The 72,089-nt window shown below is 34.1% G+C and overlaps 1 pseudogene; it reads left to right on the forward strand.

The window, feature by feature from the left end:
• Positions 1–13,346: 13,346 nt before the first annotated feature.
• On the forward strand, positions 13,347–47,504 carry LOC100719303 (lupus La protein homolog; annotated as a pseudogene).
• The last annotated feature ends 24,585 nt before the right edge of the window (positions 47,505–72,089 follow it).

Genomic DNA, 72,089 nt, shown 5'->3' on the forward strand with positions numbered 1-72,089 from the left:
CTTTCTGAAAATTCTATGCCTTGTCAGATGATAATCATACTGGCATTCCATACAATCACTAAGGTCAAGGTATGGTTGAAAGGGAACATGCAACTCTTAAGACGAGGTTAGAAAAGCAAAAAGGGAGAGATGAGTATGAGCTCACCACATCAATTTCTATATAAATCACTACTTATTTTAAAATTTTTAAAACATTATATCAGACTCATCTACTATGACAGCAGACAAATTTGGGCCACTATTATAAAAGGACCACCAAAACCAATAGGGCAGCCTGCTTTTTGGAAAGAGAGTCTTGTGGAACAGTGGGAAAAATGTATTGTTCAAACATGGGGTCTAGGGTTTGTTTGTGCCATTACATAATCTGAAGAAAATGTGTGGTTACCTATCAAAGAATTAAATATCAAAATGAAGCACAACAGTCAGATTCAATCTGGATCTTGCAGTGGAAGAAATAAGACCAATGTCATTACACCACTTACTGACACCAACCATAAATATTTGAAAAGTACAACCTCTGATTTGGGAACAACTCAAGAAGCTGATCCAAGAAACTGAAAATTTATTTGAATTCTACTGGACAGGCATTCTCAGCCAGTAATATGTTTCTATCCAGGTTGGCTCTAATAGCCACCATGTAGAGGCAACTTCTTCAGAAAATTTAACAACATTACTGGGTGTATATTCCAATTCCTCCACAAAACAAAATTATGGAATGGACTGATATTCCTGCACCAATCTAGAAGATTTTCTGGACTATGTAACATATAAATACCATTAATGCAACGACAGGATGGAACAAAAATAGAAAATTATTTAGTGTGACTAAAGACCCACCTGTTTGTGGGGGCCATGGAGAACATTTTTTGAAGGTTGAACTCTGAGCTTGGCTATCAATAATAAGAAATAGTTCTGCTAATCATAGTCTCATATCTCTATTTTTCTTTCAAGATTTGGCTTTCAAAGGATCAATTTTTGTTAATTCCACTCCTCCAAAATTATCACCATGTCATCAATAGGTAACAACAAAAATATCTTGTTGATTTTATTGGGATGCATATTGGTTTGAGCCTTTATGGTTCTGCTTCAGCCAAACACTCCACTGAGGATCTTAAATGGAATAGAAAGATCAATACAGGTAAATGAATCTATTGTGTCATAATGGAGGCATGTCAGAGCCTCAACCTAAATAGAATATGATCCTCCTCATTCATTGTTGTGGACTTTAATATACCAGCTTTACATCTTTACTTGATTGGAGAGATCTTATACTAAAAATGAGAAAGGCATTAAGCTCTCTCTTCTTATTAATTCAACTCATACACAAACATGTATTTGTCTTCCTTATCATGATCAGCATAGAAAATTGGCATGATTCAAAATTTCTCCTTGCATGTCCTAATTATAGTTGTTATACTTTTTTAAATATTTCTATACCATTCAATGATATTAAGGACAGTGTACACATTCTTAAAAAAAAAGAACAGGGGTATGAATACCTGTTAACTTAGAAACTTAGAAAGTTAGAAATTTTGTAGGGATCCTGATTGTAGTTATCTTGGGAATTATCAGCATCACAGACACTGTAGCTGCAAGGGGGAGCGGCTCTTTAGCAGTAAGTACAAACTACTCAATTCATGCAAATGAGGCATGATTATGAAAAAATTCAGCATTCTATAGATGAAAAACTGGAAACATAAATAGCAGATTTGCAACAAACATCAGTAATTTCAAGAGATCAAATAGTTTACAAAAATGGTTATGTTTTAAATATGATTGGAATAGCTCTTCTTTTTGAGTTAATCTACATCACTATAATCATGTTTTTCTTGGAAAAATGTATTAAAAATTAATAAATCAAGGAAACAGCCCTTGAGATTGGAAATGTACAAAAAGAAATATTTAAGACTTGCAACAAACTAGATTTACTTCAAGGTACTTATTTGTTACAAGCGTGGGGAGAAGGAATAGAACTTTTAAATCTCTTATTTTATTTTTAACTTCTACTATTTTTCTATGTGTTATTATCACCGTTCTTTGTCTTATCCTCATGTTAGTCTGGCAAAGCTTGCCCAAACGATGTCACAAAGCAGGAAGAATTGCAGCCCTCACTTTGATATTACAGAGAGGTGTTAATAAACACAAAGGGGGAAGTAGGGTTCACAGATTAATTTAAAGTAGTTTAATCTTTGGTCACTCCAGGGACTTTGTGCTATGCTTGGTCATGTGATTGTTTGTTCTGAAGAAAACCCTAAAAATTCATTGTGTTTGAGGTGATGAATGCAGAACATTGAGTCTCAGTGAAATGCTGCTAGGACAGCACAAGGTGCTTTGCTCAGATGTGTCCAAGAGAATGATAAACATGTGGTCATATATAACCAGATATTCCCTGGGATAAACAATTAAAGTACTACTTATCTGAACTTTATCCTTCTGACATCCACTTCTATTCTTGGAAACACTCTAATAAAAAGCCAGAGAATACTGTAATTGGGACTTCAGTCCTAAAGCTGTTGCCCACCCCCATGCCATAACTTTTTCTGTCTTCTTTTCATCAACTGCACCTTACTTTCAGGAACTGTTACTCATAGTAACCAACACATTCTATTAATGTGATGTATTATTAATTGATGTTCATACATTGAAACTTTACTTGCATCTCACAGTGAAACGTACACTCAGTCATTGTGTATGACCCATGGCACTTGGTTTTGCTTGCTAATATTTTGTTGAGGATTTTGGCTTATACTTACATTTTCCTTGTAGTATCTTTATCTGTCTTTATTATCAGGGTACTGATGTTCTTCTATAATCGCTATCATTATTCATTGTTCTCAAATATTTGGAAGACTTACTGTTTTCACTGATTTTTCACAGAGTACTTAACAATTCATTACTGAAACCATTACCCTGGGTTTTTAATTGTTGTAAAGTTCTTGATTGATGATTTGTTCTCCTAAATAGTTATGTATCTGATAAAAGTATAATATTACATTCTTATTCATTTTGTAAGATTGTATATTACTAGGAATTTATCCCTTTCATTTATTTATTTATTTATTCATTCATTTATTTATTGGTCTTTTTTCATTTTTATCAGTACCGGGGATCGTACTCATGACTGCCGGCTTGCAAGGCAGGCGCTTATGCCGCTGACCTAAATCCCCAGCCCCTATCCCTTTCTTTTATGATATTCAATTAATTCATATTAGATTCTCATAAAGCTTTGGATTTCTGAGATATCAATTTTAAAGTTCTCTGTTTTGTTGAAAACTTATTTATGTGAGTTTTCTTTTATAATGCAATTGAGAACTTATTATTTTTTCTTATGTTTTCAAAATAACAATCATGTTAATTTTTTTCTATTGGCCCACTATTCTGTTTCATTTCTTCCAAAAATCTATTCTTTCATCTTTTTTGTAAAATTTTGATTTAGATTTTTTTTCTTTTTTCTATTTGCTTGTGTAGTTGACTTCTTTATTTGAGATTGCTCTTCATTTTAACATTTCTGTTTATCCTTATAAATTTCCCTCTAATATTCTTTTGTAATACATCTCAAAACTTTATGTAAGTTTAATTTCCTTTTTTTATTTGTGTAAAGTATATCTGTTACAAAAACATAAACCATGCAAATATCATTAGCTTTTATTTACTTTTAAGAATAATTTGTCAGGTGTAGTACTGTTGAGTGGTAAGTCACTTTTTGTGTCTGCATTTTGACTATATTATCCTACTGAACTCTGATTCTCAAGATTACTGTTTAAAACTTTACTAATAATCTGATAAAGGCATACTTCAATACAGAAAGTCAGTTGGCTACTGTAATTTTCAAAATGTTTTTGACCAAGGACTATGATTAGGATGTGTCTCTGTATGAATTTGTTTGATTTCATATTATTTTATGATTGTTGACTTTCCTAGAAATGAATTGTATTCTATTTCTCTAAATTTGGGAAGTATTTGGCCATTATTTATTTGAAGAAACTTTCCACAACTTTCTTTCATCTCTTTCTAACATGTACACAATGCATATTTTGGTATTTTTATTGATAGCCTATATGTTTTTAAGTTCTTTCACTCTTTTTCTCATTTTTTATTTCTATGACTGATAATTTTCAATAAACTTCTTTTAGATTAATTGATCCTTTTTTATTACTTAGTTTGTTAAACCCTCTAGTGATTTTCCAATTAATTATCATATTCTTCAAATACAAGATTTTTGTTTGATATCTTTTAATATTTACTATCTAAATTTTGAACTTTGTATTCAATCCTTGTTTCTTTCATTTACTTATTATCATTTTGAAAGTTATTTTAAAATATCTTTCAGGCAAATCACTGATTTGTTTTATTATAATCAGTTTCTGATGAGTTGTTTCTTTTTAATTACTCTAGAGATCAGCATATTTACCTGTTGTTTTGTGATCCTTTACTATTTTTATTGGTATCTGTGCAACTCTAAAAAAACTCTGTCTTCTTGATTTAGACTTATGCAGAAGACCTTTACGAAGAAGTCTTGAACAAAATTCTCGAGCATCTCAAACTTTTGTACTAGTTCAACCTGGTATTCTTGTTCTTAGTGATCCTTCAGTATGTAACTAATACCAAGTCCCATCAACACACAAAAGTAAATGCAAATTTAGTCAGTACCTTACTCAACTACTTGAAATATTTGATACTTAAAGGTTTTGTCCAACTTGTCCACTTGCAGGAAAGAAGTTTTAGTCTGGATTTTATCATTTGTTCTCTCTGTTTTCTTCTGGGGAACTGCAAGTCTGCTATAAAAAATGTTACTTTTTTTCTCACTGGCATTCATCTATCCAGTACATCCCAGAACTTTTAAGCACTGTGAAACTAAGACAAAAGTCATTATTTGAAAGATATTTGACAAAGTTAGAGCATTGAGCATAGGGATCAACACTTCTTTCATTTCACAAGGAAAGGGAAAAACAGTTTTATATATGTATGCATGTATATATGTGTGAATATATGTATCTATGTAAGTATATATGTGTGTATTTTTACTTTGTTCTGAACTGGATGAGGAGGCCATAGCTATATATTTCCCAAATATTCAACTTTTTTTCAACAGCCTTTAAATGATTATACTACGCTTGACTTTTTCAGCACTCTGAAGTAAGCAAATATGAAGGCAGTCATTTGAACAGTTCTTGAAAACTTTACAGCATTTTCCATTTAGCTCGTGTTTTCTTGCCCAAAGAAAATCTGGCAATTAAAAGGTTTTCTCCTGTTATTGTTATAGTTTGCTACAGTAGAAGTCATGGTCAAATTTTTATGGTTTTGTATTTGGATGTCCTCCAATATCTCATGTGGTCATGGAGGGGAAGGTTTTGTGGAAAAAACTGAGTCTAGTTTTTATGATTGGTTCATTGTCTACTGCTTGGATTAGGAATGTAACTGTTACACCCACACGAGGGCACATAGCCTGTCTACAGTATAAGGAAAGAAATTACACTGCTTTCCTATTTGGCTCTTGTTGCTTTGGTGTCTTCTGCCACTATGAACAGTTGCCCATATCCCATGCCATCCTACCTTACAGCCAGCTGATTATGGATTAAAGGCTGTACAAACTTTGAGCTAAATAAATCTTTCCTTCCTTAATTTGGGGTGTCAGGTATTCTGTCTCAGCAATGAAGGAATTGTAATAAGAACATCGACTAACTACTTCAGATTTCTCTACGTGATTCAATATAACGAAGTTTTCAGTCAAGATTAAGGAGCATTTCTACTAATTTCTATATTTTATACAAGAGAAATTTTTCCATGCATTGTGTTTACTTGGTGTATTTATCTGCAGAAACATGATCCAGGGCTTCCTATTCTATCATCTGGTTAATATTTTTTGTCCTTCATTATAATGTTATCTGACAAAAAAGTAGAAGACAACTGAAAATTCTTCTTTGTGCTTTCTACAAATTCCTTTCATTAAAAAATTTTATAAGCCTACTCTTTAGAAATATTAAAACAATAAGGAAAAATCTATATCTACTACCAAGACAAATTATTTCCAAGTCTAATTTACAGAAAAATGCACAAGAGAAGTTCTTTAGAATAAATGTTGACAGAGATTAATTGAGAAACTACTTGGAAAAATGAAAAATGAAATGATGCCTACATCATGTTACATACAAAAATAAATGCTTGTTAATTGAAGATCTGGAATTTTAAAGTAAAATACTCATTTCTATTTTGTAAATAATTTTATGTCTTTGTACATAAAATAATTAATAAAATAAAACAAATACATATAAAATAGAAAAAAATGATAATTTATCTTAAAATTAAAGACATTAATCAAAATCATGTGGGAAAATTTAGCATATGAAATAGGAAAAGAAATTTGAATTAATATAATCAATAAAAAGTACATGTTTGGAGATAGCCACTCCCCCACACATGTATTAGCCACCATTGGGGATCCTCCGGTAGGTAGCCAACATGGGCCAGGTGAAGCAGCCATCCATGACTCTACATGCCTTTTGGCCACTATTGGAGAATCTCCCCACAGAACCCAATAACAGTCAGGAGAAACATCCAGCCATGAACCCAAGCACCCAGTGGTCACCATCAGGGACCTTCTTGTTAGAAGCCTGTGTGGGTTGAGAGAAGCAGCAGATCTAACCTCACATGCCTGTGGCCATCATGGAAGCCTTGATGTAGCTGTGAGGGTCTGTAGAAGCCTCCCTGATATCCACTGCCTCTCTGAAAAACTAAGTTAGAAGAAAAATAGGAACCTGTCCAATTCTTCTATGCCTTGGACATGCAGACAACATAGGAAGTGTCTGGGACTTCACTATCAGCTCATCCAGAAAACCACAGGAAAGTGTCAAGTTAAAGGAGAAATTGCAATCTTAGATCTTTATATCACACAGAACAGGTTCAGAAGACATAGAAATAAAATAAGTTTGATGTTGTACTCCTGAAATTTCTGAAATGATAGCAACTGAAGTCAAGAAACAACTTAAGAGGATGTAAAATAATCAGACCAGAAATAATATCTCAAGTAAAAGAAGAAATGATAACCATAATCAAGAATTGCTGAGCATATCTAAAGAAGACATAGATTAAAAAAGAGAGGAGCACAGGAAAATGATGGGAACCTGGAATGAACAATATAAGAAAGAATTCAAGTGCATGAAACATATTTAAAGAGAAATTCAAGGAATTAAAAATTCCAGTGAAAGATGAAAAAAGCAGTTGAATGCAACTGAAGTTAGAATTTCAGACCCTGAATTCAGAAGTACAGTTAGAGAACATGAAAGGAAAATTCTCTGAAAAATAACAAAAAAGCAGGTAATAACAATTCAATTGCTGCAAGATTTTGCAAAAAAATAATTTAAGAAGAATAGGTGTCAGTGAAATAGCAGAAGTCAGCACAAATTACATAAAAAGACTATTTGCAGGAGTAAGGATGGAAAACACCCAAACTGTTGAAAAGGACCTGACATACAAATAAGTGAGGTATGTCGAACTCCAACTAGACATAACCTAAGTAAATCTACACTAAGACATATAATCAAGATCCCAGAAATTCAGCACAAGAACAGAATATTAAAAGCTGTTCATGAGAGACTGCTCAGCACAAATCATCAAGTAAAGAAGAGCTTGGAATGAAGGATTTAAAGTCCCAAAAGAAAACAACTGCAAACCAAAATTCATGTATCATGCAAAACTATTTCTCAAAATTAAGGGAGAAACAATGTACTTCCATGACAAAGAACAACAGAAGGAATATATGACCACTAAACCAATCCTACCAAGAGCACATGAGAGAGATACAGATGCCCACAGTTCCAAGAACAGTAGCAGGAGAGTGCTGAGCAGGGGAGGCAGTTTAATGAAGTGGAAAAGTAGAAAGTCAATGACAGGAAAATAGCATTTATGATAAAAACCTTACAGAAAATTGGAATAAGTGGTATTTACCTCAATATAATAAAGGCCATCTATGACAAACCATCAGCCAGTATCATACTAAATGTCCAAAAATTGAAGGCCTTTACTTAAAATCGTGCACAAGACAAGAACGTCACTTATCACCACTCCTATTTAATATAGTACTGGAAATAGGAGCCAGAACACTTAGACAAGAGAGAGAAATAGAAGGGTTAAAGATAAGAAAAGAAGAAGTTTAATTATCATTATTTGTGGATGACATGATAATCTACATAGATAAACTCCAAAACTCCATTGAAAGACTCCAAGATATAATAAATAAATTCAGCAATGTAGCTGGATACAAAATCAATACTTAAAAATCAATAGCATTCCTATACACTTAACAACAGAATCACAGAGACAGAAATAAGAGAAGCTACAACCTTCACCCTAGCAATCAAAAAAATGAAATATTTAGGAATTATTCTCACAAAAGAAGTGAGAGATCTTTATAGGGAAAATCATAATACACTTAAAAAAGAAATTGAAGAGGATCTCAGAAAGTGGAGAGACATCCCTTGCTCATGGATAGAAAGAATAAATTTTGTGAAAATGGCCATCCTCCCAAAACTGTTATTCAGATTCAATTCAATCCCAATGAAAATACCATCAACATAGATCTAGAGAAATGACTCCTAAAATTCATCTGGAAGCATAAGAGACCTGTAATAGCAAAGAGAGTTCTAAGCAGCAAAGGCAAGGCAGGAGGCATCACAATCCATGACTTAAAGTTATACTGCAAAGCAAATGTAGTGAAATCAACATGGCACTGGAATAAAAATAGAACTGAAGATCAGTGAAATAGATTAGAAGATACAGCCACAACTATAAACACACTCAACCACCTTATCTTTGATAAACGTGCCAAAAATATTCGCTAGAAGAACGACAGTCTCTTAAACAAATGATGTTGGAAAAATGGGCTCTCCATATGCCGAAAACAAAACTAAACCCACATCTATCACCCATGTACTAAATTAAAATCTAAATGGATCAGATATATGATTATTAAAACAGAAACATTAAATTTGTTGGAAGACAAATTGGGTAAAATCACTGAGAATATAGGGGTAGGTAGAGAATTCATGAACAGGAATCAAACCACACAGGTAAATGCTTCCCAGAATCAAACTGGGATCACCTTCTATTAAAAAGTTTCTGCATTTTAACAGAAATCTCCATCATACTGAAAAGAATACTCACAAACTGGAAAATAAAATTTTAGTGAACTTTCTCTCAGACAAAAGACTTCTGCCTAAAACATATAAAGAATTTTTTTTTAAAAATCAGATCCCCAAAATTCAAAGGTTCAATCCAAAAATGAGCATCTGAGATGAATACACAATTCGCAGATGAAGAAATACAAATGTCAAATACATAAAAAAATGTTCATCATCATTACTCATAGGAGAAATGCAAATTAAAACCACACTGAGATTCCATCTCACTCCAGAAACAATGACCAGTATCAAGAAAACTACCAACAACAAATGCTGGAGAGGCTGTGATGAAAAGCTAACTCTCCTGCACTGTTGGAGGAAGTGTACACTGGTGCAACCACTGTGGACGTCAGTCTGGAGATTTCTCAAAAAACTGGGATTGAAAGTCCCATTTTTTCCAACTATTCCATTTCTAGGCATATTCCCAGAAGAACTGAAAGCATCATACCACTGTGATATATGTGAACCTATGTTTACAGCAGCACAATTTGTAATAGCCGGATCTTGGAAACAACCTAAGTGTTCATCAACTGAGGAATGGATAAAAAATTTGAGGTAGTTTTATACAATAGAGTACTGCTCAGCTATAATAAATGATCACATTGAGATATTTATAAATAAAAGAACGCAGCTTGAGACCATACACATAAGTGAAATAAATCAAACTCACATGTATAAATACTGAATAGTTTCCCTAGTGTAAGAAATGGTAAGACTATATAAAAATATGTGGTAATCATGATTCCCCATTATATGGCTTTGAAGCCTTATAATGTTTCCATTCATTAGTTGGAATGGTTTTATTCTGGGCTGCTTGATTTTATTGTCTGTGATGATATAAACAGCTATTTTGAAGAAAACAAGACACTATCATATCTAGTGATGATTTAATATCATCTGGTTTTGAAGTCCCACCAAGCTTTTGTTCTTCTGTCTCCATCAGGTTATCAGGTTGTATCTTATTGAATTTTATTATATGTAATAGTATAAACAAAAATTTTTATTGACAGGGAGATACTATAGTAACCATTATTCATTTTCTGTTAGTTGGTTCTGAATACTCTGTAATACTTTCGTTGTCTTACATGGTTTTACAGTGTCTTGTTATGTTTGATGCTATAGTATATGAAGGTATACCCAATATTTCAAGGAAAGAGACACCATGGTAACTACTGTTATGTCGGGTTGTCTTGTAGTGAAACACTATATTGCTTAAACTGTTATGTTTTGATATGTGTTGTTATGTCCTCTTTTATCTTAATATTTTTTTTAAAATTAAATAATAAAGAAAAGAAAATAGCATGACAGAGATGAGCCAGTCAATGTCACCTGTAACAATTAATGTAGATGGCCTCAATTCAAAAATAAAAAGAAAACTTAGGCAGAGTGAATCAAGAAACATGATACATCAAAATGTAGTATGTAAGAAACACACTTAACTAGAAAGGAAATACATAGACTGAAAGTCAAAGGACTCCATACAACAGAGAACAATTAGCCATAGAATGGATAAGAAAGGAAAAGTTTTTATAAACTGGAAAGACACTCACCTATAAAGAAGGATAAACCTGAGGCTCTATTAAGTAAGTAAACCAACTTGAGATCATGCTCATGAGTGAAATGGTTATGATTCACAAGAATAAACATTGTGTTGTCTCCCTAGGACAAAAAAAACAAAACAAAAAACAAAAAACAAAAATGAAGGAGTTAGTGGGACCCATAGGTATTGTGAAAGTGAAAGGAGAAGAAATGGTATATATACATACACACATCCATATGTGTGTGTGTGTGTGTGTGTGTGTGTGTGTGTGTGTGTTTATATGTACATACAAGGCAGATAATTATACTGCTAATCTCTGTTACTCCAACAAAAATAGTCGTTTTTGCTTTTACTGTTCGATCACTTTTTCATGTATCTGATAATTCAATTACTTTGAAAATAACAACTATTAACACATTAACCATTGATAATCCTCTCATATTCTGTTTTTCAATTTTGTATCTTTGTTTTTAGTTTTATTTTTTTAAATAAAAAAGTCTGGAATATTACAAAAACTATAAACCATCATGAACAATCCAAAAATAAACAAAACTGTGAAAACACTGGCTTAAAGATTATAAATATGGAAAGGTACTTAATTTTTTAATCAAATATATTTAATACAATAATGATATAGTAATATTACAACAAAATGGCTGAAATTAAAAAGTCTGACAAAATTAAATGTTTACAATGAGGTAGAGCAACTAAAAATCTTCAATCATGCTCTATGAATAAAACTGTTATTTCCACTCTGTAAAACTTTTCAACATACGCTAAATTTTAACATGTAGGCATCCTTCATCCCAGCAATTTCCCTCTTAAATACATAAAAAATTGAAATATGCATGTATCTATACAAATGTAGAAGTATCTCTAGATAATATTCAATGATAATTCCAAATTTGAAGCAACAAAAAATGGCTATGATAAAAAGCCCAAATTGTGCTGTGCTCATCTTATCATGGAATGCTATCTCTCATCAAAAGTTAAAATATTGTACTTCACATAACATCATTCAATTCACTCATCAAAATAAAAAGACTGGCAGAATAGATCTAGAAACAATATCTAACAATATATTGCATTCAAGAAAGATATGTGACCCAAAAATAAATTATTGACTAAAATTCAATGCATCAAAAATAGTACTCCATCTCAAAGGAACCCAGAAAAAAACAAGGGTAGTTATTCTATTTGCAGATAATATAAGCTTTAATTCAAAACTGATCAAAAGGACAAAAAGGTCACCATATACTTGGTAAGAGAAAACCTCAAGAGGAAGTGATAACAATCATAAATATATATGCACCAAACACTTGTGTACCCACTTTCATAAAACAAATATCAACAGATATAATAATTCAAATAAACACTAACATACAATTGTAGTGGAGGAGTTTAATAATACTCCTCTCACAAGTAGATAGTTCAACTAGACAAAAAAATCAACAAAGAAACATTACATTTAAACTAAGCTTGTGAACAAATTGATTTGATAGATGTCTACAGAGTGTTCCACTCCAAAACATCAGAATACACATTTTTTCAGCTACACATGAGATGTTCTTTGAAATAGGCATACAAGCTCATAAAATATACCTAAGTAAGTGTAGAGGAATTGCAATCACCTCATGCTTACCATCTGACCTTATGAAACTGAAATCATGCCAAAATAAATCACAAAAATACATAAACAAATGGAAAGTAAGCAACACTCTTTTGAACAGCAAATGTGTCACAGAGGAAATTAAAATAAAATTGAACATAATCTACAATTAAATGATAATGTCAATACAACATAATAAAATTTATAGGACACAGTGAAAGGGGCCCTACTAGGGACATTTATACCAATAAACATTCACATCAGGAAAACAAAATGAATGAGAACATAAAATATGAATGTAATGTTGAACATCAAACTTTTGGGAAAAAAAAAAAACAAATCAAACCCAACACTTGTATGAAGGAGGAAATTATGAAGAGCAGAAATTAAAGCAATTGAGACTAAGAAAGCAATACAGAGGATCAACAAATCAACAGTTTTCTCTTTGAAAGAATGAATAAAAGTTATAAAAAAATGGGCAACTTTATCAAAAACAGCCAAGCAGAAATACAAATTCTAGCAATTAGAAACAAAAAGGGGTAAATAACAATGGATCCTACAGAAATTAAAAAGATCATCAATACCTATTTTAAGAACCTGCACTCTAATAAAACAGAAAGCACAGAAGAAATGGACAGATTCTTAGAAGCATTCACATTGCCAAAATTAAAATAAGAAAATATAAAAATTCTAAATAACCTAATATCAGTCAATGAAATTATAAATGTAATTAAACCTCACCAGCAAAGAACAGTCCCAAGTCTGATGGGTTCACAGTTGAATTCCAAAGGAAATTTAGAGAACAGCTGATACAACTAATGCTGAAACACTTTAAGAAAGTTGAAAAGAAGAAACATTTCTAAAATCATTCCTGAAAGCAAATATTACCCTGCTTAAAAAACTATAGAAGTCCTTCTGCCACCATGACCTGTTGCCTCTGTGCTATGACAACCTTCCTTGGAACTAGCTGATTATGGATTGAAACTTCCACAAACTAGCTTTCTGGACAACCATAGGAGCCATGGGAGATCCTGCGGACATGACTAGGACATGCCTAGCCACCTCCATTGAGCCCCAGAAGCTGAGGGTGCACAAGGTAAGTACCAGGGGGCTGGCAATTACTCAGGGGAGAGTTTTGGACCATCCCTCCCAGAGTTTAGGACCCTGCTCAGCTTTCTAAACAACTGTAGGAGGCATGGAGGATCCTGCGGTCCTGACTAGGCCACATCCAGTGACCTCCAATCAGTCTTGGAGACCTGTGGGCACATGAAGTGATTTCCAGTATGTTCGTGGGAATCTTTGGAACCTCACTTGAAACCTGGAAATATAAGAAAATGATAAAATCCCAAGCAAGCCTACAAGCCATGAACATAGAAGAAAATAATAGCCATACACCTGAAATGCCTGAAATGATATCAATTGAAATAAAGAAACAACTCTGGAAATGCATAAAAGAACTCAAATCAGAAGTAATCTCCCAGGTAAAAGAAGAAACAATAAAAATACTGAAAGAAATGCTGAACACGTCTAAAAAGGACACAGATAAAAAATTAGAGGAACGAGAACTCCTGAGATCTGGCTATGGTGGGACTCAGGCAGCTTATTCACCCGCCTTCTTGGTAAGTGCCATGGAGAAGGCAAGGAGAAGAACCAGCGCTCCTGAGACCTGGACATGGTGGGACTTAAGCAGCTCATTCACCTGCCCTCTTGGTAAGCACCTGCAGTGTGGGCCTGGAGGAGAAACATTACCTATGAGCCTACTGCCATGAGGGCTGAAAATCAAGCACCCTTCCCCCACCACCATACTATAGCTAGTGGGGATAGATGTCTCTGCATCTCTTGGGAGGATGACCATATGCAGGATAGCAAATTCTATCTTCTTTTTGGAGGCAAAGGTTGTTTTCACTGTTTTGTCTTGTGATGTTTCTTTTGCTCTATTGAGTATTTTCAATTGGTTTTATAATGTTCTATTTTTGGTTTGATTTTGCTATACCTAATTGACTAGACAACTATTGTGAAGGTAAAGAGATATACCATAGTATCTATTACTACTATCCCAGTATCCTACTGTGAAATCCTGTACCAATTTCACTGCATTGTCTCAATTGGTTTTGTTCTGTCTTGTGCTGCTGCATTTTTACTACTTTCAAAATAAAATTTAAAAAATTAGAGGAACAATGAAAAAAGATGGAAACCCTGAATGAACAATATAAGAAACAAACAGAATGCATGAAGCAGATTTAAAGAGATATACAGGAAACCAAAAATTCCATTGAAAGTTGGCAAAACTGCCTCAATGAAAGAGAACATAGAATTTTAGACCTCAAAGACAAGATTGCAGCTACAGAACAAGAAAGTAAGGATCCTGTAAAAATAACAAAGAATCAGGGAATAATTCAACATCTGCAAGGTGATGCAGAGAAAAATAAATAAGATTAGTAAAGATAAATGAAAAAGAGTACAACACAAATGATATCAAGAGGCTATTTACAGAAGTAATAGCTGAAAATTTCCCCCAACACAAGAATGGAAACTGACATACAGATCAGTGAAGCATATAGAACTCCAAATAGCCATAACCAAAATGAAACTACACCCAGACATGTAATAATCAACATCCCAGAAATGCAACATAAGAACAGAATATTAAAAGCTGTTAGAGAGAAGACAGATCACCTATAAAGGAAAATCTACCAGAATCACAGCAGACTTCTCAACACAAACAATGAAGTCAAGAAGAACATAGAGTGAAGTATTTCAAATCCTAAAGAAAAACAACATCCAGCCCAGACTGATGTACTGTGAAAAACTATCCTTCAAAATGGACAGAGATATGAGATACTTCAATGACAAAGAATAGCTAAAGAATTTCATGATTACCAAACCAATCCTGCAAAGAATACTGAAAAACATTCTAGACAGACACAGCAAAAAACCATTAAGTAAGTCAGACAGTTAAACAGAGTTGAACAATAAAGACATAACAGTAGAAAGATAACATATCAAAAATAAATCAATAGGTATCCATTTTAATCATTAATGTAAATGGCCTCAATTCAACAATTAAAGAAACAGCCTGGAAGAACAGATCAAAAAACAACATCCAACCATATGCTGTCTACAAGAAAACCATCTAACCTAAAGGGAAACTCATAGACCGAAAATCAAGGGATGGAAACAATACTTCACACAACAGGAAACAAAAAAAAAAAAAAAACAAACAAACAAACAAAAAAAAAAAGATGAGTAGCTATTCTATTTGCAGACAATGTGAGCTTCAAACCAAGAATGATCCGAAGAGATAAAGAATTCACTACATACTAGTTAGGGGAAAACTTCAAGAGGAAAAGATAACAATCTTAAATATTTATGCACCAAATTCAGAAGCACCCAGTTATACAAAACAGACACTGACAGAAGTGAAAAATTAAATAAACAATAACACAATTACAACAGGAGATCTTAGCACACCATTGACACAAAGGGACAGATCAAATAGAAAATCAGCAAAGAAATAACAGAACTGAATCACACCTGTGAACAAATGGACTTGATAAACATATACAGAGTGTACCACCCAACATCATAGTTTACATTTTTCCCAGAAGTACATGAAATGTTCTCTAAAATGGATCATATGATAGCCAAAGAACATACTTAAGTAAATGCAAAAGAGATGAAATTATCTCATGCATGTTATCATATCATAGTATCATGAAACTAGAAATTACTTATAAAAGAAACAGCAAAAAAAAAAACAACCCAAAAACATGGAAATTCAATAATACACTACTGAACAATCAGTGAGTCACAAAGACAATTAAAGAAGAAATTAAACAATAATGATATGGAACTCATATGGAACCAGAAGAAACCTATAATAGCAAAGGCAATTCTAAGCAACAAGCACAAGGCAAGAGGCTTAACAATCCATGACTTGAAATTATACTACAAAGCAGCTGTAATAAATCAACATGGTACTGGAATAAAAACAGACCTGAAGATCAATGGGATAGATAAGAAGACCCAACTACAAACACACCTTATCTTTGATAAAACAAAAATACAAATACAACTTACTCCTGTGGGATGCAATGAAAGCTGTCCTCAGAGGAAAATTTATTGCAGTAAATTCCCGTATCAGGTAGCCAGGACAAACACAAATAAGCAACCAGATGATACACCTTAAACATCTAAAAAAAGAAAAACAAGTCAAGCCCAAAGCCAAAACAAGGGAGGAAATTATAAATATAAGAGTAGAAATTAATGAAATAAAGACTAAGAAAATAATACAAAAAATCACTGAATAAAGTTGTTGGCTCTGAAAGAATAAATAAAATTGATAATCCTCTAGCCAACATTATTTTAAAAAGGAAATAAAAACTCAGACTCATACAATGAAGAAAGAAAAGGGTGACATCACTACAGACCGTGTGGAAATACAGAAGATCACCAACACCTATTTCAAAAACCTCTACTCTCGTAGGTTCGATAACACCAAAGAAGTGGACAGATTACTAGAAACATCGAATACCAAAGCTGGGTCAAGAGAATGTAAAACCACAGAATAATACAATTTCTATTAATGAAAATGAAAATGTAATTAAGTTCTTACCTACAAAGAAGAGCCCAGACCCAGAGGGATTCACTGTGGTATTCTACAAGAAATTCAAAGAAGACTTAATGTCGACACTCCTCCAACTCTTCAATGAAATTGAGAGGGAAGCAATTCTTCTTAAGTCATTCCTGGAAGCAAATGTTATTCTAGTACCAAAACCTGAGAAAGATCCAACCAAAAAAAAAGAACTGCAGGCCGATCTCTCTCATGAACACAGATGCAAACATTGTCAATAAAATTTTGGCAAACAAAATGCAGCAAATCATCAAGAAGATTATACATCATGACCAAGTAGGATTCATCCCAGGAATGCAGGGATGGTTCAACTTAAGTAAATCAGTAAACGTAATCCACCATATCAATAAGGTCAAAAATAAGAAACACATGATCATTTCTATAGATGCAGAAAAACCTTTCAGGATAAGAACATTTCAGAGAAATGGAATACATGGTCTTTATTTCAATATGATAAAGGCCATTATATGACAAAGCAACAGCCAGCATCATACTAAATGAGCAAAACCAAGGCCTTTACCCTAAAATTAGGCACAAGACAAGGATGTTCCCTATCATCACTTTTATTGAACAATTGTGGAAATACTTTTCAGAGCAATTACACAAGAGAGAGAAATAAAAGGAGTAAGGATAAGAAAAGGAGAAGTTAAATAATCATTATTTACAGATGACATGATACTATACATAGAAGACCCTCAAGAACTCCACTGAAAGAATCTTAGATATAAAGAAATTTAGTAATGTAGCTGGGTACAAAGTCAACACTCAAAAGTCAATAGCAGTCCTCTACACTGACAAAAAAATCACTGAGAGAGAAATAAAAGAAACGATACCCTTCACGTTAGCATCCAATAAAATGAAATACTTCAGAATTAATCTCATGAAAAAAAGTAAAGGATCCATACATGGAAAATTTTAAGACCCTGAAAAAAGAAATTGAAGAGGATCTCAGAAAGTGGAAAGACATCCCTTGCTCATGGATAGGAAGAATAAGTATTGTGAAAATGGCCATTCTCCCAAAATTGTTATACAGATTTAATGCAATCTCAATCAAAATACCACTAGCATACCTCATAGATCTAGAGAAATTGCTCCTAAAACTCATATGGAACCAGAAGAAACCTATAATAGCAAAGGCAATTCTAAGCAACAAGCACAAGGCAAGAGGCTTAACAATCCATGACTTGAAATTATACTACAAAGCAGCTGTAATAAATCAACATGGTACTGGAATAAAAACAGACCTGAAGATCAATGGGATAGATAAGAAGACCCAACTACAAACACACCTTATCTTTGATAAAGGGACCAAATACATCCACTGGAAGAAAGATATTCTCTTTAATAAACTTTTCTGGAAAAATTGGCTCTCCGTATGCTAAAAACTAAAACTAGACACATGCCTAACACTGTGTACTAAGCTAAAGTCTAAACGGATCAAGGATATTAATATTAAAGTAGAAACACTAAATCTGTTGGAAGACAAAGTGGGTAAAATTCTTAAAGAGAGAATTAAGTAGAGAATTCATGAACAGGAATCAAGTCATATGGGAAATACTTCCCAGAATCAATAACTGGGATCACATCTTATTAAAGTTTCTGCATGTTGAAAGAAATCTCCAGCATAGTGAAAAGAAAATCCACAAATTGGGAAAAAAAATCGTAGTGAACAGAATTTTGTCCCTCAGACAAAATTCTTCTGTCTAGAACATATAAACAATAAAAAAAATCAGATCTTGGAAATTCAAAGGCCAAATCCAAAAATGGGCATCTGAGTTGAATACACAGTTCTCAGATGAAGAAATACAAATGGCAAATAAATACATCAAAAAAATTTCAGCATCATTACTCATTAGAGCAATGCAAATTAAAACCACACAGAATGGCTAGCATAAATAAATCTACCAACAACAATTCCTGGGTAGGCTGCAGGGAAAAGGGAACTCTTCTGCATTGTTTGTGGGAGTGTAGACTGGTGTAACCACTGTGGAAGTCAGTCTGGAGATTTCTCAAAAAGCTGGGATTGGAAGTCTCATTTGTTCCAGCTATTCCACTTCTAGGCATATTCTCAGACGAACTGAAAACATTACACTACAGTTATATTTGTTCACCCATGTTTATAGCAGCACTATTTGTAATAGCCAGAACTTTGAAACCACCTAAGTGTCCATCAACTGAGGAATGGATAAAAAAGATGTGATATTTTATACAATGGAGTACTACTCAGCTATAAAGAATGGTCACATTGAGATATTTATAAATGAACACAACTTATAGCCATACTCGTAAGTGAAATAAATCAAACTCACTCGTATCTATACCATATAGTTTCCCTAGTATATAAGTATATAACATTTTATGATAATAATGGTTTCCCATTATACTGCTTTGAAGTCTTATAATATATTCATTCTTTGGCTGGAATGATTTTATTCTGTTTTATTTATTTTTATTGTATGTGATGGTCTGAACAGCTGCTTTGAAGAAAACAAGGCATTATGGCAGCCATTGCTGATTTAATATCATCTTGCTTTGAAGTCTTATCATGCATTTTTCTTCTGTTTCAATTAGTTCTAACATAATGTGTCTTGTTGAATTTTAATATTTGTGATAGTATAAATAATTTTTAAAGAAAATGAGATATTATAGTAGCCATTGTTCATTATCAGTTATTTGGTTTTGAATGTCCTGTAATTCTTTCATTCCCTTGAATGGTTTTAAACTATTTTGTTATGTTTGATATTATTGTGTGTGAAGGTACGCTAAACTATTTCAAGAAAAGAGACATTACAGTAACTAATGTTGATGTCTGGTTGTGAAGTGTTGCGTTGCTTGTATTGTTTTGTTCTTACTTGCTTTATTTGGTTCTCTTTTGCTTTATTCTCTTTAAAATAAAAATAACTGTAGAAGAAAACAACAAATAAAGAACTATAGGCCAATCCTCTAGTGAACATAGATGCAAAAATCCTCAGTAACATATTGGCAAACAGATTGCAACAAATAATCAAGAAGATTATGCACCATGACAAAACAGGATTCATCCCAGGCATGCAGGGATGTTTCAACATATGAAAATCAATAAATGTAGTGCAAGATGTTAGTGGAAGCAAAGATTAAAATCACATGATTATTTCAACATATGCACAAAAAGCTATTGACAAAGTTCAACACCCATTTATTATAAATACCCTACAGAAAACTGGAACAGATGGTATTTATCTCCATCTGGTAAAAACCTTCCATGACAAACCACCACCTAACAATATACTGTGTGGTCATGAAATGAAAGCTTTCTATTTAAAATCAGGAACAAGGCAAAGATATCCACTACAATCATTCCTATCAACATAGTTCCGGAAGCATTCGCCAGAGCAATTAGAAGAAATAAAATGAATAATGACAGGAGAGGAGGAAGGTAAATTATCATTATTTGCAAATGACATACTTCTCTACATAGAAGACCCCAGAATCTCCACCAGAATCCTTTAAGGTTTAATAACCAAATTCAGCAGTGTAGCTGGATACAAAGTCAACACTCAAAAATAAAAGGCAACAAACTCACATACAGAGAAACTAAGGAAACCACACGTTTCACCGTAACATCCAAAATAAATGAAATAATTAGGAATCAGTCTAACAAAGGAAATAAAGATGTATACATTGAAAATTACAGTACTCTGAAAAAGGAGAACAAAGAGGATATCACACAATGGAAAAATATCCCTTGTTCATAGATAGGAAGAATCAACATTGTGAAAATGGCCATACTTGTTGAAAAATTGTTACAAAGATTTAAAGCAGTTCCAATGAAAACACCATTACCATACCTCAGAGAGCTAGATAAAACACTCTTAAAATTTATTGGAACCAGAAGAGACTTAGAATAGCAAAAACCATTCTGGGAAACAAAGACAAGTCAAGGGACAACTAAATCCCTGAATTGAAATTATACTACAAAGTTACTGCAATTAAGTCACCTTGGCAATTGGCAAAAATAAATAAATAAGTAAATAAATAAAGCCTGAGCACTAGTGAAACAGAATAAGAGAGGTACAAATTAAAACAGCACTGAGATCCCGTATCACTCCAGAAAGGATAGCTATCTTCAAGAAATCAATCAATTGGGACTGGATATATAACTCAGTTGCACAAGCACCTACCTGGCAAGCACAAGTTCATGAATTCAAATCCTGGTCCCAGAAAAACAAAGACATCAATCAATTACAAATGCTAGACGGACTGTGGAGAAAAAGGAGCCCTGTTTTATTGTTGTTGGGAGTGCAAATTGGGTCAATGTGGCAATCATTTTAGAGAAATCTAAAAGCTAGGATTAGCGGTCCCATTTGATCCAACTATTCCCCTTCTGTGTATCTTCCCAGAAGAATTAAAACATTGTACCACAATGATATATGTGCATCCATTTTTATAGCAGCATAGTTTGTAATAGCTAACTCTTGGAAACAACACAAATACCCATCACCTGAGGAATGTACTAAAGTGGTGATTTTTTTTATATAATGGAAAACTATTCAGTTATAAAGAAAGATAGGTAAATGGAGGCCAATTAAGATCATACTCATAAGTGAAGTAAATCAGACCCAAAAATGTAAACATACTGTCTCACTAGTGTAAGAAACTGAACATGTAAATAGGGCTCAAAATATTCCATAGACACTATGAATTTGAAAGAAACTATGCAAAGTCAAAAAGAAACTATTGTGGGAAAGGGAGAAAGAAGCAAGGAAAAAGTGCAGTATCTCCTACCTATATCTTAGGGCTGGAGTAACTACTCTGAATATAACAATATGCAATGAATGTATTAATTATTGTTACTCTCTTATTATTTTGAAATTGTTTTATTATTTTTCTTTTTATAAAATAATGAAAAAGAAGATACCATCAAAAAGAATAAAACAAATCCTCAAAAATATCATGCATCATATACAACTAGGCATTATCCCAAAGATTTATTTTTTGTACTGGGTTTTGAACTCATGTCCTAGTGCTTGCCAGGCAGGTGCTTATGCTACTTAGCAATATCAGCAATCCCATTCCAGAGATCTAAAGATTGAGCAAGCAGTTAAATATAATACATCACAAAAATGAAATCAAGGATGAGAATCACATGATCATGTTAATGAAATCAGACAGTCTGACATTTATTATGCTAAAAATAAACATGAAAAAAAGGTATAGAAAGATTTTGTCCCAATTAACTAAAAACATTATTGACAAACTTCCTTCCATTCTCACATCTATGTGGAAACAATGAAAAACTACCCTCTAAAATCAGGAATAAGAAAATATGTCTTCTATGACCACTCCTGTGGTAATACAGTATAAAACACATTAGTGAGAACAGTCTGGAAAGATGAATAAAAGAAATTGATAAATGTATGGAAAAAAGAAGTAAAATCATCATTATTTGCAAAAATCATGTCCCTCTACTTAGAAGACGCACAAAAGTCCACAAAAAGACTCCTGGTATTAAGAACCAAAATCAAAAATATAGCAATATGCAAAAGTAATATACAAGAGTGAATAGTCTTCATACATACCAATAATGAACTCACAAAAAATAAATTAGGAAAATACTATTAACAATACCATCAGATGAAATTAAATATGCAACAATGAATCATACCAAGAAAATGAAAGATTAATACAAAAAAATTACAGTATTCTGAAAAAGGAAACCAAGAGGACATGGAAAGTTACCTTCTATTCCTGAACAGGAGAGTCAATATAGTCATAATGTCCATGCTTTCAAAACTGAAATACAGATTTAATTCAATGACTGTCAAAATACTAGTAGCTTTCCTCACAGAAAAACAGAAAACAATCCAAAAAGTCATGTGAAACTAGAGGAGACTCAAAATAACAAAAATAATTTGGGGCAACAAAAATGAAGCAGGAAGGTTCACAATCCCTGACAGGTTATATTATGAAGCTACAGTGATAGGCACAGCATGGTACTGGCCCAAAAAGATAAGAAGAAAATAAAACACAGTAGATGAAGAATAAACAACCCACACACACACAGACACACATAGCCATCGGGTCTCTGACAAAGGGGATAAAAATATATCCTGGAAGAAAGGTTGCATTTTTAGCAAATGATATTGGGAAACCTTGCTGTTCATATTAAGAAGATTGAACTATGAAATATGTCTTTCATCATGTAATAAACTAAAATAAAGATGGATCAATGATGTAAATGTTAAAGCAGAAACAATCTTCTGTAACATAAAGTAGAAAAAACTTTTGATAGCAGAGGCATAGCAAAGATTTTATGAATAGAAATCTAATTACATAAGAAATGATATCAACCATTATTAAGTGGGACATTATTGAATTTAAAATCTCCTATATACATAGGAAACAATCAACAGAGTGAAGAAGCATTCTACACAGTGTGAAACACTTGCCATCTATTCCTCACACAGAATACTAATGTCAAGAATATATAAAGAAATCAAATTAATCTTATTTCCCTAGGTAAAAGATCTAGTAAAAAAACTGTACAACTGATATGAATAGAATTCTCAGAATCAAACATAAAAATAACTATAAATATGTGAAAATTATCAATATCATTGAATTTTTGAAAAATTTAAGCAGCACTGAAATTGCATCTTAATTCAGAAAGAATGGCTATCATCAAGAAGACAAATAATAAATGCTGGAGAAAAGGAAACCTTTCCACATTGTTGGTAGAATGTAAATTAGTATAATCACCATGGAAATTCCTCAATAACTTAAAACTAGAAATTGCATTCAACCCAGCCATATGCCTTCAAGTTATCTTCCTAAAAGAGATAATGACATTATGTTGCAGTGACACGTGCATATGTGTTTTAGTTACTTTTGTCTTTGCTGAGACAAAATACCTGCCATTCAAAGTTAAAGGAAGAAAAGTTTATTTCATTCAGTTTATAAAGTTTTAAGTTCATAGTCAGCTGCCTCAAAGGAAGGATGGCATGAGAGAAGAGAAATAATCCATAGAAAGTAGGCAGGTGAGGGAAAATTAACTTTCTGTCTGTTCCTTATATGTTATGCTGGGTACTCACCTGAAGGTGACTGTAACACCATTAATCCTAGCCAGAACTACGCCAACCCAATCAGTGAACTGTTTTAGTAGTCACACAACTAAGATCCCAACACTTTGTATTCAACCTTCAGCATGACTGCATGAAGCTTTGGGGTGATATCTAGACACAAGCCATAACAATGCCCATAATTTTAACAGCACAAATTGTAATAGCTAAATCTCAGAAATTAATTATATATGTCCACAACAGAAGAATGGATAAAGAAAGTATAGTTTTATACACAATAGAATAGCACTCTTCCATAAAGAAGGATGAACTTGAATCATTTGTAGGAAAATGGATGAACATTGAGACCATAATTCTGAGTGAAATGAATTGCAAATACAAGCTTAAATATTGCATGGTTTCTCTTACATGAGAAACTCAAACTACAAAAAAGAGTAAAATAAAAGATAAATGTAGAAATTTGGGAGAATCATTGCAAAAGGCAAGGGAATCAACAAATGGAGAGTGGTTTTTAAAAAATTAACATGTTGTGTACATTTACAACTCTTCATTGTGAATGTAATTCTCAGTACAGAAAATTGTACTGAGAAAAATGAAAATTAAAAGAATATATATATATATATATATATATATATATATATATATATGCTGAACCTGCTTGAGAATATGTAATTTCTTTAACGACTTGAAGTAGTATGAAGCTAGCAAGCCTGGAATGCTTTATTCACAGAAGACAAATATCCATTGCTAATGTATTTTATTAAATCTTACTCTGTCCTAAAAATCTGAGTTTCTGTAGTTTTTATTCTCTGGCCTTTTTTGTTGTTGTTGTTTTCTTAGCATAACTCTCAGAGGGCAAAATGGTTTCCCAGTTCTTGGAAGGCATCCCACTGGTTTTTCCCTTTATTACAATTGAAAACAAGGTAAACTATTAAAGCTTGCCATTACCAAACATCTGTTGTTTATGAAATATATAATGTATTTTAAAGCACCTAAGTTGTTTTAAGGCTACTGTTTTGGTTTATATCTGTATGTCCTCTAACAGCCAGATGTCTTCATTGGTAAGGCTTCTGTAAGGTGACTGAATCTTGGGGGCCATACTGATGAACAGCTGTTAAAAGGTGGAGTTTTGGCAAAGAGTGAGTCAGTGTCAGAGTTACCTGGAGGAGTGTATATCTCTTGCTCCTTCCTTCTTACCTTATTTCCTGGACCTCATGACCTGAGCAGATTTCCTTTGCCAAGACGCTTCTGCCGTTCTGTTTGTTTGTTTAACCCTGCCAAAAATGAACTGAAATTCTAAACTGTGAGCCAATATAACCCTCTTCTCCCTTAAGAGAGCTACTGATATAACATTTTTAGATATATTTTTATTTGAGACTTAAAGGAAAGAAACAGGAGTGATCTTTCTCTAAAAGAGCTTACATTACTTTTATAATTATTGATAATATTTATTGAGCTCTGCCCATATTCTAAGCACCATGCTAATATTTTATAGTTCACAATCACAACAATCATTTGAAAAGATATTATGTCTCTTTGATGAATAAAGCAAAATGAATGTAAATCAATTAAATAAGCATAATTAAATAGCTAGTAAGTGACACATCAATGATTTGAACCTGAATTTTGATTCTAATAAACGTAATCACAATCTATATTTGGGGGATCAGACAAGACATGTTTGGGATAAAATAATACTATTAAATTATTGTCATATAATTTATTATGAATAAGAAAATAACCACTTTTGAAAAGAAGAAAATTACCTACTTTTGTAGTTTAAAATTCCACTTGGTTAACTCTGTGACAGGCATGCTATTTTTACTTTCCAAGTTGACCAAGTTTCAAGTACTAATTACAAAATACTCACTAATGACTTTAGACAAGTACCCAATATGTGTCCTAAATGTTTACACTTAATAAATTTGGTAACTGTCATTTATATTTTCATATGAATCAAATATGCTTTAAACTGTGACAGAGTTGCTTGCTGAAGCTAATTAATATTTAAATAATTTAAATTACTTTCTTCTAATAGAGTCTTCAGAGGAACCATGGCTATGAGAATATTTTTCCAGTTGATTGATAAGTAAGAATTCCATTTTTTTGTAATTAAAGTTCTGAAATTATGAAAAGTTTATTCATGAATCAGCTTCTGTTTCCTAGTAAACTCTTTTATTATAGAATCTATGTCAGTTATCTCCTTTCCACGCGTGTAATATGGTACCTACTACATAGTTAATGCTCCATAAATATGTATTGAATAGATGAGGGAGATAGTTTCGCAACTGTTTTACTATTCTGTCTCCATATTTAAGAAAACTTTTTGTTATTTTTCACTCATGATACATTATATATACTGAAATCAAATTTAACTACCTATGGAAGGTCTATATATTTCCAGCATTGTCTCTCTAGTTGAAACGCCAGAGCAATGAAATAGAGAATGGGGAAAAAATAAATCAACTACATGGTTCATCTCAAAAACAAGACAAATCTTTCTGTGAACAATAAAGGGAATAGAAATGCAAATCAAAGAGAATATATAGATTTCCTTTTATTTTTGTGTTCCTGGAGACTAAATTGAGGGCCTTCATACCCATCCCCAAAGTAGGGAGAATAATTGCTTGGCATCTGTTCATTTTATATAGTGTCTTAGTATATACTAAGATGGAGATAGGCTCCTTACTTGAAAGTAGGAGTTATGTTGGGACTACCTTGCTTGTGAGTAAAAATTTCAAAATATTTCTGCAGATTGGTGGCTAAGATCACAATTTATTATTTGTGCCTCCCTATGCAGGAGAGTGTATGTATAATTTCTGGATACCTTCTCTGCAATCCAAAATATTGTTATAGGACAGGAGTCCTGTTCTAGCAATACACAATCTGGTCCTGGACTGGAGTGTAATAAAATAAGCTGAATAAATTTACAAAACTTAATTAAAGAAGGTGGTGGATGAGAAGAAGAATAGAAAGAGGATAAGAGAAAAGAAACATGCACACAGAGAGAGAGACAGACAGAGCCAGAGACAGAGAGAGAGAGAGACAGAGACACAGAGGTAGAGTGAGAGACAGAGAGAGAGAGAGAGAGAGAGAGAGAAATCCAAAATTTTAAAAATCTATGAAAAGTACTAAGTAATCCCTCCTATATGTACACAAGTAGCATAAATTTAGTCTATAATAAATTACAGTAATAGAACATTTTGAAAGAAACTTTTTAAAAAGCTATATGTAAATTGATTAATAAAATGAAATATCTTTAAAAATAAATTGAGATTCACTATGTTTCTGATGAATGGATTAAAGTTTATAAATATGCTTCTAAGTGTCTTTTCATCTGATGACTACAGGTTGTGATATACAGTATTCTTTGAGTTTTAGGCAGAAGCCCTACGGTGAGGGTCCTGATACAGCAGCTTTGGTTGGCTAACCATTAGACCAATCAAGGAGACAAGAATCAGCTTAGCCATTCTGAGAAGCAAAGGTCAAAGTGTTAAAGATCTGTTTTCCAGGGCCTGACAAAGTTTTGGAGTTTCCCATAAAAGGATACTGAAGAAAAGCCTTAGAGATTTTTACAGTTTGAGGGTGTCTCATTGCTGACAGTGCAGATAGTTCTGGTCAAACTGCAGTCTACCTGATTCGTATCTGACGATCAGTTATGAAAGATTGTGAAGAGTCTTCATTGCTTGATAGGGAAATTTGATTTCCATCTATAGATAGTCAATCCTCCTTAATGGATCAGCCTCATTCAATCCTCCTTAAGGGATCAGCCTCATTTCCCATCATAGGGTAATGTATCCTCTTTGTGGTGACTCCATTCTGGGATGCTTTGACAGGAATATATTTTCTGGAATCCATAGTTGTTGATGAAATAGAAGACTCCTTAGCTTCACTTCAAAAATTCTAGAACTATAACCCTAATAGCTAGCAATTGAATAATCTTGAAATTCCTGAAATGTACCTGTTTATTTTTATCTGAATGTCTTCAGTCTTAAAGGAAATGAGGTAAGCTACCTAGTCCAGGCACTAATAAGCTTTGTGTTACAGACACCACTGTATATATACATGATTACCTTGAATTGAGTGGTGAAGCGATTGAGATTTCAAGATAATAAAGGAGATTAAAAGAAGGTATAGATAAGATTCATTATGATTTTAGTTACCCATTAAGGATCTGCAAATGCAGCATCTGGTTACTGGATTAATGTTGGAATTTTTTACTTCAGTATCTTATCCTTTGCATGTGTTTTTATTTTCAAGTTTAGGTTTCCAGTCATGTAAAGATTTTTAATTTATTTAAGTACATTTTTATGGTTAGTTTCTAATTTAGTTTTCATTTTTTAGAGACAGTACTACTGTTGGTTTTGGACATGTCTTAAGAAGACTATTGTCATCGGTATTAATAAATAAATGTTTCCCATGTACATAAAAATATACTTCCTCTTTTGGATGCATGATTCCATAGATATCTACTAATTCTAGGCTTGCAATCTTGTTCTTAAATACTCCATATCTTAATTAATATTTTGGCTTCTCATCCAATTAGTTTTACAGAAATATTTGTTAACATATCCTACATTGTTGCTTTGTCAATTTCTCTTTGAAATTCTGTCCACATTCTCTTAATGGGATAAAATCAAATACCATAGCTAATCATTTTAGAGTGTATAATTCGGTGGAACTTAGCATTGTACAATTTTATGTAATCAACCCTACTCTCTAGCTCTAAAGCATTTCCATCGCTTTTAAGGAAATCCTGTACTAACTAAGTAAGCAGCAGTTCTCCTCATCCAAGTCCCTGACAGGAACTAATCTAACTCCTAGATCTATGGAGTTACATAGGTTAGACGATTCTTTAAATTGGAATCACACAATGTGACCTTTCATGTTTTACATCCCTCACTTAGCATAAAATTTTAAAAGTTCATCCATATTGTAGCGTCCAGCAGTTCTTCACTCATTTTTACGGTTGATTAATATCCTTTTGTATGAATATGCCATTTTTAACATCTATATCCATTCATCAATGAATATTTAGGCTGTTTCTACATGCTGCCTATTGTAAAAAAATGTTACTGCAAGCAATCATATGCAAGGAATTGCTTTAATACAATACTTGTTTTCAATTGTCTTGCACATATTACTAGAATTGAATTTTCTGCATCATGTGGTGACTTTATGTATAGTTATTTTAAAGAAGTGACAAACAGGTTTCAAAAGTAATTCTACCATTTTACATTCTTACCAACAAAGTGTGGGTGTTCAAGTTTGTTCAGATCTCTCCTAAACTATTATTTGTCATGCTTATATTACAGCCATCCTGGGGCTTCTAAAGTGCTTTCTTGTATTTTTGCTTTGCATCTCTCCCATATCCTGTGAGGTTAATTATATTTTAAAGTGCTTATTGGCCATTTGAGTATCTCAGGAATTTTGTAACTTGAACAACTATTTCTAAGATGACAATATGTAATCTATTAACTAGTGATTTCTTAATTTTTTTTTGAAATTCTGTATTACTTGTACCTTTTTACTGTTTTGGTTTTTTATTTAAATAAAATTTTAAAAAGGAAAAAATCAATTCAGATGGTTTACTGATTTTTAAACTGGGCTTGTTTTTGATGTTGAATTGTAAAACATTTGTATACTATATATGGGAGTTTTACTTGACACATGATACACTGGAAAATATATCATTCTTTAGATTGTCTTTACACTTTCATATTTTGTTCAATAAACAATATTTTACTTTTAAAGTTCAATGAGTTCAAGTGTCTATTTTTTCCTTTGCCTCTTGTGCTTTTGAAATTATCTAAGAATTCCTTGCCAAATTCAAGGCAATAAAGTGGTAAATATACAGGTAGCTATTTGGTATAGTGTTAGTGGTTTTAAGCTTATCACTACTATATTTTCCATTTACTTGTGTTTATTTTGTACACTCTTAGTTACTTGTGGTCATCCAAGCTTTGAAAATATTAAATGGAAATTTTCATTAAAAATCATAAAGTTGAGGTTGTGCCATGTATCTGTGGTAAGAAGATAGCTCTAGATATCCTGTTCCATTAATCCCTAGAGATATTGTTTTATCCAGCACATGACCTCTTCATTTGTCACTAGTCGTCTTAAACATTAACTGAGCATTGCAACGTTACAGTGTTTCTGTTCAAATAATCCTTATTTTATGTAATGAAAACCTCAAACTGTAAATGTAGTAGTTCTGGAAATTTTGTTACCTTGCTTTATTGGTTTTTTTTTTTCCTCTTTTACTATTGATTATGGTTTTAACTTCTTATTTCACACAATTTATAAAATTTTTCATAGATTGTACATGCAGGAAGCACCACAGTATAGTCATTCCTCTCTATTCACAGATTGGACATCTATGAATTCAACTGACTGTAGTTCAAAAATATTTATAAAATAAAGTGATGTCTGTATTGAACACTTGCAGACACTTTTTGCAACAATAGTTTACATAGTATTTGCATTATATTAAATCTTATAAGTAATCTAGAGGTGAGTTAAAGTATGTAGAAGATACACATAGCCTACACTCAAATTTTATGTATAATTGTATGTAAGGGACTTGATTATCTCCAGATTTTGGTGTCTGTTATGGAAGTTCAGGGATCAATATCTGATGAATACAGAGTGACAAAGGCATTTATGCCTTTTATATTCTTTTGATAATTTATTCCTTTATCATTATATAGTGATCTTTTTTTTTTGACACATTACCTATTTTTTTTTATTTAAGAGGAAAAAGAGAAAAACACAAAACAAAACAAAGCAGTGTAAGGTTACATATAATACAGAACTACAAAAAAAAAGCATAACAGTAAGAAATCACCTGTTAATAGATTACATATTATCATCTTGGAAATAGTTGCTCAAATCACAGTATCAAAGAATACAAAGTAGACATTCAAACAGAGAGACTACAAACAGCTGTGTTCAATGATCCAAAAACATTAATATAGTCAGCTATTCAACATCCCTATACACACTTGCTGTTATATCCGTTAGAGATCTTTTTTCCCCTTCCTCTCTTTTTACAACAAAATTTACACATTTTAGATTTTATTACTCCTTAGTTCTTATTACTTTTTGGGGGGGGGGGGAATAAAGTCAAATATGGCAGAACAAAGCTGTCAGTGAAAACCAAGGATAGACTTAGCACATGATGTAGAACAGAGTATACGGTTATTAACAATAGTTATCAACGTTGTCTCTTGTTTCCTTAAAAAGATTTGTCTATCTCATTAGATATTATAAAGTTGGACAAAACAGTAGAGAACAAGACCAATAAAACTTAGACATTGTAAACATTACAGGACTTCCAAAGGAGACAATAGTCAAACCAGAATGGGCATCTTAGTGAATCTTACTGCCTTCAAAGTAGTTGCCTATACCCTCGGACCTGATACTATCCCACAGAATGGAACAGAGTCTAATCAGTCAAAACAAGATCGTGCGAGCATTACAGGACTTCAAAACAAGTTAATAGGAAATCGAAAAGAGTTACTATTATATATCCTAATTTTTTAAATTTTTCCCTTAATTAAAATAAACATAAGAAATAACTAAATAATTTTTTTAAAGAATAATAGTTACCATAGTGTCTGTCTTTTTCCTTGAGATATTTGGATAAAACTTCATATACTATAGCTTCAAATATTTCCATATCAAGAAGCCCGGAATAAAGCCTTTCTAATTAATAAGTGAAAATTTTATAAGGCTTCAAGGCCACATAATGGGGAATCATGATTGCCACATATTTTCATATATTTGAATCATTACTTACATTAGGGAAACTAGTCGGTATTCATACATGCGAGATTGATTTATTTCACTTATGAGTATGGTCTCAAGCTGCGCCCATTTATTGATAAATATCTCAATGTGATCCTTCTTTATAGCTGAATAATATTCCATTGTATAGAAATACCACAACTTTTTTATCCATTCCTCAGTTGATGGACACTTGGGTTGTTTCCAAGATCTGGCGATTACAAATTGTGCTGCTATAAACATAGGTGCACATAAATCACTGTGGTATGATGATTTCAGTTCTTCTGGGAATATGCCTAGAAGTGGAATAGCTGGAGTAAATGGGATTTCCAATCCCAACTTTTTGAGAAACCTCCAGACAGACCTCCACAAAGGCTGTACCAGTCTACACTCCCACCAACAGTGCAGGAGAGTTCCTTTTTCCCCACATCCTCTCCAGCATTTGTTGTTGTTGGTTTTCTTGATCCTGGCCATTCTTTCAGGAGTGAGATGGAATCTCAGTGTGGTTTTAATTTGCATTTCTCTGATGACCAATGATGATGAGCATGTTTTCATATATTTATTTGCCATTTGCATTTCTTCATCTGAGAATTGCGTATTCATCTCAGATGCCCATTTTTGGATTGGATCTTTGAATTTTGGAGGTCTGAGTTTTTTTAATTCTTTATATGTTTTAGACAAGAGTCCCTTGTCTGAGAGAGAGTTCACTAAAATCTTTTCCCAGTTTGTGGGTTTTCTTTTCACTATGCTGGAGATTTCTTTTGACATGCAGAAACTTTTTAATAAGATGTGGTCCCAGTTATTGATTCTGGGAAGTGTTTCCCGTGCGGTTTGAGTCCTGTTCATGAATTCTCTACCTACTCCTATGTCTCCAAGGTTTCTACCCACTTTGTCTTCCAATAGATTTAGTGTTTCTGTTTTAATATTCAGATCTTTGACCCATGTAGATTTTAATTTAGTACATGGTGATAGACATGGGTCTAGCTTTAGTTTTCGGCAAATGGAGAGCCAGTTTTTCCAGCACCATTTATTAAAGAGACTGTCGTTCTTCCAGTGAACCTGCTTGGCTCCTTTATCAAAGATAAGGTGGTTGAGTGTGTTTGTAGTTGTGGTTGTATCTTCTAATCTATTCCATTGATCTTCGCCTCTGTTTTGATTCCAATACCATGTTGATTTTACTACTGTTGCTTTGTAGTATAATTTCAAGTCAGGGATTGTGATGCCTCCTGCTTTGCCTTTGCTGCTTAGAATTGCCTTTGCGATTCTAGGTCTATTCTGGTTCCAGATGAAATTTAGGAGTGATTTCTCTAGATCTATAAGGTATGTTGATGGTATTTCTATTGGGATTGCATTGAATCTGTATAACAGTTTTGGGAGAATGGCCATTTTCACAATGTTTGTTCTTCCTATCCATGAGCAAGGGATGTCTTTCCATTTTCTGAGATCATCTTCCATTTCCTTTTTCAGTGTATTATAGTTTTCACTGTATAAGTCTTTCACTTCTTTCGTAAGAGTAATTCCTAAATATTTCATTTTTTTGCTTGCTAATGTGAATAGTCCAGTTTCTCTTATTTCCCTCTCTGTAATTTTGTTGTTCGTGTATAGGAATGCTATTGATTTCTGAGTATTGATTTTGTATCCAGCCACGTTACTGAATTTATTTATTGTATCTAAGAGTATTTCAATGGAGTTTAGGGGGTCTTCTATGTAGAGTATCATGTCATCTGCAAACAATGATAACTTAACTTCTTCTTTTCCTATCTTTACCCCTTTTATTTCTCTTTCTTGCCTAATTGCTCTGGCTAGTACTTCCAGTACTATATTAAATAGGAGTGGTGATAAAGGACATCCTTGTCTTGTGCCCGATTTTAAAGTAAAGGCTTTCAATTTTTGGCCATTTAGAATGATGCTGGCTGTTGGTTTGTCATAAATGGCCTTTATTATATTGAGGTAAAGACCATCTATTCCAATTTTCTGTAGAGTTTTTATCATGAATAAATGTTGGACCTTATCGAAGGCCTTTTCTGCATCTATAGAAATGATCATGTGATTCTTATTTTTGGCTTTATTGATATGGTGGATTACATTTATTGATTTGCGTATGTTGAACCATCCTTGCATTCCTGGGATGAATCCCACTTGGTCATGGTGTATAATCTTCTTGATGATTTGCTGGATCCTATTTGCCAATATTTTATTGAGGATTTTTGCATCTGTGTTCATTAGGGAGATCGGTCTATAGTTCTCTTTTTTAGTTGGGTCTTTCTCAGGTTTTGGTACTAGAGTAATATTTGCTTCCAGGAACGACTTAGGAAGTATTGCTTCCCTTTCAATTTCATTGAACAGTTTGAGGAGTGTCGGCATTAGGTCTTCTTTGTATTTCTTGTAGAATTCTGCAGTGAATCCATCTGGGCCTGGGCTCTTCTTGGTGGGTAAGGACTTAATTACATTTTCAATTTCAGTAACAGAGATTGGGTTATTCAACAGTTTTACATCCTCTTGATCTAGCTGTGGCACTTCATATGCTTCTAAGAATCTGTCTATTTCTTCTGTGTTATCAAACTTTTGAGAGAAGAGGTTTTCGAAGTAGGTGTTGATGATCTTCTGTATTTCTATTGGGTCTGTAGTGATTTCTCCTTTTTCATTTCTTATTGCATGAATTTGAGCTTTTTCTTCCCTTTTTTTAAATAAGGTTGGCTAGGGGCTTATCGATTTTATTTATTCTTTCAAAGAACCAACTCTTTGATTTGTTGATTCTTTGGATTGTTTTCTTAGTCTCTATTGCATTGATTTCTGCTCTGATTTTTATAATTTCTTCTCTTCTTTTGGCTTTGGGCTTGACTTGCTCTTCTTTTTCTAGCTGTTTGAGGTGTAGCATCAAGTTATTTATTTGTATTCGTTCTGTTTTCCTGATGTGGGAACTCAGTGCAATAAATTTTCCTCTCAGGACGGCTTTCATTGCATCCCACAGGTTCCGGTAAGTTGTATCTGTATTTTCATTTTCTTTTAGGTATTGTTTGATTTCTTCTTTAATTTCCTCTGTGACCCACTGATTACTCAAGAGTGTGTTATTCAGTTTCCATGTGTTTGTGGGATTTTTGCAGTATCTTTTATCATTAATTTCTAATTTCAGAGCGCTATGATCCGATAACATGCAAGGGATGATTTCAGCTCTTTTGCACTTGTTTAAATATGTTCTGTGAGCTAATATATGGTCTATTTTAGAAAATGATCCATGTACTGCTGAGAAGAATGTGTATTCTGATGTTGTTGGGTGGAACATCCTGTATATGTCTATCAAACCCATTTGTTCACAGGTGTGATTCAGTTCTGTTATTTCTTTGCTCATTTTCTGTCTGGTTGATCTGTCCCTTGGTGTCAATGGCGTATTAAGGTCTCCTGTTACAATTGTGTTACTGATAATTTGAGTTTTCATTTCTGTTAATAATTGTTTTATATAACTTGGTGCTCTGGAGTTTGGTGCGTATATATTTAAGATAGTTATCTCTTCCTCTTGGAGTTTTCCCCTTACAAGTATGTAGTGACCTTCTTTGTCCTTTATGGTCATTGTTGGTTTAAAGTTCACGTTGTCTGCAAACAGAATGGCTACTCCTGCCTTTTTCTGGATTCCTGCTGCATGAAGAATTGTTTTCCATCCTTTGACTTTCAGTCTGTGAGTATCCTTCTGGGTTAGATGGGTTTCCTGTAAACAGCATATGGTTGGATTTTGTTTCTTGATCCATTCTGCTAGTCTGTTTCCTTTGATTGGTGCATTGAGACCATTTACATTAATGGTTATTACTGTTAAATGCTGGTTAATTGTAGGAATGTTATCTCTCTGCTGTTGCATCTTTATCTTTCTGTTCTGTTTAATTATTTGCTTTGCTTAGTGGTTTTGTCCTTTGTGTATCTAAACTGTCTTTCAATATTTTTTGCAGGGTCGGTTTGGTGTTCATGAAGTTCTTCAGCTGTTCTTTGTCATGGAAGTATCGTATTGCACCATCTATTTTGAATGATAGTTTTGCAGGATATATCAGTCTTGGTTGGAAATCATTTTGCTTTAGGATTTGGAATATTTCACTCCATGCTCTTCTTGACTTTATCGTTTGTGCTGAGAAGTCTGCTGTGATTCTGATAGGTTTTCCTTTATAAGTGATCTGTCTTTTCTCTCTGACAGCTTTTAGTAATCTATTCTTGTGTTGGATTTCTGGGATGGTGATTATTATATGTCTGGGTGTAGTTTTATTTTGGTTATGAGTGTTTGGAGTTCTATATGCTTCACTGATCTTGATGTCAGTTTCTGATCTCATGCTTGGGAAATTTTCAGCTATTACTTCTCTAAATATCCGCTTGACATCCTTTATGTTGTCTCCCTCTCTTTCATTAATCCCTATCATTCTTATGTTATTCTTCTTTGCATCGTCTTGCAGTTGTTGAATTGTTGTTTCCTGATTCCTTGTTATTTTCAAAAGATCTTTCCTTTCCTGTTCACTAGCTGCAATCATGTCTTCAAGGTCTGAAATTCTATCTTCACTTTCATTAAGGCGGTTTTTACAACTTTCAGTGGAGTTTTTTATTTCCTGTATATCTCTGTGCATCTGCATTATGTATTCTGTTTGTTTCTTATATTGCTTGTCTAGGGATTCTATCTTTTTGTTTAGTTCCTCCAATTTTTTATCTGTGTTTTCTTTAGATATATTTAGAATCTCTTTCATTTCTTTTATCATTTCTTCTTTTATCTGGGAGATTATTTCGAGTTTGAATTTCTTTAAAGCTTCCTGGAGTTGTTTGTCAACTTCAGTAGCTATTATGTCCGATATATGAGGTGGATGGGATATATTTTCTTCTATATACATTGCTCCTAGGGTTTCCTGAGATGGGCTGGAGGTTTGAGGTTGTAATTTTGTCTTTCGTTTTGTCATTTTGTATATTTCTGTGTTTCAAGTGTTATTTGAAAGCTTCCTCAGGATCTGTTGAAAATCCCCTTCTATGCTTGGAGCTACTGAGCCTCTGACACCGCACTACCCCAAGCCATTGGGCCTGCAGAACCAGTGTCCCGCCTCTGCCTGCTCAGAACTCCGCAGTTCCAGACAAGCTGGGCCTCAGGGACACTGTGCGCCCACCTGCCCCTTGGAAGATCCACAGCTCTTCAATTGCAGCTGGGTTAGGGTGCTCTCCACAGGCCACAGTGCCTCAGGAGCCTGTGATCCCTCCCTGCTTGCAGAGATATCCACAGTCCTCTAGGCAAAGGAAGGGACTTCTGCAGGCACTCCAGATCCGCCCAGCTCCTCCTCTGCAGGCAGATGGCTAGGCGCGGCTGGGCTCGGGGGTTAGTGTAGGCCCGCCCATCCGTCAGGAGCTCAGCAGACTTCCAAGTGTAGCCGGGGGGGATGGGGAGGCAGCTGTAGTGGCCTCTAACCCACTGCTCCACTTCACTGCACCCAGAAGCCTGGGGGGTCCGGAACAGTCTGAGATTTGGGCAGACTGTGCTGGGCACTCACCACAGGCTGAGGTGCCTCAGGAAGCTGCGATGCCTCCCTGCTTGTAGAAGTATTCAGTCCTTCAGACAAAGGAACGGGCTTCTGCAGGGACTCCGGATCCGCCCAGCTCCTCCTCTGCAGGAGATGCCTAGGTGCGGCTGGGCTCGGGGGTTAGTGTAGGCCCGCCCATCCGTCAGGAGCTCAGTAGACTTCCAAGTGTAGCCGGGGGGGATGGGGAGGCAGCTGTAGTGGCCTCTAACCCACTGCTCCACTTCACTGCATCCAGAAGCCTGGGGGGTCCGGAACAGTCTGAGATTTGGGCAGACTGTGCTGGGCACTCACCACAGGCTGAGGTGCCTCAGGAAGCTGCGATGCCTCCCTGCTTGTAGAAGTATTCAGTCCTTCAGACAAAGGAACGGGCTTCTGCAGGGACTCCGGATCCCTATAGTGATCTTCTTTGTCTTGTTTTATAGTTTTGGGTTTGTTTTAGTTTTTGTGCTTGCTTTTTACTTAAAGTTCATTTCTCTCTTTGGTTCTCATTGAATTGATGCATGTTTTTCCTATCTTTTATTTTCATTTTGCCTTCGTCAGTAAAAGTGAACTTAATCTCTAGTAGGCATCTTATTATACTTTTCATTGTTTAGCCATTGAGGCAGGGCATTTATTTTGAATGAAGAATTCAATCCATTCATATTAATGGTAGTTACTAATAGGCAAGGACATACTATTATCATTCTGTTAATTGTGTTTTTAGTTCTTCATATCTTGTGTGTTTTTTCCTTTTTACTTTATTCCTATCTGAGAATATGATTTTTAATGGTATATGTTAAGGTTTGAGAACTGGTGGTCAACTTAAGGCCAGCTGGATTACATCAGCACGCATTGAGAGAAGATGCTCCACTTGAGGAAATTTGCCAGGATAAATAGGTGGAGAAGAAGGGAGATGTTGAGAGGGTTGAGAGGGTTGAGAGGTTTGAGGTGTTAAGGAGGTATTGTGGATTCTCCTACGAGTTGCTGTCTGAGCTGTTGGTTCTCCTGGAGAAGCTTTGGTCTTCACATCGAGCATTGCTTCCTGGCCTCCAGGATGAACTCGTCATGCTGCTTCCTGGCACGTACCTGACTGTGCTTGCCGTCGGTAGAACTCTGGGCCTCCGTGTCACTGAAGACAGCTGTGGTGCCTTTCAGGCTAGCCCTGCTCTTTGTTGTGAGTGTCACTTCTCAGCTCCAGCGTGGAACCCTCATCCCACTAGCACAGCTCCTTCATCCTGCTGGCATAGACTTTCTGGCTTCCACCCCTGACCCTTGGGTCTTCCTGGCAGGGATCCGTAAAAGAGACTGGCGTGAGTCCTTCTTGTGGGCTCTGGACTTCCAGTTGGATTTGTGGAGGCGTTGTCCTAAGCCCTGGGTTTTTATGTGGACTCATGTGGGACATTGCTGTTGGGTTTAGGCTCTTGACTAAATAATCTATGTCTTTGGTATTGCGGATACATTTCCTGCATTCTCCTGAATTAACTTCCGGTGACCATTATAAAAATATTATAAACTCCATGTCCTGATCTGAATTGCTCTCTGTGTACAACCTCTGACTACAACAGTATACACTTACCTTTTACTTCTTTTATTTCTTGTGTATCTACTTCAGATATTTTCTTTGTGATCACTGTAAGGTTTACATAAAACAATTTAGAGTTATAACACATATTTTAAGCTGATAATGTCTTGCCTTGACTGCAATGAAGCTACAGGACTTCCCTCTCTAATTGTCTTATGAGATCTCTTCCCTTCAATCTGTGGCTTAGCATCACTCTTAATGTCTCTGTTCTATTTCTTGTTATAAAGATAGTCACTTTTTAAAGTACAACTATGCTTTTAATTCCAGGTTTTATAACTTATCTTTGTTATTTCTCTAATAACGAGAGACTATCAGACAAGTTTATGAAGCCTTTTAAATGAAATTTCCTTAATTATTCTTCAGCACATTTCGATCTTGTTCCCATTCCCACCATTGTACTGAAAATGTCCTTTAGTAACAGAACTGAGGACTTTGCATTGCTCACAGTAAGAGATATTATCATGTTTTCATCTTCGTTAGCAACATGTAAAACATTTTGCCATTCTTTCATTCTTACAATAGCTTTCTCTATTTCCACTACATATGTGCCTAATTTTCTGCTTGAACTGGCTACTATTATGTATCCAATTTTAGCTCCTTCTTAACCAAAAGACCTCAGATCATATTAGGATACCTAAAGAAGCAATTCTACATTTTCTTTCTTCATATCTACATTCTGTTCCAGTGTTTCAATAATTTCTGTAGCATCAGTCACTAACAGTGTAGATGCTACTTATCAAATGTTTATTTCCAGTCTATGTATTTTTCTGGGCTGAAATATTTTATGTACCCAATACCTTATTTTATTATTCCTTGTACTATGTCTCATAACTTTCTAATGTGGGTTATTAAAATTTAAGTCTTGTATTCCACAAACATTTTCTTTCCTTGTATTATTTATCTCAGAAAACAATAGAAGAAAGCGATTGTTTCCTTAGGGGAGAAAATTTAGAGCAATTAGTATTTCTTTTTCCTTGAAGTTTATATACATACATAGACACAGATGTGCATATTCTAAAACCATCATAAAATCCTGAAGATAATACATCCAAAATATTTCTGAATTTGTCTAATTTTCTTCATATGCACTCCCGTCAGCCATTTTAAATAATGCCCCACGTTATTCTTTGTGATAAGATCTTTGTGCTTCCTTCCCGATATTAACAAAGGATGTTATTGTTTGTTTAACATAACTGTTCATTGATATGCCAGCCTTTTCCTGTGTATTACTGGATCCACACTGACCTATAGTATTAAAGTTTCTGACACCTCTTCTAGTTTGAAAGCACACATTTAGATACATCTTTCAAACTGAGGCAAAATTAGAAGCCAAAGGGTAACACATTTCCCTCTCCAAGCCCACATGCAGATTCCCTTCAGCTAAGAATTTCCCTTTCCTGTACATAGATTGCGCATAGACAAAACTTCACATAGACAAAAGCGATATCTACTTTATTTGGCCATTTTCAAGGACTATGTTCCAGAAAGAAGATGATTCTCATTAAAAATTTTCAAGCCATTGAACATTAGTGTCTGCCTTAACAAATGTATCATGCATGATTGAATTCAACATAATGTATGAAGTTTTGTTTAGGAAAAACGCCTTTGGGGCTTAAAAGACTATGCTTACATAACTGCTGTTATCACACACACACACACACACACACACACACACACACACACACACATTTGACATCTCTAAGAACTAAATTCAAAATCCATTACTCCTTCTTATAGGTCCTTATAAAAACTTAATGGAACTTAACTTAGATGATAAGTTTTCAAGATTCTGATAGCTAAGATAAAATATCTAATGTGTATGGCTTGAAGGTCAATGATAATCAGCCTCTGAATTGGGCAAATTATGTAGAACAGAGTTCTACATATGGGCACTTTATGTTTAATTATCTTTTGAATAACATTCCAATGGCAATTGAATTTTGCAGCTGTTTGTAATCAAGTTAACACTGCTATCATGATATGCAACTGTTTCTGAATTTTGGGTTCAATGTAATCTAAATCAGGTTGCTTTCTTTTAAAACTACCAGTTTTCATAAGGGCATTTTTATAAGATGATTAAAATCCTGTTATTTGTAAACTGCATTATTCTTGAATTCCTTCTCTCTTTTCTCCTCGCATCAGTCTATTCAAAATAAGTTTCCAAATAGCTAAAAAAAAGGACTACTATGTTAGATGCAAAGTGCTCAATTTTGCTATTTCTGTGATGAGCTTAAGTACATTGCATACATTCTCTCACCTGGTCCTTCCTGTAACCAAAAACTTGCATTTGCCACATGCTTCTGGGTAGAAAGGAAACTAGGATAATTAAAGCATATAAATGACAGCTATGCGTGAGCTTGAATTTGAAGAGGTCTCTATAATTCACAGAAGAAATGAAGCTGTTGCTCTTTAAGTGGGTTATAAATCATGTATGATCAAAAGAATATTTCAAATTTGTGTCATATATGTATGTAACTTTTCTTCACAATTCCATGGTAATTATAATCTCAATAGTTATGATTAAACTTTATAGCTCAGTGAAATAGTCACTAAGTAAATACTGTTGTTGTTTTCATTCATAATATAAAGAAATGGAAGCTAAGTGAGGCAAATTTACATGTGGTCTGTTACACAGCTGTGAGAATCAAAAACTGAGCTCATACCAAGTTTGTGTTATTTCAAAACTATGACTCAATAATTATAATCTATAAACTCCTTAATATTAATGCATTCTTCTCACATGCAAAAGACTAAAGTAGACAAGAAAAAGGCATGAGTGACTTCTTTGGAAACATGAAAGGTTTTGCACTAAAGTGACAGCAGTGAGAATGTTAAATTTAAAATGCACAAGAAATACTGGAAAATAAACTTATCTAGTGATTTATTGGAAAGTAAAGGAATTAAATAAGTTAATGACAAATAAAATGGTGATAGTGACACAAACATAGAAAAGTAAAACAGAGAATGTGTCCAAAATATAAAAAATGGACCTTAAACATATGAAAAAGCATTTGTCACGTACAATTTAAAGGTGCAATTTAGAACTACTCTGGAGCACTGTACTTTAGCTCTTAGATCAGCAACGATTAAAAATATGACAAAATTTCTAGTTTCGGCATTCACATATAAAGGATCTTGGAAACTGTCACTGCTATTCTATAAGAAAACAAAATTTATACCCTGAAAATCAATTATTTTTTGAACACACATTAGAGAATTGAAGTATCAAGGTAAGCTAACATCTGGAAACATGGGAGAATGCAGCACATCACAGCAAAGATCTAGTTATATAAATGAGGAGTACATAGAACTAAAAAAGTTGGAGCCATTCAAATGATAATTTCGAGCAGGCTTATAAAGGCTGAATGACAAGTTGCGATAGGAATAAGTCAAGCTTCAGAGTATCCCTACACAGCAATGGATTTTTACCTCAAAGAATACCACCATATCTGCACAGGTAGCAAGTTGTAAAGTTTGTCACAGGAGCAGAATACTCCCTGTATTCTTCATTTAAAAGGCCTGCTCTACAAATAATAATTTAAATTCTTCTTTTTCTATCCCATTCCTTTCGCTTGTTTTACTTACCTAATTTGTCTGGCTAATGTCACTAAACTCTATTGAATATGAGTGGTGATAGTGGATATCCTTGTAGTGTTCCTGATTTTAGAGTGAAAGCTTTCTGGTTTTGACCATTCAGTATGATGTTAGTTTTCATTTGTATAGATATCTTTTATCACATTGAGTTTTATCACATTTCAGTTTTCTGTAGAGTTTTTTTTTTTTGTAATAAGTGCTGCACTTTTTCTGTATGTATTAAGATGATCCTATGATATTTTTCTCTTTGTTTCATTTGATATGTGTATTATGGTTATTGATTTAAGTACGTTGAACCATCCCTGCATCCATGGGAAGAATTTTTGCTTGATCATGGTGTATACAGTTTTTGATGATTTGATGTATTGTGTTTGCCAGGAACTCATTGAAGATTTAGCCTCTATGTTAATTAGGAAGCTTGGACTGTAGTTTTCCTCTTTGGTTGGGTCCTTCTCTAATTTTGGTATTTAACTAACTATCATTATTTGAAGGTTATATGACACTCTGCATAGAAAACTTCCCAAATATCCACCAAAACACTTGTAGATTTAATAAGCAAATGCAATAGTATAGCTGAATAACAAATGAATACTCAAAAATGAAGAATATTCCTGTAGAGAAACAATAAACTCACTAAGAGAGAAATAAGGGAGACCACACCCTTCAGCATAACATCCAAAAAAGTGTAATACATAGGAATCAATCTAAGAAAGAAAGTAAAAGATCCATTCATTGGAAATTACTGTACTCTAAAAAGGACATCAAAGAGAATATTAGAAAACCGAAAAATAGTCCTGTCTCATGGATAGGAAGAAACAACATAGTAAAAATGGTCATAATTCTGAAATTGTTATAAAGATTTAATGAAATTATAATCAAAATACAACATGCATACATGACATAACTAGAGAAAACCTTCCTAAATTCATTTGGAACCAGAAGAGAACTCGAATAGAGAAAACAGTTCTAAGAAACAATGGCAAGCAGAGTGCATCACAATTCCTGACTTAAAATTCTATTACAAAGCTATTGTGATATAAAACATGGCACTGGCAATAATATAGACCTGAGAATCAATGGAATAGATAATAAGATTCAGAAACAACTCAAAACACACTCAATTACCTTATATTTGTCAAAGTGCCAAACACATTCACTGGAGGGAAGATACCCACTTTAATAAATGATGCTGGAAAAGATGACTTTCTACATGTCAAAGCTTAAGACTAGACACATGTCTATCACCATGCAGTAAACTAATATCAAATAAAATCAAAGATCTAAATATTGAAGTAGAAACACTAAATCTACTGGAAGGTAGAATACACAGAACTCTCAAAGACATAGGTGTAGGAAGAATTTTGTGAGCAAAATCCTGAGTACAGGGGAAATAATACAAAGAATGAACATCTGAAATCTCATCCTATAAACAGATTTTACAAAGCAAGTCAACAACAGAGTACAAAGAAAACCCCGAGTGTAAAAATAATTTTAGCCAGTTATCACTTAGACAAATATCTAAAACATATAAAGCATTGAAAAATCTCAGATTCCCCAAATTCAAAGACTCAATCCAAAATATGGGCCTCTGAGATGAACAAAAGCTTCTCAGATGAAAAAATACAATTAACCTTTCACAGATTTAGACGTAAGTATGCAAATCTAATGCTAGCACAATAAAAGTGGTGGAGGAGAAAATAAGAAATAATGGAGATATGTGCATGTACCAATTCCCTATAATGATTGTAATCATTATGCCCTACATTTATACATTAATAAAAAGTAATATTAAAAGTTAAAATAGCAAACTCATAACATCTGCAGACCAACTAGCCAAGAATAAAATAGAAAATTCAAAGTGATGAATTACAAAAAATAATGAGTGCTCATCAGTGCTAATCACATGGACATCAAAAAGAGTATAGAAATTCTGTGAATAAAATCTGATTATTTACATGAAATAGGCCTATTCATTAAAATATTCAAACTACCAGAAATCACATAAGAATAAACCATCTGCAAAGTCAATATTTATCCTAAAATTCAATTAAAAGAAATTATTTCAATTAATAGAAATAAATTCAATTAGTAGAAAGCAGTAGAGAATATATTTTCAATGATGAATGCCATGAAATACTTAAGGGAGAAAACATATTAATTCTGCACAATCTCGCCTAGAATATACAAACAGTAAGAACACTTCCTATCTCATTTTATGAGGCTAGAATTATCTCAGTACAAAAACTAAACTTATTAAAGAAAGGAAACTATAGGCTACTATTTGTATAAACAACGATTCCAATAAACCTCAAAAAACTCAATCCATTCCAACAATGGAAACAAATAATGGTTTAGCATGAACCCATGGGATGTGTTTCTGGTGTGAAGTATTTTTTTCGCTATTTGAAAATCAATCTATGTAATATTTTCAATCAACAAGTAAGAAGGAAACTTCATGTAACAATTGTTGAAGATAATGACATAAGTTTATACCTCTTTATAATTTTAAAAATCTAAGAATGTAACAATGTGCAATATCTTCTTCAATGTGATTAAAAAATTTACTAGAAATCTATGGTGAACATATGACTTGATGGTGAGAAAGTGGATGTTTTCACAAAGATCACAAATATTACAAAGATGTTTTACACTATTATTCAGAATCATACTGGCATTGTAGTAAAATATTGAATAGAAACACATAAAATTTACATAGACTGGTAGGAGGCTAGAGATTTAGCTCAGCGGCATAAGCGTTTGCTTGGCAAGCACGAGGTTGTGAGTTTGAGCCCCAGTACAGAAAAAAAAAAAAATTACATAGACTGAAAAAAGACAAAATAAAACTGTTTGTAGATGATATAATTGGATATGTAGATTTTTTTAAATCAGTAAGGAAAATCATTTTCTGGGACACATAAAACAGGGCAAGATCAGAGGAATAGTATGTTAATATTCAAAAGTTATTTTTTTTATTAAATACTGCAGTGAATGAAAATAAATTAACAATATCATTTATAATAGCACCCAGGAACTTGACATCTACTTAGTGTATTTGTTTGAGTTCTCTAGGGGGACAAATTAGATAGAAAATTCATGTGCATTCTGTAACAGGATTATTAGGCAGGCTTAGGAAATCAGAGGCAAAAGAATCCACAATTGACAGCTGGGTGTTGGAGAACCAGAAAACTTGGGTAGCTCAGCCCAAGAAGATGGAAACCACAGCACAAGAAGGATCAAGGATGCATTAGTCCAAATTTAAAGGGTCTGGGTGTTCACCTTGGAGTCACCAGTATAAGTCTATGTTGGAAGTTTGAAAAATTGTAGATCAAAGGCTTTTTCCTTCCTTATTTTATTTCTTGTAGGCTATGAGCCTATTGGTTGGTGCCAAACACATCCAGGCTAGATCTTTCCCACTAGTTTGCTGGCTGACATGTCAATTACCTACAGACGCATCCTGAATTATATATACTGTAGTAATCTGGTCAGCATTTGTTTTTGTTGTTGTTGTTGTTGTTGTTGTTGTTTTGTTTTGTTTGTTACCAGGAATTGAACCCACGCACTTACACCACTTAGCTAAACTCCCAGCCCACAATGGTCAGCATTTGTTAATTCACTCATGTTGACATATTATGAGTAATGGTCACAATTTATTTTGTGTCATTTTGACAAACATATACTTCTACTTAAACCATCTTTAAAGTCTGAATATAATAAAAGGTTCATAATTATGCCTAATGCAATGCAAATTTCTTGTGAAAAAACAGAAACAAGCTAATTCCCTCCCCAAAGTACAAGACCTACTATCTTCTTTGGATGATGCTTACTCTTCACCTGTTATTCAATAACTTAAATATTGTAATGTAGATTTACCAATACTTAAATATTGATAATAAGAGCATGTCAGGTAGGCCCATGGTGCTAGGAAATGGAGAGGTCTATGTCATTTTTTTGTGAACCTGTGTTGCATGTGCAAGATCATGGCCTTAAATATTAGCCACAATGGCTAAAAAGAGTGGTAATGGAAAAATTGGCAGCTCTGGAAGGCTAAAATGTGTCATCAAGTTGAGTATTATTTTGGAGACTTCAGTTTGTCCTGGGACAAATTTTTAAAGGAATCAATCAACTTGGATGAAAGCTGGGTACCATAGGACATACTGATAAAATTCTTTAGGCTCAACCATCTAACAACAGACTTAAATGTAATAGTGGAAGCACTGAGAAAATATAAAGGAGAACTCATGGAAATCAGTGAAAATAAAAGTAAAATCAGAAGTTCTCCAAACAAAACTCTCCTTGAAATGACTGACAAGTATGAAAATGATGTAAAAAACAGATATATTTATATTAAAGGCTTCCCAGCAGATGCAACCCTCAATGACATCAAATAATGGCTAGAAGATAAAGGTCAAGTACTAAATATCCAGATGAGAAGAACATTGTGCAAAGCATTTTAGGGATCAATATTTGCTGTGTTGGAATAGCACTACACCTGCTAAGAAGTTTGTGGAAATTCTGAGATAGAAATATAAATACAAAGATTGATTTGCTAATACTTTTTAACACACATTATTTTGCAAATATTTATAACAAATATTACTTAACAAAAATGAGTAAATAATGCAAAGTAAATTGGAAGCTAAATTAAAAGCTAAACAAGAGCAAAGAGAAAAACAGAAGTTAGCAGAAGATGCTGAATGAAATCTTTAGAAGAAAAGATTTTATACTTGATAAAATTTTCAGGTGACTTAGATGATTAGATCTTTGGAGAATATTTGTGCAAACTTTTCTCAAATTATGGTGAAAGTGGATAGACTTTGCCAGAAGAGCAAAAAAGATAATAATTCTATTTAAAGAAAAAACAAAGAAAACACTGGATAAATCCAATGATTAAAATAATTTCATCTTGCAATTCAGGAACAAAGAAGGGACGTTAGAAATACCGGAAGGAGAGGTGGAAAATGAAGATTTGAAAAAAAAATCAGAAAATCAACAAACACCTGTAAACAAATGGAAATCAAAAGACCACAAATTTAAAGGAAAAGAAAAAGAAAATAAAACTGCCTAGCCTGGTTCTGATAAAAAAAAAAAGTACAGTTTCAGGGCACGCAAACAAAATGTGGTAGTGATGAAGAACATGATGAAAATGGTGCACCTGCACCAGTGAAAAGAGAAAGAGAAGAAACAAAGAAGAACCTGCAACAAACCAACAGGAAAAACTGCTGGAGACCAATAGTTTAGTAAACATTTTTTTATTCATCTTAGGTTTTAAGCTGCTTTTTGTCTTTGGAGTCTTTTACAAAGAAAATCAAATTAGATCCACTTCAATGTCCACCTGTAAAAAGGATGACTTTTGTTGTTGTTGTTTTTATTGTTGTTTTGTTTTTATTACCCAAACATAGTTTTTAATGGGAGGTAGTTCTGTCTCTGTTCAGATGATTCAAATATCAAAAGGAAAATTCTTACACTAAATAACCTTTGTATTAGCATCAAATAGCAAAATATATACTATACAATGAGTAAAAAGAGCATTGACATTAAATCAATTACATTATGTTATTAAGATAAAACAACATATTTGCTTAACATATATACAGTAGCTATTTAAAAATAGGAAAGTGATACTCATGGCAATTAAAATCTTCATTTCCGTAGCTGGTCCTGCAATCGTAGCTAGTACTTACAACTACTATGGCACTTTGGTCCATAAATGCAATTTGGTTTTCAAAGAGAAGTATTTGGCAAAATTTTGTTCCTGCTTGGAAATTCTACAACAGATATCAAACATGGCCATGGCCATCTTTCCCACACAGACATAAATGTGGTCGTCTTCTCCAAAATCAAAAACGAATGAAGTTCATGACCCAAGGTAACACTGTTCCTTCTTCTGCTATCCATTCTGTGTTTCCTTGGCCTTCATCATGCACCTCAACAGGTACGTTTTTTTTTTTTTTTCCCTTGCAAAGTTCCATACGTTCTTTTTTGAAAATTTGGGGCAATTTGTCATCTTCTCTGGATTAGGTTGTTGCAGGTTACCACTGACCATCAGAGCAGCAGATGGTAGTAGTGTTAGGAGATGCTCTAAGGCATGTCCTGCAATCTGACCATATTCTTCATTATTTTAACTGTAGCGTCACAGTTCAATTTAGTCTTGTTAATCTAACTCAGTTATCCCTACCAACATCACAGCTTCCATGTCAGTGCAACCATTATGATCCTCTGGGACTAACACTTTCATGTTAACAGAGAAGAAAATTATGACAACACACAGGGAAAATTTTGCTCTGGTTCACTAGAGTAACAGTGAGTTGCAACATTTAAATTTCCACTCCTCAATAACTTGATCTTTGAACCCTATAAGTGTGATGAATATTGTTATATACTGGGTGCTCATTCAAAGTGTATGTAGGCTTATGGAGAATCTTACTCCTGCCCTGTGAGGTAATGTCACCTGTCTGGCACTGGAATTGTATCTTCAAAAGCCCATCCCAAAATCTATCAATCACACTGCTTCTGGATAGTAGGAAATATGATAAAACAAATTAATTGTATGAACAAGAACACATTTATACTCTTCTTTGCTCATGGAATGTGTTTCTTGGTCATAAGAAAGTCTGTATGGAATAGCTGACAAGTAGATAAGGCATTCTGTATGCCCATGATGACTGCTTTGACAGAACCACTATATGAGTGAAGGCAAGTCCATATTCAGAATAAGTGTCTACGCCAGTAAGGGCAAAATACAACCATTTCTGTGTTGTAAGTTGTCCAATATAACAAAATTGCCACCACCAGGCCACAGGCTACTTATTCTAGAAAATAATGGTTTATTTGGAACTCAGATGGTTTATTTGGAACTGCTGGCAGAATGGGATTCAACCTTTGTGTGTGGAAGTTCACACTGTTGAGCTGCTACATAACCTCCATTCCAGTCAGTATGACCACTTATTTCATAACCTCACTAGACAATGACAGGAATGGCTAAAAAGAAGATGTTGACTGCTGGCCAATAAACAGATCATCCTAGCACTAGATAACTAGAGTCACCTTTTGTTGTGCATTTATATGGTGCAAAAATATCTTTTCATTCTTTGCCTACCCTGGAGAAGTCTATCCATATACATTTTCCCTAAATGACTTTGTCTCAAATTTTCCAGTCACATTCTAGACAAGTGAGACCATTGACTGTAGCTCAAGCATCATTACATAGTCACATATCTGTCATTATTTTGTTCAAAGTAAAATGGGTGACCAAACATACTGCCAGATGTTCTGTTCAACATGTAAATTTTCTTTCATTACAGTCCTTCAGGAATATCCCAGAAGGGAGATAGAGTGCTTGAGCTGTCCAATTATTGTTGGTGCCTATATAACATAAAGAATCATCTAAAAATCAGTACCTAATCTTCTCTTCTCTGTCAGTTGATCATAGGATGCACCTCATGAGGCCATGGATACATGCTGGTAGACAATAGGCATTGTAGAAGTAGGTTCCATGAGCATTTGGGCCACTACTTCATGTAATTTATTTGTACTTTTTAGACATGCATGGGCCTTATCACTTCTAATTGATGATGGAATTTTGTTGTGTTTGCTCAGATTTATAACTTGATGGCTGAGACAGTATTCGTTTTGTGACGGGAAGCTCAACACATTTGACAATCTAGTATCCAATGGTCAAGCACTTAGTTTCCAATAAGGTCTAGTAGTAGGCAAGGAGTTGTTTCTCAAAGGGAAAGTAGTTGTCTTCAGATGAACAGAAGGACTTGCTCCTGATTCTTAAGGGCTTTGACTATAATTCAACTATCACAGCTTGCAGATGCTCTAAACCACCTTTCTGTTTGTCGCTGACATGTCAAGTATATGGGATCTGCTAGATAATATGGCTAATGTGGCAGAGAAACCTGAAAATCACCTTTAGTCTTTGTCAGAGCCTTACATTTTTCTAGGCTGCACTCAAAATTAGCATCTTTCTAGGTCATTTGGTAAATGGGCCAAAATAACACATCAGGAAGATTCTTACTCCAAAATCCAAATAGGCACACTAGGTCCTATACTGTGTTCTTGGTTTTAAAAGGGACCAAATACAACAACTCATCTTTCAGGTAAAAACTGGTATCCCTGCATTCCCTACACTACTGATCTCACCTAAATTTCACTGAGATAGAGGAGTCTCAAATTTCACTTAGTTTTATTTCCCATAATTTAACATGTGACTGTTTTACCAAAAATTCCAGAGTTCTTAGCTCCTTTTTTCTCACTTGGTCCAATCAGTGTAATGTCCTCAATGTAATGGACCAGTGTGGTATCTGTGGAAGAGAAAAACAATCAACATATCTGTGAAGTAAGTCATAATACAGGAATGGATACCCATTATACACCTGAATTAGGACAGTAAATGTGTATTGCTGGCCTTGCCAGCTGAAATTGGTTCTGTTAGAGTTTTTGAATAAGTATAGACAAAATGGATTTGACAAATGGATTTCCTTATACAAGGAAAATTTATCTAGTAAAGCAGCTTTAATTGGAGTCACCACTTGAAAAGTTTATAGTAATCCACCATCATTGTCAAATATCCTTTCAATTTCTTCACAGTTTAACTATATAGAAGAGTAGAATGGGGATGTGTTGATAATCCCCACCCCTGTATTTTTCAAACTATTGATGGTAGTAATAATCTCTGCAGTTCCACCATAAGTATACTATTCTTTTAAGTTAACTACTTTCTAACACAGAAGCAATTCTAATGATATCCACTGGACATTTCTCACCGTAATAGCTCCCACTCTAAAAGTTCAGCAACCAATACAGGGAGCTTACTAGGTGCTAAGTATATCTATCCAAATTATGCCTTCTGGAAATGGGAAAATGGTCACAGAGTAGATTTGGGGACATAATGGATCCACTGTGAGCCAGACCATGGCTAAAACTACATTGGCTGCCTGATCTCTATTAAATCCCTACTTTTACTAGAGAAAAACAATAATGTTTCAAATATCATTGAACTGGCATTAGTTCAGGGTCACTGTGTAGCAGTTCCCAAAATTTCAGACAATTTCCTTTTCCTCAGTGTACATTTATTCTGTTAAAAATTTGTGGGTGTCTTTGTGGAAGGACAAGAAAAAAATAGAGAGCATAACTTTTGGTACTTTACCAAGATCTTTCCTCAAGGGAATATGATCTTCCCTATATTCAAGTGGTTTTAGTCCTATCAATAGGTCAAACCTGGGAAATGGTTGAGCAGCCATGATTCTCTGTTGGCATGATTTGAGGTATATTTTTAAGTTTTTATTTTATTAATGTGTTTTCAGCACATAGATTTGCATTCATTTTAAAAGAAAAATTATTAAGTATGGCTTTCAAAGGCAAAAGTAGCCCAATAATACTTATGGCATTAAAAAGGTAGACTTTTAAAATTTGACCTAATTTTCTTTGCTTATGTAAGTCCAGTAAAAATTTAGTTGGTTTTCTATCTTCTTCCTCTCTTGGAACATTATGAGTTGTTTAGCAACAACTCATAGATCTAAATGGCTTAGATAATTCTGATCATAGGTTTGTTTCTGCAGTTCATTATGGTAAGGGTTTCCATCTTGCCTTTGGCCTTGTCACTTGACTCCTGCCAAGTAAGACATTGTTACTCACCAGAAGTTCTGACATACAAAGAAGAGCAATGATGGAACTCTTCAAATATGCTGGTACTCCGTCAGAAATCTGTTTTTTAGAGCATTAGTGAAGAATAAATTTTTAGGACCATGCCGATGAGGAAAAATATGTATTAACTGGCAAATCTACTCCACTATTCCATTTTCCTTGATCCTGTGAATGTCATAATCTTTAATAAAGCAAGGATTACCAGCTATTCTGGTCATTCAGAGTGGGACACTTTTTCAATCATACTTAAACCAGTGAAACAAATTAACTATTAACATCTGTCTTTATTCCATGAGCTACAACATTAAATCCAGAATAAAATTTATGGCTCAAAACAAGAAATTTATGTTTCTTCCACTATTATTGCATACTCTTAAGATCCATTTCTTTACTGATCCTTAATGCTCTGCTTATAAGAATTAGAGAAATTAAGAAGTGTTTCAGAGGGAAGTGCAGCATATATCATCAAGGTCATGGTGTATACTTCATTTTTAGCAGTCTTCTGAGATTTAAGCTTCGTTTTAGGTCTAGAGATATCTGTTGTTTGTGAGAGTGGGTCCTGAAAAATGTTGGCTTTGTTTCACTTGGAAATTGCATCAGTAAAGTCATTACTCTTCCCCAGATAACACAGTATTAGTTTCCTCAGGTATCAGTTTCCTCAAGTATCAGTTGGATGCTAAGACTATTTGAGATAAGAATGAGGATACCTCTGACATAGAGGGTGAGGCCATTTCTTCCTCTGGTAACACAATCTCATCAGGATTTAAATCTAAAAAATTTAAATTTAAATCTAAAAAAATTGTGTTCTTATTCCCAAATATCACTATCACAACTTATGGAATTCCAATTTTTTCAGTCAGTGACCTCAATTTAACTGTAACTATCATTCAAAATTGAGCATTAAACTTGGATATAATACAGTCAACCACATGATTAAAGCTTTTGAACAATTTTGTAAGAGTAAGAAAGATAAAAATTCTGGCTACCATTTCATAACACATTTACAAATTAAAATAATGAAAGTCAAAGTGGGTTACTATATTATATCCTGCTATATTTTTCCCTTTAATTAAATGGATAAAAATAAAAAAGTAAATAATGGAGTGGAGATTGAGCTACAGACACAAAAAGAGTCTAACTGCTTATATTGACCAACAAAGTATTAGAGGAAATTAATGAGCTCAATGACTTAAATTCCTGGCTCTAGATATGATGTATACATTTTAAAAAATAATTCTGGTCAAAATGGGAAGTTATTTTGTGGATATTGATAACTTGTTTTAAAATTTTTAGAAAGATAAAGGGACGGAAAAAAACTGTAAGGTGGATAATTGTGAAAATGTATTTGTCATGGAATATTAATTTAAAACAACAGACAAATGCATTTTTAAAAGACATCAAAGTTAAAAATGTATAACAGATTTCAAGATTTCTATAAAAGTAATCACAACAGTATAGTATCATTAAAATAGATACATAGGTAAATAAAATAGTATAAACAGCGCAAATTAGATTTACATAAATATAATCAACTAATCTTAGACAAAAATATAAAGACAATTTTTTTATTTAAAGAGAAAAACAAAACTAAATGAAGCAAGACAGTAAAAGGCTAGAAGCAACACAGAATTTCAAGAGAAAAAACATACAGTAAGAGTTCACCAGTTAATAGATCACACATTGCCAACTTGCAAACAGCTGTCCAGATTACAAAATTAAAGCATACAAAGTGGAGATTAATACAGTGAGATTGCAGTCAGTTCTGTTCAATGATCTAAGAAAAACTCAGCAATATGGTTCTCTTTCCTACACATTTAACTAAACTTGCAGTTATGTCCTTGAGATCACTTTCCTTCCTCTCTTTTTTACACTAACAATCGCACATTTTAGGTCCCATTACTTCCACAGTTTTTTTTTTAACTTTTTCTGTGAAGAGGAAAAGAAAAAAAGAATGAAAAAAAAAGGCCAAAAAACAAAAAACAAAACAAGACGGACCAATGAAAAACCCAATGTGACAAAGCAAAACAGAGTCATTTAGGTCAGGAGGATGGAGATAGCATAAAATGAAAATAAATAAATAAATAATAAATAATAAAAAAATAAAGGAGGGATTACTATACAATTAAATAGAAAAATAATACTGTAAATCAAAGGATTATAGAATATTTTTTCAAAAGTTGGAAGTGCCTTACATTTCTCAAAGAAGTTAAAATATTACATTTGTAAATGCAAAATTAAAAAGTTGTAAAAAGACTATGAGAAAATATGATACAATTTTTGTTACTATGAGTCTGATGATATTTATATTCAACACTAAAAACACACTTTATGAAGGAAAATGATTAAATTTGGTCTTATTAAAATGAAAAATTGAAACAAGCAAGCAGGCACCATCGGTTTCAGAGGCTGGTCAGCTTGGGGTGAGTGTCCAAACACTTTCCCCAGAGTCCAGCTAGTTTGGGACCCTTGTTTGGCCCCAGACAGGGAACTTCATGGCTTCTGGGTACACTGGATCAGTGCAGCCCGTCCTGAATGTGCCTGCAATGCTCTCCCCACTCCCAGTTGTACTTGGCAGACTCTGGAGTTGTAAGCAAGCAAGCAGGAGCCATTAATTCCAAAGGCTGGCCTTGAACTGGCCTGCCCAACCTCCATTGACTCTCTCTCAATCCAGGAATTGGGTGGCCAGAGTCCCACGAGCTGAGGGCACAGAAGAGGATTTCCAGTAGACACTGGGGAAACCTGGGAATAACACTTGAAACACAGAAATATAGGAAAATGACAAAACAAAAGACCAAATTAAAATCTCAAACCTCCAGCCCATCCAAAGAAACCTTAGGAGCTATGTACATAGAAGAAAATATATGCCATACAGCTGAAATATCAGATATAATAGCAACTGAAATAAAGAAGCAATGCTGGGAAGCTTTAAAGGAATTCAGACTAAAAATAATCTCCCAGGTAAAAGAAGAAATGATAAAAGAAATGAAGGAGATGTTGAACATAATTAATGAAAACACCGTTAAAAAATTGCAGGAACTAAACAAAAAGATAGAATCCCTGGATGAGCAATATAAGAAACAAACAGAATACAAAAAGCAGATGCAAGGAGATATACAGGAAATCAAAAATTGCATTAAAGCTCTAAAAGCGGCCTCAATGAAAGTGAAAATAGAATTTCAGACCTCAAAGCAAGATTACAGCTAATGAACAGGAAAGGAAAGATCTTTTAAAAATAACAAGGGATCAGGGAATAACAATTCAATAACTGCAAGATGATGTAAAGAAAAACAACATAAGGTTGATAGGGATTAATGAAAAAGAAGGGAACAACATAAAGGTTGTCAAGAGGCTATTTAGAGAAATAATAGCTGAAAATTACCCAAACATGAGATCGGAAACAGGCATCAGGATCAGTGAAGCATATAGAACTCCAAATAGTCATAACCAAATAAAACCACACCCAGACATATAATAATCACCATCCCAAAAATCCAGCATAAGAATAGAATATTAAAAACTGTCAGAGAGAAAAGATAGATCACTTATAAAGGAAAGCCTATCAGAATCACAGGAGACTTCTCAACACAAACAATAAAGTCAAGAAGAGCACGGAGTGAAGTATTCCAAATCCTAATGGAAAATGATTTCCAACCTAGACTGATGTACTCTGCAAAACTGTACTTCAAAATTCTTGGAGAAATAGGGTACTTCCATGAAAAAGAACAGCTGAAGAACTTCATGATCACCAAGCCAACCCCGCAAAGAATATTGAAAGACAACTTAGATACACTTAGGAAAAAAACAATGAGCAAAACAGACAAACAGAACAGAAAGATAAAGGTGCAACAGCAGAAAGATAACATGTCAACAATAAACCAACATATAACAGTTAGAACCATTGATGTAAATGGTCTCAATGCACCAATTAAAAGAAACAGACTGGCAGAATGGATCAAGAAACAACAGCCAACCATATGCTGTCTACAAGAATCTCATATAACCCAAAAGGATACTCACAGACTGAAAGTCAAAGGATGGAAAACAATACTTCATGCGACAGGAACCCCCAAAAAGTGGGAGTAGCTATTCTGTTTGCAGACAATGTGAACTTCATCCAGTAACAATCAGAAGAGATAAAGAAGGCCACTACATACTGTTTAGGGGAAAAAATTCAAGAGGAAGAGATAATAATCTTAAATATATATGCACCAAATTTCAGAGCACACAGTTACATAAAACAAGTTTAAACAGAAATGAAAAACCAAATTATCAGTAACACAATTAAAACAAGACACATTCACACACGATTGACTTCAAGGGACAGATCAATCAGGCAGAAAATCAGCAAAGCAATAACAGAACTGGATCACACCAGTGAACAAATGGACTAGATAAACATATACAGACTGTTCCATCCAACAACATCAGAATACACTTTCTTCTCAGCAGTACATGGGTCATTTTCTAAATTAGACCATATATTAGCTCACAGAACTTATTTAAATAAATTCAAAAGAGTTGAAATTATCTCTTGCATGTTATCGGATCATAGCACTATGAAATTAGAAATTAATAATAAAAGATACTGCAAAAATCCCACAAACGTGGAAACTGAAAAAACACACTCGAGTAATCAGTGGGTTACAAGGGAAATTAAAGAAGAAATTAAACAATACCTACAAGCAATAAAAATACAAATACAACTTACGCGAATCTGTAGGATGCAATGAAAGCCATCCTCAGAGGAAAATTTACTGCACTGAGTTCCCACATCAGGAATACAGAACGAATACAAATAAATAACTTGATATTAAACCTCAAACATCTAGAAAAAGAAGAGCAAGTCAAGCTCAAAGCCAAAAGTAGAGAGGAAATTATAAAGATCAGAGCAGAAATCAATGCAATAGAGACGAAGAAAACAATACAAATAACCAATGAATCAAAGAGTTGGTTCTTTGAAAGAATAAATGAAATTGATAAGCCACTAGCCAACATTATTAAAAAGGGAAGAGAAAGCTCAAATTCATGCAATAAGAAATGAAAAGGGTGAAATCACTATGGACCCTGTAGAAATACAGAAGATCATCAACATCTATTCCGAAAACTTCTACTCTCAAATATTTGATAACACAGAAGAAATAGACAGATTCCTAGAAACATATGAAGTACCAAAGCTTGGTCAAGAAGTTGTAAAACTGCTGAATAACCGAATTTCTATTAATAAAATTGAAAACGTAAATAAGTCCTTACCTACAAAGAAGACCCCAGGCCAGACGGATTCACTGCAGCATTGTACAAGAAGTACAAACAAGAATTAATGCTGACACTCCTCAAACTCTTCAATGAAATTGAAAGGGAAGCAATCGTTCCTAACTCATTCCTGGAAGCAAATATTACTCTAATACCAAAACCTAAGAAAGACCCAACTGAAAAAGAGACTATAGACCAATCTCCCTAATGAACACAGATGCAGAAATCCTAAAAAAAATATTGGCAAATAGGATGAAGCAAATCTTCAAGAAGGTTATACACCATGACCAAGTGGCCTTCATCCTAGGCATTCAGGGATGTTTCAACATACATAAATCAATAAATGTAATCCACCATATCAATAAAGCCAAAAGTAAGAATCACATGATCATTTATATAGATGGAGAAAAAGCATTTGATAAGGTCCAACATTCATTTATGACAAGAACATTGAAGAAAATTGGAATGGATGGTCTTTACCTCAATATAATAAAGGCCATCTATAACAAACCAACAGCCAGTACCATCTTTTTTTTTCTTTCTTTTTTTCCTTTTTATCAATACCAGGGATCGAACTCACGACTGCCTGCTTGCAAGCCAGGCGCTTATGTCGCTGAGCTAAATCCACAGCCCCTGCCAGTATCATCTTAAATGGCCAAAAATTGAAGGTCTTTACTTTAAAATCAGGCTCAAGACAAGAATGTGCCTTATCACCGCTCCTGTGTAATATAGTACTGGAAATACTAGCCAGAGCATTTACACAAGAGAGAGAAATAAAAGGGGTAAAGATAGGAAAAGAAAAAGTTTAATTACCATTGTTTGTGGATGATATATACTCTACATAGAAGATCCTTAAAACTCCATTGAAAGACTTTTCAATATAATAAATAAATTCAGTAATGTAGCTGGATACAAAATCAAAACTCAAAAATCAATAGCATTCCTATACACTAACAAAATCATTACTGACAGAGAAATAAGAGAATTCATACTCTTCACACTAGCAACAACAACAACAAAAAAGAAATATTTAGGAATTACTCTCACAAACGAAATGAAAGATCAATACAGGGTAAGTTATAATCCACTGAAAAAAGAAATTGAAGGCAATCTCAGAAAATGGAAAGACATCCCTTGTTCATGGACAGGAAGAACAAATATTTTGAAAATGGCCATTTTCCCAAAACTGTTACACAGATTCAATGTAATCGCATTGAAAATAGCATCTACATACCTCATAGATCTCGAGAAATCACTCCTAAAATTCATCTGGAGCAATAAAAGATCTAGAATAGCAAATACAGTCCTAAGCAGCAAAGGCAAGGCAGGAGGCATCACAATCCCTGACTTGAAATTATACTACAAAGCAACTGCAGTAAAATCAACATGGTACTGGAATCAAAATAGAGCTGAAGGTCAGTGGAATAGATTAGAAGATACAACCACAAATACAAACACACTCATCAACCTTATCTTTGATAAAGGGGCCAAACATGTTCACTGGAAGAAAGACAGTCTGTTTAATAAATGGTGTTGGAAAAACTGGCTCTCCAATATGCTCAAAACTAAAACTAGGCCCATGCCTATCACCATGTACTAAATTAAAATCTAAATGGATCAAAGATCTGAATACTAAAAAAGGACCACTAAATCTATTAGAAGACAAATTGGGTAAAGACCTTGAAGACACCGGGATAGGTAGAGAATTTATGAACATACTCAAACCGCATGGGAAATACTTCCCAGAATCAATAACTGGGATCACCTCTTAGTAAAAAGTTTCTGCATGTCAAAAGAAATATCTAGCATAGTGAAAAGAAAACCCACAAACTGAGAGAAATACTTAATGAACTGTCCCTCAGACAAAGGAATTCTTTCCAAGACATATAAAGAATTTTTAAAAATCAGAGCCCCAAAATTCAAAGATCCATCCAAAATTAGCCTCCGAGATGAATACACAGTTCTCAGATGAAGAAATGGCAAATAAATACATAAAAAATGTTCAGCATCATTACTCATTAGGGAAATGCAAATTAAAACCACACTGAGATTCCATCTCACTCCTGAAAGAATGGCCAGCATCAAGAAAATTATCAACAAATGCTGGGGAAGCTGTGGGAAAAGGAACTCTTCTGCACTATTGGTGGGAGTGCAGACTGGTGCAAACATTGTGTAAGTCAGTCTGTAGAGTTCTCAAAAAGCTGGGATTATAAGTCCCATTTTCTCCAACTATTCCACTTCTAGGCATTTTCCCAGAAGAACTGAACGCATCATACCACAGTGATATATGTGCACCCATGTTTACAGCAGCACAATTTGTGATAGCCAGATCTTGGAAACAACCTAAGTGTCCATCAACTGAGGAGTGGACAAAAAAGTTGTGGTATTTACAATGGAGTACTACTCAGCTATAAAGAAGGATCATATTGAGATATTTATAAATAAATGGGCGCAGCTTGAGACCGTACTCATAAGTGAAATAAATCAAACTCATATGTATAAATACTGAATAGTTTTCCTAGTGTAATAAATGATAAGAAAACATAAAAATATGTGGTAATCATGACTCCCCATTATATGTTTTTGAAGCCTTATAATGTTTTTGCTCATTAGTTGGAATGGTTTTATTCTGACTGACTGATGTTTTTGTCTGTGGTCATATGAACAGCTATTTTGAAGAAAAGAGACATCATAATAGCTAATGCTGATTTAATATCATCTTGTTTTGAAGTCTCATCAAACTGTTGTTCTTCTGTCTCCATTGGTTTTACCATGTTGTATCTTATTGGATTTTATCATATGATAGTATAAAAATTTTTTATGGGCCAATAGATAATATATAAATCATTGTTCATTTTCTGTTAGCTGGTTCTAAATATGTTGTAATACTTTCATCCTTTTGAATGGTTTAATACTGTCTTGATATGTTTGATGCTATAGTATACGAAGTCATAGTCAAATATTTCAAGGAAAGAGACACTATGGTAGCTATTATTAAGTCGGGTTATCTTGTGCTGAAGTACTATGTTGCTTAAATTGTTCTGTTCTTACCTGTATTGTTATGTTGCTATGTCCTCTTTTATCTCAATCTCCCCATTTTTAAAAATTTATTTTTTAATTATTATTTTTTAATAAAGGGAAAAAATAAAAAAATACCAGATATATTATAGTAACTTTTTTGATTTCCTATTAACTTGATTTGAAGCCTTGTATTGCTCCCACCATCTTATTTTGACTGATTTTACTCTGTTCTGTTCTGTTTGATAGTATCAAGTTTGAGGGGATAGGCAACTACTTTGAAGTCAATAAGATTCACTATCATGCCCTTTCTGGTTTGACTATTATCTTCTTTTGAAGTTCAGTAATTTCTCCAATGTTTAGGTTTTATTGGTTTTGTTCTGTGCTGTTTTGTTCAATATTATTATACCTGATGATACCGGCAATTCTTTTTAAGGTAGCCAGAGGCATTATGGTAACCATTGTTGATTACCTTGTATTCTTTTTTTACATCACGTACTATGTCCATCCTTTGTTTTGACTGACTGCTTTGTTTTGTCATATTGGGTTTTATTCTCTTCCAAAAAAAGTAATAAGAACTGTGGGAGTAATAAACCCAAAATATGTAATTGTTATTGTAAAAAGGAAAGGAAAATAAAGTGCTCTAAAGGATTCAACTGCAAGTGTGTTTAGGTGTATAAGACAGATGATCATATTACTAAGTTTTTGCTGGATCATTGAACACAACTGTCTGCAGCCTCTCTGTTTGAATGTTCACTTTGTATGCTTCAATTTTGTAACTTGAACAGCTATTTCTAAGATGAAAATATGTAATCTATTTACTAGTGATTTCTTACTGTTTATTTTTTTGTAAAATGTAAAATTCTTACACTGTGAGAAACACTACTAGAATGATGAAAAAGGAAGCTGCAGACTTAGAGAATACATTAACATATCACATACTTGATGAAAGATTTACAGAATACTCAACTATACAAAGAGTTCAGGAACCTTATCCATAAAAATAATAGACAAATGATCTGTACAGGCACACTGACAATAATATACAGTATCTAAAGATGTAACTAAATCTAAGACAAGACGCTCAACATAATTTTGTTGTGAAATGTTGCATTAAAACAAAAATAAGATTATACACTTATTAGCATGTCTAAACTCTGTAAAACAATATTTAAAACATTAAAAATGCCCAAAGACAATGAATGAATATTTCTCCAGAAAACACGTATATCTATTCACTTTCTCTTCACTGGGCCCTGCTACACAATTTAAAGGAGGAAAGGATTATTTTGGCTCACAGTTCTGTAAGTTTCAGTCCATATTGGGAAGGTTTAAATTCAGCAAAGATAAGGTGTAAAAGCCTGTGCAGAGGGACCAAGAAGCTGAAAGAAAAGGGAGAAGTTAGAAATGGAAATATATTTATCCAGGTCACACTCCTTATGACCTGTTTAATCTGACAAGACCTCAGTTTCCTAACAGCAAGTCAACTATGTCACTCTCATGATTTAGTCACCTTCTTAGTGTCCCATCTGTGAGTGCATGAGTCCTTTAAGGGAAAACTTTTTTTTTAATCTCAACTTATCTACTTCTAGCCCTCACAAGACACATACACTTCTCTTTATACAGAATATATTTATTCCATGTCTAAGTTATGAAAGTCTTAAAAGTTTCAGTGATGTGGAAAAGTTCAAGCTCAAAGTTCCAAGTTGTTTTTTTTTTTTTTTTTTTTTTTTTTTTTGTTTTTTTTTTTTGTACCAGGAATCAAACTCGCTACTTCGCACTTGCCAGGCAGGCACTTATGCCACTTATCCCCAGCCCCAAAGTGCCATCTTATATCTGAAGCAAATTCTCAGCTATGAGTCTATGCACAAAAAAGTTAAACACTTCCAACACACAATGGCAAAGGTCCATATTATGGTGGTAAAACTAACTGCCGTGAGCTCTGTATCAGGTAATCACAAGTACATATACACGTGTTATAATTCAAACCATCCATCCAAATTCTATAAATTTTCCAGAAAACACCATCAACAATCAAAAAATGCAACAATCGAGCCTGTTTAGCTGCCGCGCCTGGCCATAGGTCTGCAGAGGAGGAGCTGGGCAGATCTGGGGTGCCCTCACCGGCCTCTCTGCATGTCTGGAGGACTCTGGATATCTCCGCCCAGACTGCTGGAGTTCCCCCAGGCTTCCAGGTGCAGTGAAGGGGTGAGGTGGGTTTGAGGCTTCCACATCAGCCTCCCCATTCCCGGCTTCATTTGGAGACCTGCTGAGCTCCCAATAGGTGGGCTGGCCCACACTACCAGCCTAGCCCAGCCTGTTTAGCTGCCGCGCCTGGCCATAGGTCTGCAGAGGAGGAGCTGGGCAGATCTGGGGTGCCCTCACTGGCCTCTCTGTGTGTCTGGAGGACTCTGGATTTCTGCGCCCAGTCTGCTGGAGTTCCCTCAGGCTTCCAGGTGCAGTGAAGGGGTGAGGTGGGTTTGAGGCTTCCATATCAGCCTCCCCATTCCGGCTTCACTTGGAGACCTGCTGAGCTGCCGACAGATGGGCGGGCCCACACTATCAGCCTAGCCCAGCCTGTTTAGCTGCCAAGCCTGGCCATAGGTCTGCAGAGGAGGAGCTGGGCAGATCTGGGGTGCCCTCACCGGCCTCTCTGCGTGTCTGGAGGACTCTGGATATCTCTGCAACCAGGGAGGGTCCACAGGTTCCTGAAGCACTGTGGCTTGTGGTGAGTACCCTAACCCGGCTGCGATTGAAGAACTGTGGAGCTTCCAAGGGACAGGTGGGCACACAGTGTCCCTTAGGCCCAGCTTGTCTGGAACTGCGGAGTTCTGAGCAGGCAGAGGAGGGCCACTGGTTCTGTAGGCCCAATGGCTTGGGGTAGCGTGGTGCCAGAGTCTCAGTAGCTCCAAACATAGAAGGGGATTTTCAACAGATCCTGAGGAAGCTTTCAAATAACACTTGAAACACAGAAATATAGGAAAATGACAAAACGAAAGACCAAATTACAACCTCAAACCTCCAGCCCACCTCAAGAAACCCTAGGAGCGATGTATATAGAAGAAAATATATCCCATCCACCTCATATATCGGACACAATAGCCACTGAAATTGACAAGCAACTCCAGGAAGCTTTAAGGAAATTCAAACTCGAAATAATCTCCCAGATAAAAGAAGAAATGATAAAAGAAATGAAAGAGATTCTAAATATATCTAAAGAAAACACAGATAAAAAAATTGGAGGAACTAAACAAAAAGATAGAATCCCTAGACGAGCAATATAAGAAACAAACAGAATACATAATGCAGATGCACAGAGATATACAGGAAATAAAAAACTCCACTGAAAGTTGTAAAAACCGCCTTAATGAAAGTGAAGATAGAATTTCAGACCTTGAAGACAGGATTGCAGCTAGTGAACAGGAATGGAAAGATCTTTTGAAAATAACAAGGAATCAGGAAACAACAATTCAACAACTGCAAGACGATGCAAAGAAGAATAACATAAGAATGATAGGGATTAATGAAAGAGAGGGAGACAACATGAAGGATGTCAGGAGGATATTTAGAGAAGTAATAGCTGAAAATTTCCCAAGCATGAGATCAGAAACTGACATCAGGATCAGTGAAGCATATAGAACTCCAAACAGTCATAACCAAAGTAAAACTACACCCAGACATATAATAATCACCATCCCAGAAATCCAACACAAGAATAGATTATTAAAAGCTGTCAGAGAGAAAAGACAGATCACTTATAAAGGAAAACCTATCAGAATCACAGCAGACTTCTCAGCACAAACGATAAAGTCAAGAAGAGCATGGAGTGAAGTATTCCAGATCCTAAAGCAAAATGATTTCCAACCAAGACTGATATATCCTGCAAAACTATCATTCAAAATAGATGGTGCAATACGATACTTCCATGACAAAGAACAGCTGAAGAACTTCATGAACACCAAACCAACCCTGCAAAAAATATTGAAAGACAGTTTAGATACACAAAGGAAAAACCACTAAGCAAAGCAAATAATTAAACAGAACAGAAAGATAAAGATGCAACAGCAGAGAGATAACATTCCTACAATTAACCAGCATTTAACAGTAATAACCATTAATGTAAATGGTCTCAATGCACCAATCAAAAGAAACAGACTAGCAGAATGGATCAAGAAACAAAATCCAACCATATGCTGTTTACAGGAAACCCATCTAACCCAGAAGGATACTCACAGACTGAAAGTCAAAGGATGGAAAACAATTCTTCATGCAGCAGGAATCCAAAAAAAGGCAGGAGTAGCCATTCTGTTTGCAGACAACGTGAACTTTAAACCAACAATGACCATAAAGGACAAAGAACGTCACTACATACTCGTAAGGGGAAAACCCCAAGAGGAAGACATAACTATCTTAAATATATACGCACCAAACTCCAGAGCACCCAGTTATATAAAACAATTATTAACAGAAATGAAAACTCAAATTATCAGTAACACAATTGTAACAGGAGACCTTAATACACCACTGACACCAAGGGACAGATCAACCAGACAGAAAATGAGCAAAGAAATAACAGAACTGAATCACACCTGTGAACAAATGGGTTTGATAGACATATACAGAATGTTCCACCCAACAACATCAGAATACACATTCTTCTCAGCAGTACATGGATCATTTTCTAAAATAGACCATATATTAGCTCACAGAACATATTTAAGCAAATGCAAAAAAGTTGAAATCATCCCTTGCATATTATCGGATCACAGCGCTCTGAAATTAGAAATTAATGACAAAGGATACTGTAAAAATTCCGCAAACACATGGAAACTAAATAACACACTCTTGAGTAATCAGTGGGTCACAGAAGAAATTAAAGAAGAAATTAAACAATACCTAAAAGAAAATGAAAATGCAGATACAACTTACCGGAATCTGTGGGATGCAATGAAAGCCGTTCTGAGAGGAAAATTTATTGCACTGAGCTCCCACATCAGGAAAACAGAACGAATACAAATAAACAACTTGATGCTACACCTCAAACAGCTAGAAAAAGAAGAACAAGTCAAGCCCAAAGCCAAAAGAAGAGAGGAAATTATAAAAATCAGAGCAGAAATCAATGCAATAGAGACTAAGAAAACAATCCAAAGAATCAACGAATCAAAGAGTTGGATCTTTGAAAGAATAAATAAAATCGATAAGCCCCTAGCCAACCTTATTTTAAAAAGAGAAGAAAAAGCTCAAATTCATGCAATAAGAAATGAAAAAGGAGAAATCACTACAGACCCAATAGAAATACAGAGGATCATCAACACCTATTTCGGAAACCTCTACTCTCAAAAGTTTGATAACACAGAAGAAATAGACAGATTCTTAGAAGCATATGAAGTACCAAAGCTAGATCAAGAGGATATAAAACTGTTGAATAACCCAATCTCTGCTAATGAACTTGAAAATGTAATTAAGGCCTTACCCACCAAGAAGAGCCCAGGCCCAGATGGATTCACTGCAGAATTCTACAAGAAATATAAAGAAGACCTAATGCCGACACTCCTCAAACTATTCAATGAAATTGAAAGGGAAGCAATCCTTCCTAAGTCATTCCTGGAAGCAAATATTACTCTAGTACCAAAACCTGAGAAAGACCCAACTATAAAAGAGAACTATAGACCGATCTCCCTAATGAACACAGATGCAAAAATCCTCAATAAAATATTGGCAAATAGGATCCAGCAAATCATCAAGAAGATTATACATCATGACCAAGTGGGATTCATCCCAGGAATGCAAGGATGGTTCAACATACACAAATCAATAAATGTAATCCACCATATCAATAAAGCCAAAAATAAGAATCACATGATCATTTCTATAGATGCAGAAAAAGCCTTCGATAAGGTCCAACACTTATTTATGATAAGAACTTTACAGAAAATTGAAATAAATGGTCTTTACCTCAATATAATAAAGGCCATTTATGACAAACCAACAGCCAGCATCATACTAAATGGCCAAAAATTGAAAGCCTTTACTTTAAAATCGGGCACAAGACAAGGATGTCCTTTATCACCACTCCTATTTAATATAGTACTGGAAGTACTAGCCAGAGCAATTAGGCAAGAAAGAGAAATAAAAGGGGTAAAGATAGGAAAAGAAGAAGTTAAATTATCATTGTTTGCAGAGGACATGATACTCTACATAGAAGACCCCCTAAACTCCATTGAAATACTCTTAGATACAATAAATAAATTCAGTAATGTGGCTGGATACAAAATCAATACTCAGAAATCAATAGCATTCCTATACACGAACAACAAAATTACAGAGAGGGAAATAAGAGAAACTGGACTATTCACATTAGCAAGCAAAAAAAATGAAATATTTAGGAATTACTCTTACGAAAGAAGTGAAAGACTTATACAGTGAAAATTATAATACACTGAAAAAGGAAATTGAAGATGATCTCAGAAAATGGAAAGACATCCCTTGCTCATGGATAGGAAGAACAAACATTGTGAAAATGGCCATTCTCCCAAAACTGTTATACAGATTCAATGCAATCCCAATAGAAATACCATCAACATACCTTATAGATCTAGAGAAATCACTCCTAAATTTCATCTGGAACCAGAAGAGACCTAGAATCGCAAAGGCAATTCTAAGCAACAAAGCCAAAGCAGGAGGCATCACAATCCCTGACTTGAAGTTATACTACAAAGCAACAGTAGTAAAATCAACATGGTATTGGCATTAAAACAGAGCCGAAGATCAGTGGAATAGATTAGAAGATACAACCACAACTACGAACACACTCAACCACCTTATCTTTGATAAAGGAGCCAAGCAGGTTCACTGGAAGAATGACAGTCTCTTTAATAAATGGTGCTGGAAAAACTGGCTCTCCATTTGCCGAAAACTAAAGCTAGACCCATGTCTATCAACATGTACTAAATTAAAATCTAAATGGGTCAAAGATCTGAATATTAAAACAGAAACACTAAATCTATTGGAAGACAAATTAGGTAGAAACCTTGGAGACATAGGAGTAGGTAAAGAATTCATGAACAGGACTCAAACTGCACAGGAAATACTTCCCAGAATCAATAACTGGGACCACTTCTTATTAAAAAGTTTCTGCATGTCAAAAGAAATCTCCAGCATGGTGAAAAGAAAACCCACCAACTGGGAAAAGATTTTAGTGAACTCTCTCTCAGACAAGGGCCTCTTGTCTAAAACATATAAAGAATTAAAGAAACTCAGACCTCCGAAATTCAAAGATCCAATCCAAAAATGGGCATCTGAGATGAATACGCAATTCTCAGATGAAGAAATGCAAATGGCAAATAAATACATGGAAAAAATGCTCATCATCATTGGTCATTAGAGAAATGCAAATTAAAACCACACTGAGATACCATCTCACTCCTGAAAGAATGGCCAGGATCAAGAAAACCGACAACAAATGCTGGAGAGGCTGTGGGGAAAAAGGAACTCTCCTGCACTGCTGGTGGGAGTGTAGACTGGTACAGCCTTTGTGGAGATCTGTCTGGAGATTTCTCAAAAAGTTGGGACTGGAAATCCCATTTATTCCAGCTATTCCACTTCTAGGCATATTCCCAGAAGAACTGAAAGCATCATACCACAGTGATATATGTGCACCTATGTTTATATCAGCACAATTTGTAATCGCCAGATCTTGGAAACAACCCAAGTGTCCATCAACTGAGGAATGGATAAAAAAGTTGTGGTATTTCTATACAATGGAGTATTATTCAGCTATAAAGAAGGATCACATTGAGATATTTATCAATAAATGGGCGCAGCTTGAGACCATACTCATAAGTGAAATAAATCAATCTCGCATGTGTGAATACCGAATAGTTTCCCTAATGTAAGTAATGATTCAAATATATAAAAATATGTGGTAATCATGATTCCCCATTAGGTGGCCTTGGAGCCTTATAAAGTTTTCACTCATTAATTAGAAAGGCTTTATTCTGGGCTTCTTGATATGAAAATAGTTGAAGCTAGAGTATATGAAGTTTTATCCAAATATTTCAAGGAAAAAGACACTATGGTAACTACTATTAAGTCAGGTTATATGGTGGTGAAGTACTAGGTTGTGAAAACGGTCATTCTGTGACCTCTATTGTTATATTGTTATGTCCTGTTTTATCTCAATCTCCCCCTTATTGTTTTAAAAAATTATTTAGTCATTTCTTATGTTTGTCTTAATTAAAGAAAAAATTCAAAAAATTAGGATATATAAATAGTAACTCTTCTTGATTTCCTATTAACTTGTTTTGAAGTCCTGTAGTACTCCCACGATCTTGTTTTGACTGATTAGACTCTGTTCCATTCTATATGGTAGTATCAAGTTTGAAGACATAGGCAACTACTTTGAAGACAATAAGATTCACTAAGATACCCATTCTGGTTTGACTATTGTCTTCTTTGGAAGTCCTGTAATGTTTACAATGCCTAAGTTTTATTGGTCTTGTTCTCTACTGTTTTGTCCAACTTTATAATATCTAATGAGATAGACAATTCTTTTTAAGGAAACAAGGGACAATGTTGATAACCATTGTTGATAAACTTGTACTCTGTTCTACACCATGTGCTATGTCTATCCTTGGTATTGACTGACAGCTTTCTTTTGCCATATTTGACTGTATTCTTTCCCCCCCCCCCAAAAAAAAAGTAATGAGCACTAAGGAGTAATAAAATCCAAAATATGTAAATTTTGTTGTAAAAAAGAGAGGGAAAAAAAAAAGAAAAAGAGCTCTATCGGATATAACAGCAAGTGTGTTTAGGGGTGTTAAATAGCTGACTATATCAATGTTTTTGGATCATTGAACATAGCTGTTTGCAGTCTCCCTGTTTGAATGTCCACCTTGTATTCTTTGATACTGTGATTTGAGGAACTATTTTCAAGATGATAATATGTAATCTACTAACAGGCGATTTCTTACTGTTATGTTTTTTTGTTTGTTTGTTTTGTTTTTTTGTTTTGTTTTGGTTTTTTGTAGTTCTGTATTACGTGTACCCTTACACCACTTTGGTTTGTTTTGTGTTTTTCTCTTTTTCCTCTTAAATAAAAAAAAATAATAAAAAAATGCAACAATCCAACAGTCCAAGAATTATACAATTACTAGGTTTTGTTAATTGTATGATTCTGAAAATGTTCTAAATGTTTCCATTTAAGAGAATGGTTGAGCAAACTATGGTGCATCACAAAGGTGTATGCATAATTGTGTATTGTTGAACTTAAAAAAAAAATAATCATCTATGTAGCCATTCCAGGTGACTTTTGGGATACAAAATTTAAAGTATAAAATGTATCTGTGGCTTTTGTTTTATTTTCCCATAGCTTAAAAAGTATCTGTTGTATGCTACCTTGTGTACTGAAAATAGGAAAATATCAGAATATATATATATATATATATATATATATATATGTAATACTTTTTGCAAAAGGAAACATATGAAGCATAAATTAGAAACTAAAGAGATTAGTTATCTAAGTAGAGTGAGTTGAAACAAGATTGAAAACATCTAAATGATTTAGAAGGCATCCTGGAAGGAGAGAGACTTCTCTGAGTTTATATTTTCAAACAGATTTAATTTTTGAAAATATACTAATGCTTTACATACCAGAAGTGCCAACCACTCATCCTAGACTTTGGAGAACAGATACCAGGATACAAGTACTTTTTGTCAGAGGAAGACATTTTGAACTGCAGTTTTCCTCCAAAGTCACAGATTTAATTCCAACCTAACAGCTGCACTGCAGTCCATGAAATATTTACATTGTTTTTTGCTAAATTATATACATTATTTACCATATCATCTATTAAATATTTAGTGTCTCTCCAAATATGTGATGCATCACACTCCACTTCTCTTGTTACTTTTAGCAATAAATAGAAAAGGCTAAGTCTGACAGAACCCTAAAGGGGCTGTGGCAAAGAAGAAAAGCAGGGAAGGAAATAAGTAAGGAGAATCAGAAGGCAGGTATCTGAAAAAGGGTTCAGTGCTATACTGATATTCACTATTTTCTCATCTTTCCTACACCTCGCTAAGATAATCATTTCTCTCGCTTAGAAAAGATATTTTTTTCTAACAATCTACATATATAAATGGCTACTTTCACGCACCCTGAAAATTGCTGTTATCTTCAAGAACCCAGGTGTAGAATGGCCAGATAAGTAAGATTATTTGTTTGAGATAAGATTATGATAATATCAGAAGTCATGAGATCTTATTCAGAACTCTTCTCTACAAGAAATAAAATTGAATACATTCAACAGAATAGAAATGAAGTATGTGCAACTCTCCCTAATCAATATGAATATTTCACTCCCTGAGAAATAGTCATTAATAATGCATTATCAATAGGGTATATATGGCACTTACAATCAGTGAAATATGACAAACTATGAAGACCATTCATAATGTTAGGGATATAAGAAAACAAATTAAATAGAAGGTTCTTACTTAAGCAAGATTTTTTTAAAACTTAGTCATTATTAACCAAATCGGGCATATTCAGTGTATGATGATCATGTATGTTTGTCTCCTACTGAAATTAACAGAAGCTTGATTTTTAGAAAAGCACATGAAAACTGTATTTCTTAGCCTTCCTGGTATCTGAAGGTGCCATATAATGAGGTTTTAGCTAATGAGTAAATAGAAATGTTCTATGGGACTGCTAGAGTTCTCTTGATCTTTCATCTTGGTGTTTGACACCTGATTATAATGACTGGAATACCATAAAAATCAAACTACATTAAGCTGGATAAAGCTGTCACTGTAATAACTGTGGTGTTGTTATAAAAGCTCTTAAATGCCTACCCTAACCCTTGTTTTTACATTAGAATTAATTATTTGTCTTACTTAAGCTACTCAAATTTGGCCATTTATAGCTAGATTTACTCTATGCTACCACAACCATTTTCATGCAGTATTGCTCCATGTCTATAATGTAAATCTACAGGCACTGTGTACCCACATTATTTATGTCTGTTTACTGCCAAATAATTTTCTTATTATTATTGAACCACTTATTCATATTTTAATTGTGGAAATGTAATTCTATAGGTTATTTCAATTATAACTGCCCACTTAGTATGAAAGACTCTCTTTGTTTCTTCTCAGTTGTAGTCAAGGTGTCCTAATGTTTGGTGAGTATGAATACCCTAAATTATTTTATCTTCAATTTATATATGGAATGACCTACTAATGTGTTAGTGACATGAATGTGCTGAAAAACGTTATTGATGTTTCCATCCTCAGAGCTGTCAAGTTCTTGCTAGTTAATTTTTTATTTGTTAGACTGAACAGTTATTTCCAATTAATATACAAATGTAAATGAATCAACATATTTAACTTGCCCATAAAATTAAATTCCTAAAATATCACTCATTTATCATATAAAATTGTTTCAAAATTTCCTTAAACTCCACTACACTTCAATTCACCAAACATTTCAGAATACATACCATATTTTAGGAAACAGGAAACAAACTTTCCTTAGTCTAAAGCTTGCAATCTGGAGAGAGATAGGGGTACAGACAGTTTTGAAGGAAGCATTTGAATGAAAATTATCCTCAAATAAATGGGTATGATATTTATTTTTTGGCATTAAATGTAGTCATCTATGGCACCAATACATTTTATAAAT

Source organism: Cavia porcellus, unplaced genomic scaffold (assembly GCF_034190915.1).
Source record: "Cavia porcellus strain 051 isolate PalLab524CR breed Dunkin Hartley unplaced genomic scaffold, mCavPor4.1 scaffold_3, whole genome shotgun sequence".
In the NCBI taxonomy this organism is placed as follows: Eukaryota; Metazoa; Chordata; class Mammalia; order Rodentia; family Caviidae; genus Cavia; species Cavia porcellus.